Genomic DNA, 72,089 nt, shown 5'->3' on the forward strand with positions numbered 1-72,089 from the left:
AATCAAAGGAGAAGAAATAAAAAGAGAAAGAGGGAAAAGAGAAGAGAAGGGAGCCTTACAAAGACACACAACATTAAAGAAAATATTATGGAAAAATTATTTTTGCCAGTGACTGTTATTGGTACAAGCCTCTAAGATGCACAGCCAGTGGTGTCAGCCATGGGTGACAGGCTCAGCCCAGTAGGGAGACTATTGACAGAACCCCAAAAAGAATGAGGTCCATGGTGAATCTAACATGATTTCCCCTTAGACTTATTTAAACTTATTAGCGGGATTTATAGGTTAGATGCTTAGAGGTACGAGCTGGTATAGCTCCACTGAACTCTGGCTGCATCACTCGCAACCCCTCTTTCTGCTTGTAGGGAGACACCATTTGCCTGCCCAGTAGCCTTTTTATGGGAAAGCCACTCTCCTTGTTTTCCAGTGTGTTGTCTGGGAAGAATGTACTACCTGGCAGAGTGATGGACCAGGGCTGGCAAGAAAGCTTCTGATGCGTAGCTAAATCCAGGTCGTACATGGAGCAGTGTGGAGCAGCTCTGCAATTGCTTCAGACCAGCTTGTGGGGAAGTCACCAAGTGAGGGTCACTGGCCAGTTCTCTGATCATCCCTGGCTGACTTATGTCACCAGGTCCTCAGTTCTCTGGAGGCTGAGAGCTGCCAGCTCTGTCAGTGCTTAACAGAGACTGGCAGGGACTAACTTTGAGGGGACTGTGCTGCATCTCTCTTGTTTTCTTACAAACACCGTTTTGGGAATGCATCTGAAGTAGGTTGTTTATTGTCTGCTATCTTTTCTCGGCAAATTTGCAATACTGCTGTAACGACAGCCCTTCCGGTCAGCCAGTAGCTCCAGAGGAGGCTTGGACTGGTTATTTTCCACCTGCCTCCCCTTGTGACTGCTCCCAATGCCTGAGTGATCAGGCTGAATGGAGCCCAGGGTTTGCTGCTCAGCAGATGGTATTTTTCTAATACATCAGTACTGGAATGATATCCAGCACAGTATGAGGGATCCCAAGCTGTTGAAGAGTCTGCCTTTTGACTAAAGCAGAAGAGCGAGCCTTGACAGTTTGCTGTTTTGCAAGTTACCCAATAGCAAAAAGAAGGTTTACACAATGTCCTGAACGTGTTCCAATATGCCATTACTCTCTGCCTAAGTTCCCAGTGCTCTCACTGAAGCTGCATTCAGCGTATTTTACACTGATACGGTGATGAAAGGTATCACACACCATCTCAGAAGGGACCGCGCTCCTCTGCAGAGCAATATGAACTGTATGTGCTAATCACACAAGGGCCTTTGAAGCTTGCAGTAGAGACTGCTTGAAGTCATCAGCATACTAATGTAGCAGATTTGGGACTTAAGAAACCCACAGGCTGATACACACACTTCTGATAGTGTGCCAAGACAGTTGACCACTGGGCCGCTATTCACATTAATGAGGCTCGTTCCCCATGACCTCCTTGTAAGAAAGGCTGCTCAGCAATACCTGGGAAGAGGGCTGGTCCAAGCTGGAGAGGTGCTCCAAGGCAGAGTTGTCTCCTGCAAAACAGAGGTATTGACACCGCACCAGGAGACAGAAGAGGATGGTGAAGTGGCAGAGGACACTAGTCTCAGTCTAGATGTACACTGGAACTGAAATGGATGTCAGAGCAGCTTGATCTGCTACGCCGGTGGTATAGCTTTGAATTCCTTTCTTTCTATAGGCTGTGTAATCTTGGTAATTTCCTGTTTGAGCAACTCTTATTAAAACTGACAAAATGAATTTCTAATTCTATAAAAAACATTCTGTGATAGAGTTAATTGATGGAGGATCCCAAGTCATAGAGGAGAGTTGTGAGTCAGTGGTGAATAGTAGGTAAGTAGAAATACTGTAGGAGATGGTTTAGTTGAATGGGCCCTGGATTTTTGCACACTTTTCCCCTCAAATGGCTTGCTGTGTCCATGAACACATTCCTTCGCCTTGCTGTGCATCAGTTCCTGAATCTGTGACATAGGAATTATGCCCTGCTTGTAAAGTGCTTTAGGATCAGCACAAAACTCACATTGTATTTTTATTGTACTTTTGGTGAGTGGAGAAAAAAACAAAACCCTTTTAATCATGGATGGAGAGCAAAAGTTCTGTAACAAATACAAATTCTTTAGAGAAGAGAGACAACTGTGTCCAAGAACTAGTCTTAGCTCAGTGTTTCCGATTGCTGATTTGCAGGAGGAAGTGATTAATCATGAAGTGAAATCTGTTCAAGATTAGCATAAATTGCAGAAGGTTGTAAAAGACTCCAGATGGTTTTGAATTATTTGAAAAAGCAGACAAAAACAGGAAAGGAAATTTTGAGTTGGGTAAACACAGACTAATGCCTAATAAAAAAAAAATAAACTAAATAGTGTAATGTGAACATCCAGAATTTTCAAAAGTCAAGGCTCTAGGTAGGCATGGTGATGTCTGCCCAGGACAAGCAAATAGGGTGCTGATGGGTTGGGGGTGAAATACGTTCTGCTATCTCTACAGAATATTGGTACCCTTACTCCTAGTCCCTCAGTTTGAGCCATAGCACCTCAAAAACATACAATCAAAAAATGTCTCGCTCACAGCAATGAAGAAGGAAGGACTGTGTGCTGAAGTTTCTATGGAAGGGGATGTCGAAGCCTTCAAGGTGATGATACACACAGGGAGAAATGCTTCATGCCACAGGGCAACGATTTGAGTGGTTCACTGCTGCAAAAGGGTCAGTGATGGTGAAGCTCTGGGTCTGGGTTTTATGAAGCAGTGGATGGTATTACAACATTTATAACTAATGCCACTAAAAAATTTGTAAAGTGGTATCTCACAACATCATCTAACATGCTGTTGCTCCTTCTTCTTTGAGGCTGGAGCACATCCTCATGTCCTGTGGTCACAGCTTTAGCAATAACTCCCGTACAAACGCAAATACCTAAGCTGGAGTATTAATATGGCAGAGCATAAACCTTTTTTCCAGTAATAAAAATGGAGAAGGTTTGGAGGGATATTTTCTCCCCTGGACAAGAGAAGCTGCATGACTGGCTCGCAGGTTATGAGGGGTTCCATTTCTTTTGATGGTTGAGGTAGTGGCTGTACCTGGGCAGACCACTGGCCCATTTCCAACAGTAACTTGATTTAAATTTAATGCCCGTGTAGGAACCAGGAGAATTTTATTTTCTTGGTTTAATTCTCCATTTTCTTTAGAAGAACATTTATGTCCTTTTGCACTTTGGAGAGGTGCAAAGTTAATAGCTTGCTTCTTACAGACAAACTGCAGGGATTTCACGTTTTTGAAGGTTAATCTTCTGCTGTTTGCTGCAGTTAATCTGGACCGTTAAGATTCCAATGAAATGGGGCAAAACCTACATGCGACATTAGATCTGTAACTGCCCCCTGCCCCGCTGCACACAGGTGCTGTCCTTGGGGCTCTTCTGTCTCTAAATGGCAGCATGGTGCTGCGCAGGGGAGTATGGTCTCTCACCCACCCCAGGGTGCCAAGCCAGGTGCTTTGGGTGACACCACTGGCATGGCACATCTCAGCACCTGTAAAACACCACGCAACATCTTGAGAAAGCAGCTTTCTAGGTGTTTGTTGAATAGGGGCTACTACTGGCTGGTACAAAAAGAATAGATATTGGTAAATACCTTTGCAATAAGCGGCCCCGTTTGGAGTAGAGAGTTTTGTGGCTTTACCTTAAATGACTGTGAGTTACTTTCAGTGTCTGCTTCTGTGCATGTTCTGATTCTGCCAGCTGCAGTGTGACAAAATAACACCTTAATGACAGGAAAACAAGAGAGTGAGAGGAGGAGATCCTAATAGAAAGCGCACATTAGATTAGATTAGATAGCTACAGGTTTGATTTCTCCGATTTGATACACGCAAATCTGCTTCAGAGTCTCCAAGCTGCCCGCACAGTGGCTCCCCCAGCGTTCTGTTTGCCAGACAATGACTTTTGTGCTCATTTGAAAGTGTTGATAGCAAGAAGTCTGCCTCCATCTTCCAAGTGCATCAGGTTCTAGTGTTGCCTCCTGAGGTAGCAGCAGCAGTACCAAGTGAAGTGCAATAGACTTGAAGGCTCGCCGTGGTGTTTTAATGCATACCTTTCTCCACAGAGGTATGAGTCTCAGCTCAGCATTGAAAGGAAACTGCAGTCTTTCTCTGCAGCTAGATTGCGGCAAAAGTTTAACTTGAACAGTTTGCCTTGTGAGCTAGCTGCTTCTATCCAATTCTGCTTAAAACCACTGCTGGGTAAGGAGGATGGTGTGATTCATATACGGCAGCACAGAAGCTCACTAACTTGGGCAAAAGCAGCAGCCTGCAGAGCTCAAGTGATGCATGGAGATTTTCTAGAAAATAAAGGTTTATCATGTAGAGGAACATAGATCCTTAGGGCCTGTCTCCCATAAAGTGAGTTTCTGAGTTGGTGAAAAACCCTATACAGACCTTCTTGCACCAGCCGAAACCAGGCATCTGTTGGCTTCTCTTGCATTCATGTCTGGCACAAGCTGCAGTGAGCATGCCAGACTGCAACCGCTTAAGGACACCCACAAGAGAGTTTGCACTGACATAACTAAATTAATTTCAAACATATTTTAGTTAAACTAGTATAGTTATCATATTTTGACAAGGTTTCAGCCTATTTTTGCGTGTCTTTTCCCTCCGGAGTGGTGATTGCCGCTGACAAACGGCATAATCCAACTCTGTTTAGCTGAGTCCATGGCACTTGGTTAAAGTGAACAGGGATTACTCTGGCAAAGCCAAAATACCTGTCAGGCTGTTCAATGTGTTGCATGTTTACTGACACCTCTGGAGTCAGTTAGCTTTGTATTTTTAAAAAGGACGAGGACAGTAGCTTAAACTGTTTTTGAAAGGCTTTGAAACGGTGTCTAAAGAATAATGTGAAAGGCCCGTAGTAGTTATACTCTAGACTAATTCTGATCACCTTGAAATGGATGACGTACCTGTGCAAAGCCACTGTAACTGTGGGAAGAGTAGAGCCCTCAGGGTGTTTTGGGTTGGTTTTGCCTTTTTTTTTTTTAAGTGTGTTTGTGAGCCATGTGATTGTCATGCAGAAGCACGGCATTGCTCTGATGTATACAGTGTCATCTGTTCTATGCTGATAAATTAGCATCTGCAGCCACCATTGCTGCCTATCAAATCTGGGTACAAAACGGAGCTGTTTGATCTCACTGCCACTGAAGTGCGTCTACATGGTCATGGAAGATGTGTATTATCCCATCTGTTTTTCACAGACCCTCCATCGGGCTGTGCGCTTCAGTGTAACGAATCAGACGCACGATGAATTCCACTGCAGACGCACTGCCTTAGAGGCGTCCTGCTTTGTCACAGCATATAAAAATTTGACTTGAGTCATTTTATTCCTTCACAGCAGGTCATTTAAGCCCTGTCCACACTAGGGAAATTGCTAACTTTGGCTCAGCTCCATAGTGATAACGGTTGTGCCCGTGTGGACATGTGGCCGTCTCCGTTTTCATTAATGTGTCAAGTCACTTCTCTCCAAGAAAGCCTTACAGGGCACTGGTTCAGTCAACAGCAGCTGCTGGTGGCCCGTTTATTTTTGGGGCTGCCACTACTGCTTGTCCAGATGGAGCCGATATAGTGCCAGCCATGGTGAGACTTCTGGGGGAAACACCAGAGGTGGGAGGTGGCGCCATGTCCCAGGCACTGGCGATTCCTGCAGCTGGGATGCCTGGCCGCTGCGGTGGCAGGGCTGGAGGTGCTGAGCATTGGCCTCATCAACTGAAGTTTGTATCTGCCACGCTTGCACGCTAGCTGCTGCTGTAAACCAGTCAGCTATTCTTGTAGTAAAATCTTTTGCTGGATTTGCCACATGCAGGTTTCCCAGAAATACACATTTTTGTCTAATTGCCCAGGAAGAGAGAAAAATGAGACAACTGCAAGTTTAATCTTGAGTGTAATAAAACTAGTTTATTTACACAGTAACATGAATGCCACAGAGTACACAGCAAAGTACCACAGCAAACCAGAGTGTAACTGCCCCTGATCACAAAGGAAGGCTTGAAGTTTATATACTTATTTATATAAAAATGTGTAAATATCAATATGAAGCACCAGATAAAGCAATGCAACCAGGAATTCCAAATACAAATTACCCACAAGAATGGAGTTGAAATATTAATAATTTAAAAAAAAAAATCCCTTAAATTCAAGGGATTTCAAGAAATCCCATTTATGAAAGTCCATTGATTTTGGAATCCCTAAGTTAAAAATAAATTTCCCCCTTGTATTAAAATCAAGAACATATTCTTAAATGCTCAGCATAATTAAGTTTTAAAAGAAAAAAACCCAAGGATTTCAACTGCAAAACCTTCTAATACCAACAAGCCAAAGGACAAAGAAACAGACATTTCGAGTAATTTTTGAAGAGGTGTTGCTTATGAAATGACTATATTCAAATTTACACACTCTTAAATATATATTATATATACAATATATAATATATATATTTTTCAAGCAAAAAGGGGCAAAGAATACTTTTGGGATATAAAAATTCATATACATATATATATATAAAAAAACATGCCCACACGCACATATATATATATATGTATGTGTATATATATATGAACAAATATTTCCTCCATATAAAAAAAGTTCCAACCTCTTCTAAATCCCTGAAATCTTCCCCTTGGATTTACTGGGAAAAAAAAAAAAAAAAATCTTTAAGAGTCTGAAGTACAAACCAAATTCATAAATTCTGCAGTGATAAAATGCTTATGTACAGGTAAGTTGAGTATTTCATGTCTCACTGGCAACTCTGCTTGATCTGAAAGCATTCTGTGGTTTCCAACTAAATGCTGAGTGGAGCACCAATGCAAGGAGACTTAAGAGGAAATTATTTAAACTACATTCTACATCTACTCAAAATCACCATCCTTCGAATACTGCATCCAGGTGAATAATAAAAACCATACAAATGTCTCCTAGAAAGTCTTTGCAAGACACCAGTGGGAAGGACTTGCTCCTCCTTTTTGGAGTTGAGGGTGCCCTAAAGAAATTTCTCCCCAGTATTTCTTTCAAAAAGTATTTTTTGTGTATTCCTCCCTTGAAGTGTTTGGAATCTGGATGATTTTTTTACAGAGTATTTCCACAGGTGTATTTTTATAGAGATATTTAAAATTCTGTTCTGCACTACTTTGGTGTTGTCTTACTCCATAACTAACGCATCATCTCTCTGTACCTGGACTGAAGGGCTCTGATTGTGCTCTAGGTTTTACAGGAGTTTTGGCAGAACCAACACTACCTCTGCAAAATAGATGGCCTAGTCATGCAGGAAATAATGGTCAGGTACTGTTTCTACATAGAAGCAGCTGAATTCCTATTTGGGGAAAAGGGGAAAAGGAAAGTGCATTAAGAAGTCTGATTCAGTTTCCATTGTATCCCTCCCAAAAGTTACAACTGGTTTAAATAAAACCAGGATTATTTAACTTATATTTACATATGAATTTAATTGCTATTACAAACAAAAAATATAATTTAGGTAGGGCGTCTCAGCACAAGAATTGAGAAACAGACACATTTTATTTCAGCAGCAAACACTACTTTTACATGCTAAAGTTAAGAACCTACAGTGTGAAGCTGCTGAATAAATTCTCCAAGTAGCTGAACCCTAACGCACATGTGATTTATGTAAAGAATATATTTTTCTCTCTAATATGTGGGAATTCCCCTGTGTTCAAATGTCAAGATGATCCATTCATACCTTGTGGGTGCTGCCGGGATGTGTGGCGCATAAATGACTTAAGGTGGAGCTTTTCTGTAAATGCTGCGTGCATTCTTGTCTGTGGGCCAGCAACATAATATCCTAGCTTGAGTGACTGATTTCATCGTGTCTGAATATTAAAGTGAGACCAGCCTTCTGTACTTGGACAATCCAGAGGCTCCAGAATAAAATTCCAGGTTCCCTCATTCCTGAAAATTTGTGGGCAAGTTTTTACTAGTAGATTCTCTTTCTATTCACCTGATTATGCATATTGACTGGATCAGATCTGAGGTTTGAAAGACAATTAGCAAATAAGTAATTCCCATTTAAGAAATACAAAACAAAACCATTTTCTGTAACATCTCAGGAGTAGTTTTTTAGACTCCTGTTTTAACAGAGGTTTTCATTTCACACCAGAGAGTACAGTGTGCACATCTACCACCTACATCAGGAGCAGCACATCTTACCTTCACCGCTTCTTCCAGACTAATCAGATTCCTCATCTCCTAGAAGCTGAGTGTCTGCAGTAGATTGTCAAAGCAATAGGCTTCTTTAGATGCTGTGGTCAGTCTAGACCAATTGACTTGTTATCCACTATTATTCTCCCTGTGCAGATCCCAAATTTGAAAGCCCACAATTTTGTTACTTCAGATTTATGCTGTACTAGAAGTAACTTAGAGAAACGCGTTCACATGAGCTCCAAAATCAAATCTCACTGAATAGATCAACTTAGTATCATACAAAGTACAGCATGCAATTTTGTAAAGTCTTTTGCATCTTAATGTGGGCAGTATTATTTCTAGGGCAATTATGAAAAGAATTAAGATTTCCACCGACTGGCCAGCTACATTTTCCTTTTTTTGAGAAGGCACTAAACATTGTGAGTCCAATCACTGCGCTCTCTCTGTAACATTAGAGAGGTTTTTAATGGCTCCAATAGGATCAGAAACCACTCATCATAATTCTTCAAACAAGCATTTGATTTTTCCAAAAACTAGTTTCCACTGGAAAAATCTTTAGACTCTAATGTTAAAAATATTTGAGTGACAGCTTTTATTAATAGAAAAATATATATTTACAGTCAATACTGTTATCTTAGATTTGCAGCTCTCCCTACATCTTGAGCTCAACTGAAAGTGCGACATTGCTAAAAAAAAAATTCAAGATCTGTGCACATATTCAAGTAAGTTATAACATGCACAGCCAGGGGTTTTGTTCCTGTTACACACAGGATCCCAGTTACAAACAGAGCGGGTTTTTTTCCTTTTGCTTAGCAATTATGCTGTAGCATTCTTAGGATTTGTTTACAATCAGTTTAACACGTACATTCTCGGATATTTATATGGCACAATCTGTTGCCAGGATGGAGAACCACCACAAACACAGTACAATCATCAGTTATGGGCTTATCTGCAAGGTCAGCCTCAAGCTCCCCAAGGAATAGCTCAGGCCACATTGTGTTTGACTACTTGACCGTTCTTTCTTTTTTAAAGAAAAAAGAAACACACAACAATGCAAATTGCTAAAGTTTACCCAGTGCTGCAGAGATTGGTAGTGAACATCTATCCATGCTTGATTATACTGCAGAGCTAAAATGAGTATTGGTTCATCACAAAAGATACAAACTGAAATTAGATAGCTAGAGATACAAAGGCTTCGGACCAGCTGCATTAAACACGCATGGTTGTAAAACATTCAAAATTCAACTTTGCATGTGCGTGTTGACATGAAAGTGACACTGAGAACACATATCCGTAAACACCTACTGGCTTCAAGGAATGAGCCCACTGCAATGGCAAGTGGTCCAAGAATTGCTCGTACAGCCTGTGAGTTACGTGAGAAGTTACGTGCGCACACGCACTATGAAACAAACACAAAACCAGACCGGCGAACAACAAGCCCTACTCGTAGCTCAACACATTATGACTAATAGCTAGCAGATAGTATGCGAGTGACTAGTCATGCTCGGTGTATTTAAGCTGTGAGCGCATTGCCCTCCTGTGTCCAGATAAAGCAGGGCTGCATTGAACGTGTGTGATTCTTTGTAAACGTTCTTCTACGAGCTGCTCAGCAGTAGTGTAGAAACTTTCTTTCTTGATGTAGTGGAAGTACCTCAACTACATACATTGCACTTAGGCTTTTAATGCACTGTCCTCTCTTTTCTGCATCAATGCCGCCATCCTAACCTTTTTGCCAAAAAGAGAAAGAAAAAACAATATATCACATCAAAATATATTATCCTTATCCTTGCCTGATCCTTCACTGATACAGGTGAATCAAACAAAAGAATAATAATCAGAAGTTTCAAAAAAAAAAAAAAAAAATCTTTAGAAAGGTCACAAAGACAGTCTATATACTACAGCACAATCGATGTAGGCTTCCACACACTATTCAGCTTAGCTCTGATAAATGCCAGAGAAGAATAATGCAGACATTTCAACCCCTCCAAATGTACGGTGTGGATCCAGAGCTAGTTTTGCTGACTTTAAGCCTGCAGGACTGTTTGTTCAGTTTCCATGCATCTGGTCCAAGCATGCATATGCTGTATAAAGTGGCTATTTGTTTCAAGGCTGAAGTGAATTGATTCCTCACAGTTTTAAAAATTAAAATGAAACATCAATCCATAAAAAGAACACATGGATAGCTATGCATTTATGTGCCAGGAAAGTAAAGGAAGGGGCTGCAGATCTAGCATCAGGTAACAAACGGCTGGTGTGTAAAGTGAACACTGTAATGTACAGCTTGAAAAAATACATACAAGAATTGCACATAGATCCATAGGAGAGAAGCACAGGCTTATAACTAGGGCTGTCTGCTTTCCATCACGCGGTCAGAATGTTCGGTATCACTTCTTCCCCTGCATCCAGATCAGTTCTTCAGAGTGATTCAGGAAACAATTCAGAGCCTAGCAATACTGAGCAAACATACCGCCTGTACAACCGCAGAGGTTCCATAGGAAATGGCCGTTAGGTCAGGGAAGGAAGTCAGCAGCGGCCTCTAAAAGTGAAAAGCGCCTTCAGGTTGAGTTTTTAAAAATTCTGCCTCTTCAATCCTCACTAATTCCTGCTCTAGTCCAAAACTCTGTCTGCAATGCTCTTTGAGCTGTTCTGACAACATTCCATTTTTTAGGGTGCTGTCTATAGCAACGTTAGAAAACACTACATAGAACAGACAGGAGAGACGCAGCCAACCACCACTGTGGGAAAAACGGATCACGATACTGTTAGTTGTGGCTGCCAAACTTAACAGCTCCCTCAATAATTAAACAACAGTGTTTTTGCCCCCTTGTTTTTACCCTTCAGAGAACCGTGTCTGCAGTAAAATGTCTCCATGTGGCCTGTTAGCTACACACAGACAAGCTCTCAACATTTCTATCTCCTGCCAACATACCAGCAGAGCCAATTTCAGTCCCACTTTGCAATATGGCACAAGTGACAAGAGCAAACCAAAATAAAATAGAAGAGGTGGCTGTTATTTTCAGCCCCAATTCATAGCAGTGATTCTCAGAGAAGGTTATGTACGTTCTATGCATTTCAAGTCAGGCTTTAGTGTCTTTTGCGGTGGAAGGGGAATTTCAATTGCCCACTGTGTGTTGTATTGTTCTTATATAAATGTGGTTACAGCTACAGTACGTTAACAGTCCAGACTGGTGAATGTCATGTAGGAAATGGCAAAGACAAAGTGTGCATATTCTGCTTTTTAACGCAGAGGTCTTAAGCTAAGGGTAATGGTCTGATTAAGGCAGCATTGTTGAAATCACGGATCTGTGGTTGGAAAGGACAGGGGTAGGCAGTGAGTCAGAGGCAGTGGAGAAGGGAAGAGGACTGAACGCAGATGTTTACGGCCCACGGACACTTGCCACAGTCAGCAGGATAACCACCCCTGGGGAGGGGAAAAAAGGTGGTGTAAAGTCTAAGAGAAAGATCAGAATCTGTTTGGCTGAGACCCAAGGAAAGGGGAGTCCAGCGCGCTTGTGGGGGACTATGCTGAGAGAAAATTTTGCGTGGTATGCGGAATGGAAGCAAATGAGTGTTTTGTTGCATGGTGGATCATTCATCTCACATTTACAACTAATCCGTTTCTGCTTATGGTCACTGCTATTCACTAACCAATGCTACATATGGAAATGACAGAAACTACCCAGAAGAGGAGGGCAACTTATTTACTGCAGTGGCAGAAGTAGTGGTATCAAAGTTTGCTCTCCTTTTCAGCCAGATATTAATCAAGTTACATACTGTCTGATCCAAATGCAGTCATGTATATATAATCAATTCCTAACAGGCCTGTCAAAAAAGAAAAGTTTCTGTCATATTGGGTACAGGATGTAGTTTCTCCTATTAGAACCTATTTGCTCAGAGTTGCTGGCTTTGAGATCTAGGCTATTTCTTAACACTTGCACAAAGTGTGAGCCCTAGGGCAAGCTGGAGTGAGGGCTGGGGTGGAGGTGCTTCATGAAAAGCAACAGGCTCTACAAACTAGTGCTGCTGCATGATTCTCACAATGCGATGAAGTGATTCTATAGTGGCAAAAGCCAGATACTGACAACAAAGCCAGTCTTCCAGGATAACTCCACAGTCCCTGTCCAAGGACTTCTCTGCAAACTTGATCATCAGCAGCGTCCTTTTGATATCTAGCCAGTTCTGAAGTACAGCATCTCTCCGGGCAGGGTTGGAAGATATACTTAGAGCATGGAACAAGTCCTCACGTGGACCCCAGAGCAAACACTGAAGGATTCCCTTGGCTTCTGATATCAGGATCCTCTCCGAAGGGTTGGGATTCAGCAGGCAGCTGGCAAGTTGTTGAAGCCCTTGCGAGTAGAGGGAACGGCAAGGGATCTTGGGGAGATCAGCACGAGTATACTCCTTCTCCTTCAGCTCTGGATTCTCATCAAAGGGATTGGGTAAGTGCAGCATTTCATAGATGAGGATGCCAGTCTGGAACTCATCACACTTTTTGTACTGTGTTGCAGTGATGATTTCTGGAGCCAGGCGGGACTGATCCCGTAGGACCTCAGGATCCACCATATGACTCTTCTGCTTGGCCTGGGAGAAATTGCTCACTATTAATCTGGCTGGGCAAGCAGTGTTGGGACTGGGCTCCATGGACTCAGAGCTCAGAGGGCTGCCTCCTGGTCTGGAATGAACCAGCAGCAGGTTCTCTAACCGCAGATCACAGTGTGTGATATGATAGGGTTTCAGGTGCTCCAGGCCCAAACACAGCTGTAAAAGGAGTAGACAGACCTGCCTCTCATACAAATCTGGGCTTTTTGCATGGCGGGGTGCAGATTCTCGCACAAAGTCGGCCACTGTTAAGTATGGGACCTCCCGAGTGATGACCACAACACGGCTGCGTGGCTTGCTGATGGTCCCCTGGTTGCTTGAGCTGTCTTTCTGTGAAGCCTCTGTACTGGAAGGAGTGTCCCTGTTCTTTTGCTCAGGCTCTTCCTCCTCTTCTTCCTGCTCTTCTTCTTCTGTCTCTGGTGCATCAGCATCCTCCCATGGAAGGAGACGAACTGGCACTTCAGCAAGGAAATGGCCACAGTCCTGCTGGATGTTAAAGTTGATAGCCAGACTCTGCCGGATAGATAGGCTGTGATAATACTGCTGGGATTCCTTAGCTTTACTCTTGCAAATCTGGGGGAAGAAAATAGAACAGACATAACAGAGCTCTTAAATTTGTAAATTCTATATTCTTAAAAAAAAAAAAAGTACCTTGTTGATGGGTATCCACTGTCTAGCCCTAAATACAAAGCACTGAGACATTTTTTACTGAACTGACCTTGGCAGACTTATCTTAAGGCACACGAACAATTTCCATTGGATAGTAAGCAACTGCAGACCAATATGTGTAGGCAGCTCCCCCTGTGCATGTATGATTCAATGGAAAATACAGTTGAGGCAGGTTGTGCTTTTAGTCAGAATAGCAGCTGATATGTGGTAAATTCACAGCGAAGCTTACTTTACAGGTACTTGTTTATCTATATCATTTTATTTCGTGTTCTTCTCTCAGCTTTGTGTGAAGCTTAAACAAGATAAAAATAATCAATAGCAATAGGAGATACAAAGAAACATGCATAGAATAATTGAGGATATGATCAAACGGTTGCACACGACTGAGTTAGCACAGCGTAACAAGCTACCACCTGTCAGCTGAGTTAAGCAACTGGATGCACGCTCCTTGCCCACTGTAATTGGAAACTGCAATCTGTTAGTTGCAGCTGCGTCAGGTTAACACCTCGTGTCTGCAGTGAGGGGGGTGTGTGTGCATGGCAGGGGCTGCTGGCGAGCATACTTGCTGTGGCTCAGGGGATGAATGGAAACTTATTACAACATGGTACCTTAATTGCTTTCAGTCATTTGTCAAGGTCCCAAGTATGTGTTTTTATTTTGCCCTAGATAGCCGTGTTTAATTTCTGTCCAGAAATATCTTGATACTTACATTATCACCATAATAATTATCCTTATTAATCGTTTATACTGCCATAACAAGTGGCAGCTCCAACCCCCTTACAACAGCCACTGGACAACCTCTGTTAGGGACTCTGTTCTAAGGCATTTACTGATGAAAATTACAGCCCTACAAACACCCAGGCTTGTTGACCTTGCATATTAACCTTAGCTCTACTGACTTCAGTGAGATCGTTCAGTGAGGTTGAGCGTATGTTTTAATCTTTACAAGGTTAGAGCCTAAATATTCAGTTGGTATAATGCACCAACAAGACTTAACTGCAACGCTCAGAGGAAAAGAAAATAGGAAGACGTCTCTCTTCAGATGAAGTTACAGCTTCCCTTCACTCACCTCTGAAAGCCAAATAACTTAGGTTAGTAAAAGTCAGCACTAGTTCTACACAGTCACAACCACCAAGGAGCCCAGATCTCATACTAGCCCTGAATATAGGCATACGGTGACTTGTCTCCCTGTTCCTCATTTTTCCCCTTCTCAGGAACTGATGTAGGGTAAGTTAGAAACTTAACTTTCACTGAGAGAGAAGTAAAGTTTTTCATCTTTTATGTGCTTATGTGGTTAAGAAACATACAGTTTAATGGGAGGGTTAGTCTTTTATGCTTATTGATCAGGAAAGTGCATTGTCAGATAATCATATGAAAGTAGACACAAGTAGTAACAGTATTTTGACTGTCCTCTTATCTTTGATACAGTGTGTATTTCCATACATCACAAGCATTTAAATTTCCCTACATATTATGTACACTATAGCTTGAGGCCTGTTTATAACTGCGACGCACAAACAAATTTGAAAATGCATGTACCAGTCAATTCTATTTAAAATAAGAACGTCATCATTTTCTGGAAACGTTGATAGTTACCCTCTTTGTACAGTGGCTCTTACCAATTTAAATTTTCAAATGTATTTTATACTGTTAGAAGTGAAGTGAGTTACCAATGGAAAGTGCGCCCCCACTTCTCTCAAGGGCTACAAAAGTTTAAACAAATGCAGTAGAAATACAGCATTAACCTTTGAATTATATATGGAAAGAAAATGTCAGCTGATTGTCTTGGAGACTGAAGTCCCCAGATTTATTAAATACTTAATACTGCACAGAAGACAGAAGTAGAAAACTTGGGTAGACCCTACCAGTGTGTATCAAATCTAACTGGGAGAACAGCTATTAAGGAAAAGTAGAAGAGTTTTGTCTTTTATGGCCTTCAAGTCCGTGGTCTTTTTCTTGTACAGACAGCCATGGGCATAATCAATTCCAACTGCAGAAAAGGTCCACTGTGTTGTAATCCAGCCTTTAGGTTTTAAAAATACTTAACTGACCTAATCCAAAATAGAAACTCATTCTGAAACAGTTTAATTTTAAGGTCAAGCTTACTTGCTGGTAAGAAAAGTGCAAAAAAGCACTTGCCCCTAGCTATTGTACTATATTTCACGTTACCCACAGAAGTTTTCTAATGCTACCTGCCACCTAAAAATGATATTCTATTAGGAGTATATAATCCACAGAGTATTTGCTCTTAAAACAATACTTCTCAATTTAGTGAATACAAGGCCTTCTTAAAGGTTTATGAAGAGGATTTCTCCTGACCTATAGAAAAAGAAAAGCAAAGGAATCGAAACTTACTGCTAGTTTGTAAAGTTAGTCCAAGGCAGCTACTTTTTCCTACTTACTTCAGAAAAGGGCTCTCAAATTTATTACTGGAATTTCAATTAAAATAACAGGGGATAATTGGCTTTGCACCTCTCAAAATCAGCCTTGGTTGGCTCATTTTAGAAAATACTGCCAATCCTAGAGCTGTGGTAGTATAAAAGCACACTGTCACAGGCCTCTGTGGAGGTGGTAATGCTTCCTTCTAAATTAGAAACGACTGGCCGTGCACCAACAGGGATTCAGCTATTAGGGAGGAGTACGCCGCCTTTGCACCCATTCCCTTTTCCTCCGAGGCTGCAGAATTGGCCTGCAAGGCAAATCAGCTCTGCGTGTTGCCAGCTGGATCAATCCTAAGAAATGCCTTTCCAACCTACTAAAAATGCCCCAAAAGAGAGTTGTCCTTCTCTATCTTCTCCTTTCTCTTTATTCCTGCTATTCAATCCCAAGTCTGTTTTACTTTGAATTAAACTGATAGCCCTTCTCCTGGCTGATATTAAAAATTATTGATTCCCATCCTTTAACATTACACCTTTACACTTGGGAAAAGGTAACTTTTCCCCTCTACACTGTTTTCTTTTTTGAAAGTAACCAGCCCTCATTCCTCCTATCTTTATTCTTAACCCTCTGATTCTTGTTGCTCTTTTCCGGATTCTCCCTGTTTATGACATCTTTCTGAAGAGTGGCACCCAATAATGAATACAGTATTCTAGTTAAGACTTCCCCAGGATCAAGCAGAACAGAGCTTTATATGTAATGATCCCTGTAACACTTCCCAGGGTGAACAAGTCACATTAACAACTCCACCGTTACACTCTGCGGAGTCCACTCTAACGTCTGAACCCAGAGCAGAGCCAAACTTTCCCCAATGTCAGTTCTTATATATGAATTTTTGTTTCAGACTCCTCTCTTTATATCAACAAAACAGAAATTAAAGACTAAATAGTATTAGGATTAAAATCAATACTAAAATGGCTGCATTCATGACTACAGTTTTCCCCCTCTTTATTCTGCTGTTAAAGATAACCAAATAAAGAAAAAAAAAAAATCTCTTAGAGCCCAATAGTGGTGGCTTTTGGACACTCTCACTTTTTTGGCACAGGGAAGTATATGGGTAGTTTTCTTATTGATCTATTCAAAGACAGTATATAGAATGTAAATTTTATTTACTGACAAACTTCTTGTACTATTTTATAATTTTCTGAGTTGCGGCTTCTACTCAGAACTCTTATTTTAATTACCATTTTGCAACAGAGTAGTGAATGCTAGTGTTTAATACTATTAATGGGTAATAATGCTCAGCCTACCATTTTATAAGGTAATAACTTTATTATCACCTAAAACTATCATCTGAATGACCAAGATTTAAAATTTGCAAAATGCTTTGAGTTAGAGTAAGTTATGTAGCCAAAGCCTATATTTACATTTGAAAAGATTTAGGGAACAAATTGTGAAATTTGATGGCCTCATTAGGTAGTGTTGTAGACTACTTGTGATGAATTGATGGAGTAGATACAGAGCTTGTTTTCTGTTTGTGACAGTTAATTCCATGTCAAAACCGGCCCAGTTTTCTTCGCATGATTTTTAAAGCTTTTGTCTGTTCCAGTCACCTACTCTAAAATACCACAGAAACCCTGCTGCCTTTTACATATATAATATGTTGAATTCCTATTTCTGGGCACAGGAAAAGAAAAAGGTGAAAATACTTCTACTAAAACACCAACAGAAAGTAGGATCAATCAGTCATTTACCATTTGCTTTAATGAACTACAATCAGCTGAGCTATGAAGATACGGTATGTGATAATAGCTGAAAGAAAGGTGTTGATAAGGGCTTGGCAAGCCTTATTTCTAAAGCTGATAAAGAGCTGGTTGTTCAAAGATGAAGCAATGTTGGTAAAAAGCCCTTCCACAGGATGCAAGAAAGCAGTAAGAAAAAAAAGGAGAGATACGAGTAGGAAGGAACGGAAAGTTTCTGTCTTCCTTTTCACTGGAATGCACTGTCATCATGAATCTTTTCTTTAGTGCATCCATACAAACTAAACTTCCATCATGTTTATAGGGACAGGACAGGTTTCTTTATATCCTGCCATTCAAATTCCCCTGCCTGGACCCCATCCTTAACAGCAAGATTTTAATGTTTCAGAGCTTCTAAAACCTGATCTGCATTAGCTTTTATTTTTCCTTTATGAGTCCAGTAGCCTACTGTGCCATCAGCTGACTTCCACTTTACCAGCAGGGAATCTCATTTCCACTCTGTCCTATGCATTTTACAGGGCATCAGTGAACTTAAAGTAAGATGAACATTGTGGGAAATGAATTTACAAGTGCTGAAAATGAGAAAGACAGAAGATCGCAAAGACTGCACCATCTGTGCTACTTTGTTGTATTGCACAGAGGGACAACTGCAAATGAAATTCTGCATAGAATGAAAGCTTGCTAATCCCAAATTGATAGCTTGTTCTTGGCACAACCTTGTTTTCCAAGGAGGCCAGTTTGATTTCTGATTGACCTCATTTTCTTGATCTGGCCTTGGAATAGAGCTTTGACTTTTTAACGATGTCCCAAAATACCGAATTCTACGCTGCTGCGACTGAACTCGGAACGGGCTAAAAGTTTAACGTACATAGCTTTAGTTTGATCTGAAGCATGAAGTTCTGGGATGACCTTTAATAACACTTCTGCCAAGAAGGTCCACTAGGAAACCGAATTACCAAAAAACAATCTTAGCACATTGTGACAAACTAAACAACTGGAAAATAACTGTCAGCCAAATTCAGCCCAATACGATTTACTTCTGCATTGCTCTCTTTTATACTTGGGACAGGAACCTTAGCAGAAATCCTAAGGTTTTACTGCGAGCAGAACTTCTGCTGGCCTGTAGCAACCAAAGCAATAAATCTTTAACTGCTGCTTTTGAGCTGTTTGTTTGCACCTTTGCAATTCCTGTTATCCTACCTGAACTGCATTGCACCACGTGCCTGCGGCCAGAACACATACTGCAAGCCATAACCCTGCTGGTTTTTTATGTCTGTATTGTTCCGTGTGGACTCTGAATCATCATTTCTATCTGTGTCTGTCTATGACAGCAATTTCCTTGAGAGTTCAATACTGAAAGTGGAAGTAGTTTCCTCCATGTCACTGACACAGTAATTAAACTCATGTTAAATATTACTCATTCTCAGTATTTTTTTGGTAAAGATCGCTGCCACATCGCAGCCTTATTCAGTCTGCGTAGAGATACTAAGAATTGAACTCACCCAATCCGCTTTGCAGGAAAAGCTGGTGCGCTCTGCTGCTTTTACTTTAGTGTAACCTCTCCACTACATATTTGGAATTACTGATAAGACTGTGGTTTCAGGGGAATGTTTATCCATATTGTCCCAGATCTACCAACTACTTAGTAGGTGGTACTGCACTTAGTGAAGGAAAAATATCTCAGGGACTGGAATTTTATAGAAACCTCTCTTTTAAGGGAACTTCTTTTTTTCTTCCATTTGGAAAAGTAGTTTTCTCATCATGACTTATTTACTGTTTTTATTTATAATGTTTCAGTCAAAATAATTTCTACATGGCTTCCTGCAACTTTTTTTCACAGGATGTTTACTAGCAGATTAGGTAAGAACGAAGCAAAAAGCATAATACAATGCTTTGAAACAACACACTCCTATAAACAATGTTTTCTCCAATATCCACACCAACAGAACAGGTTGTGCTCGTTCTCCACCAAATTTATCAAAGCATCTTTTGCCGGTGACACCACCAGAATGTAAAGCTGCACAGAAAGCTCATTCTTCAACAGTAGTCAAATGATTAAACCTTAATTTTTAACAATGCTTTTGTAATTCTACTTTTGAAGATACATTTTTAAAACTTTTTTTTTTTTTTTTTTTTGTTTGTTACTTATGCATTAAGACTCTTAACACTGTTTGGGGGTGAATCTCTTCTTTTCTGCAAAGAGGAATAATAATTTAAAAAATCCCATTACTGCTTTTTCTTCGCAAATCTAATATTAAAATCATAGAACCTATGAAGTGTCTGAATTGTTAGACGGTGTCGCTTGGGTAGTTCTACAAAACTCAAAAGAACTACATAAAATTTACACTGTCCGAAGATGTGGCTCCATATACATTTTCAAAATGTATTTCTAAGACTTGATCAAAAATAACAGCAAGAGTGTATTTTGGACTCACTAGGCACACCAGTAATTTTAATCTCACTATTTTTGCCATCCTGTTTTGGGGACAACGGATTGAAAATGTCAGCAATACATAGCTTATTTGCTGGAGGCAGATAATTATGTATTTTGGCTCACACAAAAAAATCCCCATGATAGTAAGTAAAACTGGTATATTTGTTAAAGCTAAATTCCCCAAATTTGTGTGTGATGTAAGAGCAATCTGTTGTTATGAGATTTTGTAGAACTCTTATCCTGGACTGATGACTTCTAAGTCAAAGATCAGCTTAGGGGCAAATGTTAAGACAAAGTTGAAATTTACCATAACTGATTATAGAAGGAAAACCACAGTTTAAATTATATAAGAAAATACCACTTTGGGTCCTAGAAGCAACCATTTTTGCATCATTGTATTAAAACAAAAAACCAGCCCAAACTGAGTAATGCCAGACTGCTGATTCTGCAACCAGTGTAGATTGCCAGATATATTCACGGTCTGGTTCTCGGCTGTTTTGTACCACTGGATGTGGATCCACAAGACATTTGTATTTCATTTCACATCTTTTCAAAAAGAAATATAAATGGTTATGCCCACAAATCTGCCTTAAAAAGATGCCTTTCCAAGTTTCAGAAGAACATACCAGTTGTAACAACGTTTTGTTGCTGTAAAGCACTACCTTTCTGAGAATGTCAACATGCTCTATAAGCAATAATCGATTCGGCCTCACACACCTGTGTTGGGTAATAGATGTTTTCTCTCAGTTTCAACAAGGAGTCATAAGTTCAATGATTTGCTCAAGGTCACACAGGAAGCCTGACAGAGCTATGAATCTCAATCTCGACTGTCTTTCTCACTATCGTCCTACCAGATAAGCACTGAGAACTTTAGAGATACAGCGCTTAGAAAGAATTACCTACATAAAAGCCCATAAAGTAACAAAATCTAGTGAGAGAGCTGCCAACTATTCAGTAATATATTAGCAGTAAATCTAGTAAATCTGATTTCTTTTCTGTGTTAGCTGAAGAATAAACTAGACACAAACCAATTGTTTGTTTAGTAAAAGGCCACAAAACTAACACTGACAAGTTCCACTTTTTTTTTTTTTTTTTTTTGTTACAGCTTAGAGGGCAACATTGGCAGCTAGACAGAGCTTTTGAAAGGCTGGTAATGAACACTGGTGAAAATACAAGACCTTGTATGGGAACATAAAGATATATTAGCCTAAAATTTACATTTAAAATTACATGGCTCTAAGCATGGAAAAGTTTGAAATCTTTCCTAACTAAAAATGATGATTTAGTATCATCTGGATGCAGATGAACCAAAGGATTTTGTTATTGCAAATTTCCAAAAAACTGCTGACCCATGTTAAAATAATACAGCTTTCTTGTCAATATTTCATTAAATAACGGCCCTGGTAAAGACAATTGTGTTGAATTTTGTTTTAATAATTTTGGGGCTGCAGTAAAAACAGATGAAACTTAAACAGCAGACACCAATGCCACACATGGTGTGTGTCTTGGGACTCTTACTTTTCACACAGCGCTGCTGCAAGCGGCACGCATTTACGTTTGTAGGACCTACAGTAATGGGTGTGCTGCAGATTATTGCTATTGTTACATTTTGTCACTGATGTCTAGGGTTACGTTTTTTCATGCCCCTCTTACCTTGACTGCATAATTGTTGAGAGGATCTTTCGCATAAGAAGCTGGGTAGTAAACTGCATCGCCTGCCTCGCAGCACGGCTTGTCACTGGTTAGCCTGAAATCTGACCAGCTGTCCACCCCGAATCGCAGCTGGTCTTTTTGTCCAGCCATGAACAAGTCTTCACATTTAAGTGCCAGCTTCTTCAGTGAATCAGCGTGAAGGCTTCGGATTTTACCAACCACCTCTTCTCGGTTCTCAATTCCTCGATAAAGTGCTTGCCTTTGTGGCTTCTGGACACCTTTGCCCTGCTTAGTCTGCGAGATGCGTCTCCCTGCTAGAGACTCCATGCTATTGGAACAGCGGTCCTTAATACTGATAGTGGTTAGGCTGGAAACACTGTTAGTTGCTGAGGTGGTTGCCCTTAGTTTTTCTGTAGGCCTGTCCAAGGAATCTCCTGACTCATTGTCCAGTACCTTGAGCTCCAGGCTGGCTGAAGAGCAGGCGCTGCTTGCTTCCCAGTTGGTGTCGATATCATAGGTGGGATTGGCCACGATGCACAGGTTGTTCTCCAGAGCCTGCTTCTGGAGATCCCTGGGAGTCGGCTCTGTGTTAGCTCTCAAAATTGTTTTCTTTGGCAGTGGAGGTGGTGTTGGCTGCAAGTTGTTCATCGTTTCCTGGTCTACTAGTCCTCCGAAGGCAATGGCATCATCCAAAGCTCCCTTCGGTTGCCTCGGCTGTTTTGGAGGTATCATGGCTGCTCTGGACTGTCCTGTGTAATAAGAAGATAAGAGTAATAGAAGGTTAAAGTACTTTGCACCCGCTGCTCATATTTGCACTCTGCAAAGCAGTTTAAGGCAAAAAAAAAAAAACAGCTGACTAGAACCCCCCCAATATTTGAAGAAAACCTAAACACATATCTGAAAAGATGAACTAATTAGAAAGCAAAGTGATGCCAAATCAGCATCACATATATATCGTCGCATACAGACGGTCTTTATTTGACCTTGGTCTGTATATTAAAATCAGTTTCAGTGCTAGCAATGCTGGCATTTTACATCACATAGGATCAATGACAAAAAGTGCAAGCAAAAACCACACGTCAATTTTGGCACCCTGGCCAAATTCCAGTTTCAGTAAGTAATTCCCAGCCTCCCATAATTCCTTCTGCAGTCAATCAACTACAATATTATTCCTTACTTCCTATTCAAATGTGCTAAAACTATGGGTGGAGACTGCTAAGGGGCTGTACTGTCTCTTTGAGAGGCGCATTTCGCTGGCAGGTAGAGTGATTTTTTTAATATATTCTCATAGTAGTCAGTAAAACACTTGAGATCACTTGGATTTGAAATGTGCTAAAAAGGCTGAAATCATTATTTCAGAATGGAAACCAGAAAACTTCAGACACAAATAATGTAATTTAGTCGGCGGTCACATTGGAAAGTCAGGGTGGCCCTAGCAGATTCACCGGGTGAAAACAAGGACGTTAAGCCTACTTTCGCTCAAGTTGACAAGTGTGTTGCCACTTCTTTCAATGAGAGTAGGATCATATTTTGAGATTACAAAACCAAATATTTTTTACCCTAAAATTTAAAATGCTTACCCACTCCCCGTGACCGTAACTTTCTCTAATAGGTTTCCCTTACTCACTTGCCATGGGTACCTTTGTTAGCAATATTATGTTCACAGATAACATGACGTAGATTCAGTCAAAAGATTCCAAACGGCAGGTTATATACATGAAAGCACGGGATTTCCGCTGACAACCTGGTTTTAAGTACTTGTGTGCTTCTAGGGAAGATAAACTTCCTGTCATGTGTTTTGGATGGCTTTTAGAGAAGACAATTATGTTTTATAACTGCCAGAGTCCTTGGAAACAAATAAATAAATGACAGTAATGTAAGAGAGAATAAAAAACAATAACCAGACAACACAAATGACCAACTCGCTGCTCTGGGACAATTAAACAGTTGTTACTCGTATCCAAATGAGCAACATTGCTGCTCTTAATAATCAACTGCTACTTTCAGAGAAATTATCTTATAAGTTTTCTACTACTCCTGTGAGGTTTGTTGACTCTCATGGTAAGGTAAGAAGCCAGTTGTTACAGTTGCAACACAGCAGATGTGAAATGGATGCTCTGTGTAATTGCAGTTGAGCATCTTTTTTAGTAAGGGAATAGCAAGTAGGAAGATACTATGACTATTGGACTATTTATAATAAGTGCTGAATCCTTGTAAAGGGAGGACTGAACTGCAATGCTGAACCAAACTGGGGGGATCTCAGCTTCAAATTTGAATTACATCACTTTGGTCCATAATTAATAATAAAAGGCTTTGCAGTCTATGAAAAGAAGATATTCCAATGTTTAAAAAATTGAATTTTGAGCAGGAAATTCTGCTGCCTGATCATCAGGGAAGACTGCAGAAGGACTATTCCCCTAGGTCATCACTTTTTAGCTACCACAAAATAAAAATATTCAAAGGCTAGAAATATTGGAGAATCCCTGCATATCCCTCTCAAATCATTATCAAGGTTGCTTAAAAAAATTTAACACTCAGGGGACCCCCTACTGCTCCTTTCTGATCTTGGTATTGCAGCAAGCATGCTCTGCAACAGCAGCTCTTCCTCTCACCATTTGATATGCTGCAGCATATAACATTGGCCCCAGGTGAACAGTACAGGAACTCTATCAGGTACCTGTTGCAGAGACGAAGAGTGGCATGATTTAGAGTCAAAAGCAGAATTGTCCTGAGACAAATTCACTTCCACTCTGTCCGTATCCAGTTTTCTTATTCATCCAAATGTCTGTAGTCTTCCACATCTGCTTACTCTTACAAAATCTGTGACCTATGTACTTCTCCCCGGCAACATTCTGTGTTAAGGATCACTTGCCGTTTTCTCGCTCTTACCCTCTTCCCCACTACGCTAAAATAGCCCAGCTGCTGGGGTTTTGAGAAAGGCTACTATTTCAGGAGGCAGTTTCCTAATACGCATTGCTTGTGTGACTTGCTAATCCAAGGACTGCACACACGCTAGAGGAAACAGCAAGGAAACAAATGAGAGCAAGATGCACATCTCGAGCAGCAGCAGCAGAAGCCCTCTCCAAGAAAGGTAAGATTTATAAAGGCGCTTCTTCTTGATTCTGTTATTTTCTGTCTGCTTTAATGGCCCTGTCCTCCAAAAGCCCTTCATACAGAGGAGTGGTGCGACTGCCACCAGTGACTTGCGCTAGTTATTGCTTTTGCATAGCTATTGGAACTGTGACATCAAAACATAACTGAAGAAGGTCTTCATAACCTGAAGTTGTCTTTGCAGATGTCTGGTGGGGGTGGCAGGATCCAGAGAACTGCACGTACAAGCCATTATGTAGTTACTTTTTCAAGTATTCTTGGCTGAGGAAAATCAGTTTGTAAATCATGTCATGTTACAGTATAGTTTCTCCCCACAAGAACAGATTTTCCGTATTGAAATCTATCCATCTGTATTACGTGTTTGAAAAGCTTCGAATCTGGACTGTTTTTATGCTGAGTTCTTAACACTGTACATTTCTTTCATCCCCACTGGGCCAGTCTTTCCAGCTCAGCTTTCCCCAAGCATGGCGTGATCCCGCATGTCTCACACGTTTTTAAATTCATTGTCTAGCAAGAAAAAGGTCATCTAAAATTTTGTCCCTGTAAGAGGCACAACGATGTTCTTTTGCATAGAAGTACTTGCAGAGCATTTGCTTCCTTTCCTTGCCTATCATTTCCTTCTCCCCTTGCATGCTTAAAACCCATCATTTCCTTACCTATGGCACAGACTCTCCAACATTACAAGGTTCACCCTGAGCTACACTCTCAGGAGGCAAATGAAAAGGAGGAACAGGCACAGTACTAGGCTACCACTTACAGAGATCTTTGAAGTGGCTTCCAGACTGTTGAAAAACAGAAGAAATTTAACTCTTTATAGACAGCAGCTTTTGAGAGACCTTTAAGTAATTCTACAGTTCAAGAATATCTTCCATTATAGAACCTCACTACGCCATTCAAATATTAATATTTAAGTCTCCAGACACCATGCAAAGGTCTGAAACTCTAAATCAGCCCTTAAAAAAAAGCGTTTAAATTTTATTTTTCCAGGTAACTCATCAGACTTCGCATTGCAACCTGTTTATGTTAGTTCATGAAACTATCAAATCTGACACACTGAGCTCAGGTTTAATTCAAATTTATATTCCATAAGCATGTTTTTTCTTAATGACATGCTTAAGTATTGTTTAGTTTTCTTGATAGTCCACATATCTATCTTTCTTGCTTAGACCAGATCAGCAGTATACGTTGTCAAGAAATTTCAGAACTGTGAAGGAAAATATTTCTTTAATTTGGAAAAAAACTAATGGTGAATTAGGCAAGCGAAGCGGGTGACATGCTGCATGCTTCCATCCTTCCTTGAATAGAACCGTTCCCGAGATGTATATTGCTCTACAATACATATACGGGTCCAGTACACCCTTGACAGCAGGCTTCTTCTGTACTTTCTCCAAACTAATTTTGCTTTTGACGTGGTAATCTACCCTGTGATCTCCTTTATTCTTGAAAGTGTTTTTCTGATCATAGGCAACTACCATTTCTCATCCAAGGATAACGTTCTTTGTGGGAAGATGTGAATTAGAAAACAGTTGAAAACAATACTCTAGTATTCACAGTAGTAACTGGGCTATTGCCACGATTACGAGCTCTGTTGTCAGTTTTGGTGACCACCACGGTACTCCTTAATCTCTAATCCCCTAGCGTAGGGATTTAGATGAATGAACAGGACCCGGAGGGCTAAAATGGCCAAAATGACTCTCACCTCTGCCATTCTCCAGCTTAGCACATCAGTTTGACAAAAATTTCACGTTCTGCATTGCCAAGGAAAGCAAAAATTAATAATCATGCATGTACAACACGGGTAACCAATCTTCCAAGACCACATCTATCAAAACCCCAACAGAACTAAAAATCAAAACTGTGCACTCTCTATAGTGGAGACCAGCAAGAAAGAGACATTTTGAGTGGCTCTTCTGTGTCTGCAGGAAGCCCGCTGTAAGATGGGGCTGGGCTGATCACACAGCTGCGTCTTGGAGCAGTTCAACAGCGCTGGCTTTGGCAGCCTCTGCCGCCCTGTTTCTCCCCGCAGCCAGGAACGGAGTCAGACGTCCCAGTAATTCTCATGTCGGTACATCCCCATTTCATGTTGCAAAGTCCAGGTATAAAGGCTGATTAAAGTATTCACTAAGTAAAACCCACAGGTTGGCCACCTCCACTCTACAAATTCCCCCTCTGTACCCTTGTCCTAGTACCTTCTCCTTCCTTGTACTTGGATATTGATCATCCTTTGCAACCTGCATTTTTATTATAATGCAGAGCCTGGAAAAGGTTTTTTTGTATAAGCAGCAGATCAATTATACTGATCTTTAATAGCAGTACAAAATACACCACTCCTTAATAAACTCTTAGCCTGACCGATAAAAATAACCAAACCATGAAAAGCACAACAAAGGTGTAAAAGGATCTTCCAGCCACTCCAAAAGCAACCCTCATGCTTCACAGCCCCAATTCCAACAAACACAGTACATGTACAACACTACTATTCTATAAAATTATTCAGTACACAAATTTACATGAACATGATTGTTAATCCTGCATTATACTCAGTTATTGACACGTTTATTGTTAATTTATTAGATAAAAATCTTACCAGAACGATAATATGTATAACAGCAAGGAAAGCTAATATTTATTAACTAACATTCATGATGCACCTCCAGTTTCTCACCAATAGTTTGAGACTCTGCACAGAACAGATTGGCTGCAGGTACTAGATAAAGAAAAACTTCAGATCCAACAGCTTGTCTGCCTTGGTGACCTGTCAGGTCTTGCTACCCACCCTCCCATTACACCATGTTAAAGAGATTATCTGTACTAATTATATATTATACAAAGTGCATCAGACTGATACTGTAATCACTGTCTGTCACTGAACTGTCAGTTTTAGTCAACAATGATTTCACTGCCTTATTTATAGCCTGGCTGAAGCACACTGCCCTGGTCTAACTTACTGACTGAGGTAATACTCCATGGCCGATGCTGTGATTTGGGATTTCTTCCAATGTCAGCAATCATAAAACCTAGAAACTTAGCCTCATTTTTTTCACTTGAGAGGAGAAAAATAGCTGGTAATAAAATAACCTAGTCTTTTTTAAATTATAGAAATACTATCCTGAGTATATTGAGAATGTCTTAATCTACTTATGGTGATGCCAATTCAATCAGGTCAATTTCCTCAACAAATTCCAACACAGATAGAAAAATTCAAAGATTTGCAAAGGGAAGGATTTTAATCATCTAGTCTGTTGTCTTCCTTACGATACGCTACAGGGCTTACCTGAATTAACTTCTCTTAGAATAAGGGCACACCTTAAAAAAGAAACATCCAGGCCCTACCTTACACATTGGAACATTTGTTTCTGCATCTAGATTCAAGCAGCAGCCACTGGCTCTTGTTAAATGTGTTGTTGATTCCAAAAGGTATCCCTCATCACAGTTCTGCTCACCACATCAGCATCCACACCACGATCGAGCCAGACTCTGTTGCTTTGATAAGCCAAACAGATTCAGCTTCTTGAATTAGTCCCTATGAAGTGCCTGCCACAATAATAGGCATTTCCAAAGCTTTTCTTTAGAGCCTGTACAATTTTTTTTAAACATTCTTCTTAAACTGTGGTCACCAGGGCTTGACTATGGCCACGGCAGTTGCAAGGTAAAAATGAGATATACATAACCTCTCTGCTCCTACTGAAGTTTCGTCCTCTTTATACATCCAGGAACATACTGGGGTCTTTTATCCTATCACCATGGTGGGACCTCAGGTTTCCTAAAAGCTCCAGGTCTTTCATGTTATATCTGATTCCCAGAAGAGAATCCTCTCTCTCGTAAGGCTTGCCTGCATTTTTTTTTTTTTTTAATTCCTAGATGTATGATTTTACATGTGAGATGAACTGAGAAATACAGCCCATATTTTATACATGAGCTATTCTCAAATTGTGCATCTGCAGTTTGGTTCCCGACAAATACTTGCTGGCACACTTGGAGTTTTTGTGGGCAGGACTGGAGCAGGGGAAGGCCAAAACTAAATATATTTGAGGGCAGTACCTGATATAAACTACTACCTGATTGCAGATAAAAATGCACCAAAGCTTGCCATTATTTCTGTTCATAAAATTTCACGTGACGTGTCACAGCTGAATATTAGGCATTTATCAAAGTAAGGACGTAATACCTGCTTTTCAATAAAAAAACATAGAATATGTATTAGATTAGTATTTAAAAAGTGAATATTGTGCATTACGCTGCAAATTATGATGTTCAAATGACGTGTTTTACAAACTACAAACTGTAGTATGTAGCTATAAAAAGGTAACTGTAGATACAATTGCAGTTGAAGCAGGAGTCAAATGTGATGTAACTTAATTAAATTACATTCTCATCCTTTCTTTCAGTTACACACACCAGTATTTGTTAATTCTACAAAATCTATGATTTTGCTGCTCATGTGATGCAAGATGTGAAGACGAGTAGGAATTATTCTTTATCCCTACCTAGTAATATCTTGATGGCTATCCAAATTAGAAAGTGAGGTCGCTCGAATAAACCAGAAAATGTTTGAACGGCAGCCCGAGAACTCAGTGCCATTTAGGGTAGCATTGCTTTTAACAACAAGCAGCAAGCGTGCCAAGACAGACCAAGTCAAGCCTAAGAGTTAGTTTAACTCTTTCATACCTAAAATTTACTTTGGTGACAGCAAACCTGAAGGTGTCCCAAGGATGAGGAGATTTTGCATAAAATGCTAAGGGGTTCAGTTTTATACCGTTTTAACAAAGGAGCATTCACACATAGGAACAACAGTGGCAAAAAACGAGGACTAGTGGAATGGATCACAGAATCACAGAAGCATTTAGGTTGGAAGGGACCTCTTGAGATGGTGAAGTCCAACATTCCCTGCTCAGGCAGGGGGAGCTGGAGCAGGTTGTCCAGGACCACGTCCAGCATGTTTTCCGTATCTCTAGAGACCGAGACTCCACAACTTCTCTGGGCAACCTGTTCCAGTGTTTAATGGTATTTACTATATTCCCATGACTTTACTACTCCCAGTTTGTGAGTTGCTGTGGAAAGGACAGAGATTCACAGACGGAAGCACATCTGACTGCACAGTGAAGCAGTTGCCAGCAGGTGTAACATCTTGCATAAGATTAAGTAAAGATTTAAACAGAAGATTCACAGTATCATTAGTTTGGCTATGAAATGCAAGTAATCCCTTGCTAAAAAAACAGCAATATCACTGTGAGGAACAAGTGATATTTCATACATTAAATGATACCTTAGCTTGATCCTTTTATATGTCCATTTGGTTAGGAACATGGCCTGACCATGCTCTAAATAGTTTTGATGTAGCTAGATCTACTGCCTGGATTCTATCTGTAATGTAGCTATGTCCTAAATATAGAAAATACATAGACAGAGACATATATATCTCAATGAATTGAAAATAATTCATTAGGTCTTTGAATAATTCCACCATAAAAATGTAAATTTTAGTTTTCCTCCTTCAAGTTAGAATTTCTTGGTAGATGTCAGGATGGCTCTTGGGCAGGATATTTTTCCTCTTTATGCTTTATAAACAATACCTAATTAATGTTTCATTAGCAGAACACACAAATAAGTTTGCCACTAATTCACATTTAAGCAAAAAAATGCAACAATATCGCTAACTGTCTAGGGAATGTATGCACCTGCGGGTTTAAAATTTAGTCCTTGATCCCTCGACCCTGTGTGGACATGCCAACCCCCTGTACTTGTGAGCCATCTCAATGCAGTCAGTTTACTCGTGTCCAAATACTTCGTAAGTTGGTATGCTTAACAGGATTGGAGCCTCACTGAAAAACATGTAGTCAGATATTCTTTAACATCAATAAATGAGAGATTTTTATTCTTCTAGAAAATATGGCTGTAGGTATTCCTAAATTTGCAGTACTTCAAATCAAAATGCTTTAGAAAATTGAGCAGATAATATTGATACTATATATATCGAGAGATGCTTATTTGTCTTGCTCACTTATCTTCCAGAGAAGCCCTGACACACACATCTTTTTAATATGAGTCAGGAATTCAGTGATAGTTGAATAGACTGCGCGGTACCTTCACGACATTTGTATCTTAAATTTTTTTGAAGGAGCAAAAAGTAAATTCTCAGCCTAGGATAAGAAAGGTTTTAGTCAACAAAAAATGCTGACAAATAGTTTAGCAGTTATTGATGCTGTAAAAGAAAAAGCCCTATCTTTTGTTCAAGTTTGGGAAAATATTAAAATCTACTTCCTATTTCTAAAAAAATTAGGGAATTTGCTCTGTATTTTAAACCTCTCTGGTAAAAATTCCTCCAAATAGATAAAACAACATGTCTTCTAAAAGTATTTGAGATGTTTATCATGAAGGGCAATTAAAAGACAGTTTTAAAACCATAGGAAAGAAAACCTTTGAGTTCGTTGAATCTTCACTTTCTTGGTTGTCTCTCTCAGAATGAGACAACATCATTTTATTTTCTACAAATTAATATTAGAAAGTTTGTCTTTAAAAACTCACCTTATGAAAGTGTATTGAGCTGTTCAGAAGACAAGGTTCTTCACAGCCTGGAAAGGTATCCAAAATCTGATTTAATTTAAATTTTCTTCTACAGGAATACACTTACCTAGATTGCTGTATGTAGCACTGCAAGGATTCAAGTCAGGAGAATTTGAAGCTTCTTCCTTTTCTTCCTCCCCTTGTGGGACACGGGCAGACGATACTGGTATGACCGAGGCACTGCCGCCATTGTCCTGCTTCACAAACACGGCTCGAGGAACACGGGGGGATAAATCCTCCAATGTTGTATCATCGGGCACTTGACTGAAACAAACAAAACAAAATCACCTGGAGACCAAAGCTGCTAGATCCTACTGGCAAAATACCAGATTGGGCATTAAGTATCTTCAGGAAAGGGAATGAATAGGTAAAGAAATACGCTCCTTTCGCCCTTCTTTTCTTAAGGACAACTTTCGACAATATTTATTTTCCTTAATAAGAAGAAACAACTTTTGACTGAAACAGGAACATATAGTAAGAAGTTCATGCCTTTCATACAAAAAGGGTAATAAAATTCTTAACAGCTGACTACAATCAACATACGTATGGATATATATGCAGGCATGATTCTGCATAAAACGTGTAGGACTCACAGGACAGCAGCAGAGTTTAAGGTGCTTTATACTGATTGGAACAATTTTGCTTCAATCAAAGATTCCAAGGTTTAGCAAGGGGGCTATTAAGTCTTAATAAATGTATAAAACTTTAACGATACTTTTTCATATACTGGTAGGATTTTGGGAACGGATGCTTAGGGAAACAGACTGGTAGCTCATCTAAGCCAGTAACCTATTTCCCATATAAAATTATCCAGGATTAAAATCCATCGGCATTAGGCCAATTGCAAAAGGCCATGACGACATTCCTCTGTGCTTGCTCCTAGCTATGAGGTTTTAATCAAACTGTGATGACTTATAGGACAAAGCTCTGAAAATCATGGATTCAATTGGTTTCCATGGATATATTTATTGCAGTATGATTTAAAAATTATGCATTATATTTGTATTAAAAAAATGTTCAGGTTTATTCAAAAACCCCAATCTTATTGAAAACATAGCAGCAGTTACAAATAATATGCCACATAAAACGTCAGACCAAAAATCTTTCTGTGTGTTTATGCTCTCACTCACAGAGACAAATACTGGTTATAGGCCAAATCTCAAGACCATTTGTCCTATTCGCTAGTTCTCATAATTACAGCCTGATCAAATAGAACAGCAAGAACTTTAAGTACTTGTGACTTCCATGAGGGATAGAAGTAAGGTACTTCCTTCAAAAGATGATCCCCACAGCATATATTTGTACAGATATTAAATTTTTGTGGTAAAGATTTAAAACTTACATAACTTCTGATGAACAGAAACAAAAATTACTCATTTTTAAATGGGCAGAGCAGCTGAGTTTCTGTAATACAAATCCTTATAGTGGAAAGAGACATTACAGCCTCAAAGAGTTAACATAAATTATAGGCATACGTCTCCCTACGCCACAGCCAAAATACTGCAAATCATGATACACAATCTTCTAGCAATCCCAGACTACAAAGAATAAAACATGCCAATACTTTGCATAACACAAGACCCCATGTACGGTGCAGCGCGCACATGCTGTTTCTACTCAGACTCATGAATTTTAACTGCAGGCTGATACAAACAGAACTCATTAGAACTTGTTAGTAAAAGGGAAAATGGCATAAGTTCAAAAAGATGTAATCTTTAATCAGCATAAATTTTTTTGTTCGTTTTTAGTACCATGCATAGGAATGGTGTGAAGAACATTCCATGTGCCATAAATGTATCCACATTAAAGAGTTAACCCAATATATTTTCAGAGTAAAGCATACATAAAATAAAAGCAGTAACAAGGCTCTCAAGATGATGAGAAATTAAAGGCTTGTAGTTGCTGTAAATCATATACAGACCTGCATTCCTCAATAAGAATGTTTTCTTTAAGAAGTAGTAGTTTCTAGTAGCTTTACAGTTCTGTCATTGCCACAAACCAGGAATTACGATATCTCGAAGTAATTTTTTTAGTATCGATTGGTGAGGTACAGAACAGACTCATTCTTCAAACCAGACACATGCAAGCACATACACTAAACCTAAGCTCAGAAGCATTTTGCCAAAGTAAACCAACAGCTAGAAAGGAAGAAAGAAAAAAATACCAACTCACCCACTGTACTCACTCACACAATTCCCCATTAAAGGAAATTCTTTCAGGGCCTTCTTGAGTCTTTTAATCATGTCTTGAAACTCTGGCGAGCCATTGATTCCACAGTGTTCTGATGTGCTACAAGTTGTGCAAGCTGTAAGCAACAGGGCTGAACTCTGCACAGAGTGATACACCTACTGCACCTTAATGTTTACCTTAAGGGGTTGGTCCCGGGGACTTGCCAAAGCGCCCCAGGAAACCAGTTAGTTACAGCCCTGCCTTCTTAACTCTTCCACTGCCTTCGTGCATGAAAAACAGTTCACAGTCTGCTACATCACTGTTTTGGTATGATAACTATGGTCTTAGTCATGTTAATTAGTCAGGGAAAAGCAGGTTCAAATTTCAAGGGCAGTTAAGAACTCAGACCAACCTACTCTTAAAAGTGAGAGAGTATCTCAAATCTGTATTCCAACCAGTTTCAGTGTCTGAATCCAGTACCTTTTAAATCACAGCAATTAGATGTCAGCCCATGAAATCTGTGGGGAAACACTGTTAAGCTACAGGGAAGCAAAGATGGAGATCAAGCATACATACGCAGTGCACAGGCTCAGCCAGCAAAAAGCCAGCTCGTAATCAGCTCCGACATAACACAGAAGGAAGAAAAGGGGAAAACATCCTCACTCAGTAAGCTGCAAGAACCAAATTCCCCATTGCTTTTGCTTCATGAAACAGTTAAAACCTACTGGTTTTCGAGAAAAGTAGAACAGCTGATAAACAAGCAGTTCTCTGGGATTGGAACCATTAAAGCTTGATAACTTTGTATCTGCTTCTTGATAGCAAGTGATACTTAAAGCTATCTCCTTATTTGGGATATTTATAGATATTTTGCCAGGATGGATTCTTTGATGCCTTGCATAAGAGCACATATTTAGCTTTTACCATAGTGGGCGCAGCCTCCTCTGTCCGAGCTTTCTTCTCTTCACTTTTTTTTATTTCAAAAGCAAACCTCATAGAAAAAGAATTACCTTAGAGAAATTACTCTGCTCCTCGGGCACGTGTGGCTGAAACTAAACAACTATTCAGTTAATGGAGGGAGCAGCCTCTGCACACAGAGAACGCATTTGTTTTCCTAAGAACTTGAGATTACGTGCAGCAAAGAAACTTGCCATAAAAATGACTGTCCTTCAGATAACATCCCACTGAATTCACATACTTGTCGTTCACACGTGCACAAGCTCAGAATGGTTTTAAAAGTGATTTTTCTGCAGGGACAAACGTCCTGAACGCCTTACCTCAGGCTCTCCTCCTTCACAGCTTTTGGAGGATAGCCAGAAGATGATGTGGTCTAACTTGCCTCAATCTTCTGGGAATAGTAAGAATCCAGAAAGCATCCTGCGCAGTGTGTTAACTTTTGTAAGGACAGTGGAATCACAGCTACTGTATGACCTGTGTTTCCCTCTAGTCAGAGCGCGACTTCTCAATTAGAGTGATTAATAAACAGCAATGAATACAAGGGAGATAACGCAGAATACTTCTAAGAAGTTATTCTGAGACTACATGCCTGAATTAGGGTCAGATCTAGAGGACAAGCTGAGGGAGTACACCTCTGTGTAGGACAGCATATAAATCCAAATGGCAGAAATTAGTGACAGAAACACAGAGAAAAGCTGATGTGGCCATAGACCCAGCTGAGACTCTCATCTCCTCCCCGAGCCGCCGTCAGCAAAGCAGTAATCAATGGTAGTTGTACAGTTTGCCATGAGAGCACCCGAGAAGGAAGATCACTTAGTGTTACACAAGAAAAGTCTGTGTAACTTGTAGATATATTTAGTTTCAAAGAGATCCCTTTGAGATCCCCTCAAAGCCCTACACTTTTAAGCTAATAAAGCTGATATAAAGCCTAAATTGACTGAATAATGCTTGGGGAAAAATGCAGAGTGGTTAATGGCTTGAGGGCGGTCAAAGGCCACCTTACACAGGAACTTCCACTCAGAACACAGATCATTTTATTTCTGCAAACCACTGAGCAAAGCTGGTCAGTGCCCAGGTTTCAACTAGAGTACATTATGGGTACGCAAATCCCATTCCAGTGGCTCGTGCAGTTCAGTTCCTCATCACCACCAACAGCCAGAAATAGTCACTTAAGAGGAAAGTGAAAGCAACTTCTCAAATGACAATCTGAAATAACTAAGCCATAAAGGTTATTCCTAATTCTTATTATTCAGAAGTTGGCTTAGTCCTGAAGCATGAGAATTTTTTTCTTTTTAAAACTTGTATAATGCGATGTTTGCACGGATAATAGGAATACATTCGATAATCCAGTAAAGACATCCTACTAAGCTCTTTAGTGTCAGTGAAACTGAATGGCAATGAGTTCCACAGATTAACTGTGCATTATAAAAACCCCCATTTTTCTTTATACATTTTAAGTTCTCAGTCTTTCCATTTTACAGACTGCATTAGAGGAATTAAGAACAATAATACATGATTTACCTTTTCTTAATCTAAATTTATAAAATAATAAATCCCTTCTACTTGGTTCTTTAACAGTCCTCAGCGTTTACAAATCTCCACATAAAACGTTACCAAACTTTTTGCTTAATGAATGTGCATAATTTCCAATTCTGTTAGCATATACATAGTCTAGAGAAAAAGGTCCCAAAAGTTTTTCATTGATGAAAATGCGTAAGACAGGTGGTTAATGCTCTTAAGAACACTGTTGAGCACTGCTGAGTAAGGTAAATAAACCTTGCTGATATCTAGAAAAGAGCAAGTCAAGATAGATTTGGGGAGAAGGGGCAGTTGCTAGTTCTGCCTGAACTTTTCCGGTGAGAATTTCTCCCGTTTCAGTAGACTTGCTCAAGCAACAGTTTTCTCTTCAGCTATAAGATCCTCAAATTCTCCTCACCAATTTATGCAAGCTGTGTTTAAAAGGTTTTCAATTCAGGTGAGAACTTTACCTTAAGACTTATACAAAGGGTCCTCTGAACTGGAAAGGACTTTGTTTTAAACAAAGGTCCAGGCCACAGATGATGTCCACTGTGGCACACGCCTAGCCCCTGTCACCTGTATTTTTTTTGTTAAATAACAGTTAGTGGCACGACAGAAATTACTAAAAAACCCACTGAAGAGATAACTCGTTTGGAGCCTTTTAAGTCTTGGTGCTCTAAATCACCTCACTGGAATTACCTTTCTCCGTTGCCTGTATGTGGAAATCCGATGCCTAACTCCGATTGTTGAAATGACGTTTGGCTTACTGTCATTTAAAGCAAACAGCGTGAACAGTTGTCAGCAACCTCATGGCAATCAGTACAACAAAAAGCATTAGAGGAACACTTATACTACTGAAACGCTTCCGTGGCAGGCAGGAATCGTGCAAGTCTTTGTCCAATTCTCTAGAAGATTCTCAGCCGTCACTGACATTTATGCTAATTTCAGGAGCAGCAATCTGGCTGGAAGGTAGTCAGGGTGAGCTATGTGTACAATGAGTGTGGCACTGGGGTAAGATTTGAAGGATAACAAGGCATTTCCAAAAGCTTTGGTATCTGTGTCCTCTGATATGTATAGGGCCCCTGAAAGAGCGCAGTGAAATGCCCCAAACCGCTCATGTAGTCTGAAACCGTAAGACAGAAGCATGCTTTTTAAGAAAAATGTTCAAAACAAATCTTTCAGATGTGCATATATGTATATACATACACGCACACATATAATAAGCACTTCACTCCTTTTGAAAGCAAGGTGTAACAACAAGATGCAGCTATGGAACAACAGAACTCCTATCACTCGATTACTAGCTTAGCTTTGCATCCTTTTGACAAAGTTAACCATCATTTTAGAAATTAGATTGGTAATCCCAACTTTAGCTATGAAGAAATGCTTTCAGTCAGAATGGAATGAATATACAGACCTCACTACAGGAAGTATTTCAGTGAACATAGAGTTTTATCTTCAGTTCATCCAAGTCTGGCCCAAAGACTCCATAAAAGAAAGTTATGGCTGACTCGCAGCTATGAAAGGAAAGCATTCAGTTTAATACGTAACTGAAATGGAAATGCCCGTGCACAAATCAGTTGTGCCTTGATTTACAAAGGCAGTGCCATCTAAAACAGTGCTGAATGAGATTTTACTTCAGCTCTGATGGGGTTTATGAAGATAGGAAAGGAACAATCAGAAGGCTGTGCTGCCGTTTTCTTTTAGGAAACATCTCAATCTAAAAACTGCTGCTGGGTACGAGCAGTGATCTCTCAATGAAGGAGAGGAGAAACCTGCATCTTGTGAAACTCCGATAGCAACAGTCTGATGCACTAGATAACAAAGCCTTTGAAGAATCTCTTTTTTAAACTTCTGTGTGGATTCCACACTGTGCTGTACCACCTTCATCAATGACAGTGACTTTGGCCAGAAATATCATCATCTTACCTTTTTAGAGGTCAGTTTTCGGTTTTGCCTGAGAACAACTGCTGCATCAGGAACTACAGGTGTCCTAAGAACACCTGATTTTCATTCCAGTTAATGATAAAGATGATGCAACCGCTGATTTTTAGCAAAACATTAATCTAGCTACAATTTTTTAGTAAATCTAATACATTAGTATTTGCTAGCTCCTTTTGAACCACCGTATGTGCATCCTGGCATCAAACAGAAAGAAACAATCACATGGATAAAACAAAACCAAGTTCTTTTGTGTAACAGAGAGATAGTTTTCAGCTTTCCAAAGAACCGAGTATTTTGCAAGTGCTATTCAAAGGGAAAAAATGACTTTTCTAGTAATAACTTGAAATACCTTCAGCCCTGTTTTGTGGTTATGTTATCAATCTTTAGCAGCATATTGCATCTTCATTTAATTTCCTTTCAAGAGCCCCCAGTAATCTGACATTTTTAAAGCTTATCTTATTTCCCAGGTCATCAGTTTGTTTTTTCAGTGAGCTTACTGTGGTGGGCATTCTGAGTTAGAAAAGGGGAATCACTGATTTATTGGTTGCTATCTTCACGTCTTCTCTTTTCCTCTAAGCCTCTGAAGATTTTAAACATCTTTTCCATGCACATATTTTAGCCTGAATTAACACTAACCTCCTACTAATACCTGAAAAGTTAACACAAAACAAGTATAGCATCTCATCTGTTGCGTCTCTTGCTTGTGCAAAAATGGAAGTTGACAATCCTGATTCTCACCTACTGGGTTATTAAAAACAAAAGCCAAGACTCTTAAACAAACAAAAAAATGAACTTCATTTTTTGGCACTATACGGTTTCACTTGGTCTCTTTAACATTAAAAATTAGGTAAAAAACCCAAATAACTTAAGGCATCAAATTGCATCAAGGTAACTGAATATAACCACTGAAGGATAAAGATATCCATTTGTCTAGTGTTCCCACAATGTATTTCTCAGCAGCTCTGTGTATTTTCTTTGGAATTTGTAGAAACCATAGAACAATATTGTTAGAAGAAATTCCAATTCTAATACTGGGAAAATTCCAATTTTCACCAGGGAAAATTGTGAGATACGGTTTTAGCCAATATCACCATGACTTGCAGAAAAATAAAGAGTAAACATACTTTTTAGGATAAGTAAATGAGACAGGACAGAATGACCGACTGCCTTCAATAGTAAGGGCAGAAGATATTCTAGTGATAGTGCAAGCATATAAAACATTATAACAGCACTGCCTCTAGGGTAGTCTAAGACAAGTGCCAACTATGACCGCAGCCGTTAGCCTGTTATCGCCCTTTACCACCGAGATAAGCAGCTGCTCCTTCCCGACCGGTCCCTCTGTCAGATCAGCGAATTGATCTGGCTGAAAAATGACTGCAAAGTTATTTTTTACTTGGATCACTTCCCCAGCCCAGTTCACCACAGGTGACCACATGAACTGTCTTGCCAGCACAAGAGCAGGGCACTAAGGAGGTGAGAATGAGAGAATCTCCCGATGGCAACGTATTCGGTAATGCTGCTAAAAAAAACGTTGGTATAAGCCAACACTTCCTCTAGGTTCCCCTGGAGAGAACAGACAAAATGGGTTCCACAAACTTCTCCAATTCTTTAACTTGCTCTCTAAAGCTGCCTACTTGCCCCCATTTAATTTAGGGTATGTCTAGAGAGACCAGACTCTTGTCAAGGGTTATTCTAGCCCTGGGTACATTCCCCGCTGTTTTCAGCCCTAAACTGTAAATACAGGGACACCCCCTTTTGTCATCGCCCACACCCCTGTATTATTGTGGTATTGTACATCTTGCAGAGAAGCGGAATGCTTACAGCTCCTACTGCCTTTAATAGTTTGTGAAAGTGCTTAATGTTTCTGAAACTCACACTCACAACTTGTACTGGGATTTTTTTTAGACCTTATTTGTTAATTTTCATGTACTTTGCTTTTTTAATAAATGAAATTCTTGACTCTGAGATTGCAGTTCATCTGAGTCTGCAGAAACAGACACTACACTAAGGTTTTGGAGACCATCCTATCTTGTATTTGGAGCAATTACTTTAAATGTACGTCTACAGAAACCAGCTTTACATCATACTAAGATAAACCTTATCACCACCACATGACAAAACCCAAAGCTGTCCACGTCTGACAAAAGGCAAACAGTCTGAAAAGTAGATCTGATCTTCCTGAGAATGCTATGTCTGTGTTCCCAAGATGTGATTTGAAAGTGATTTAATTACACTTGGTGCAAATGGTCACTCTTGGTTAGTTTAAGACATAGTTATTTTACTTTAAGACAAGCAGCAATCGGTTTATCGTAAGCTCAAACTACGCTCACACAGAGATCTCTGTTAGTTTAAGTCAACTTTAAAACCATTTAAACTAAAAATCACTGCAACTTTCTTGTACAGACAACAAAGAAAAACAAAGAACACTGCCATGATACATTTTCTGAGGCTCACACGTAGCTGAAACTTTACAAAAGCTTTAATTCCCTACCACTAGGTCATTGTTATAATGAATTAAATAATGCAATTTTGACGCTATTTTGGAATTTGTATGACAACATTGGGGGACATACTCTAGTGCATCCACAGCTGTGGTCTGCACTCGGTGAAATGCCCACTATGCCCACGTGACTGCCTGCAACAAATGTCTCCGGCCCTCTTGGCTTATGCACTGTCCTCAGCTGTAGGGACTCAGTGGTATGTTGAAAACAGTGGGTATCTCGAAATACATACGGTCCTTGGTGTTCAGAGACAACCAAGAAAGCAGCTGTACCCGTGATAAGGGAACAGACAGACTTTTAAACCAACAGACAGACCTAAAATGTTCAACTACCGTGAACTTATAGGAGTAAAATAAATATCTACCGGCCAGATACTTTCACAGAAGTTGAAACAACGAATCATTTCAGTAAATTCCGATTTGAAAAAAAATTAAAAATTAAATCACTGAACAAAATTGTTAGGCAGAAATGGAGCAACTAGCTCTACTGAATCCAATACTGTTAGGGGACAAAGTATATTCATCGCCAAAGGCCTTGCAAAACAGAGATAGATTATTTTATTGATAATCTAATTCTGTTATTTCCTTTTTACATGGCTTACTTGGGGAGTGCTGCAGTGATGTTGCAGCGCAGCATCAAGTTAATTAGCATCTCTTGTATTCTTGGGTAGGTGAGATAAAGTTAGCACACCACCTTTTTATGAGTCACAGACCTTTTAATTTCTATTATCCTTTTCAATAGTTCCTTCTATTTCTGCAGAGAAATTCTTTAGTTTGCTATAACATAAGAACATTTTCTTAAACTAGAAATCCAGGAAAACGTATCTGATTCAATGTAACATGGCTGTTGTAACCTGCGATACAAAGTCCAAATATCAGGTACTGCTTCTAGTAATGTTTTAAAATCTTTTCTGATCTCCAACGTAACACAAACATTTTAAAAATATGCTTTAAGTTACCTAAAATAAATACACTTTGAAAAAATGACACTTAATGCAGTAAAACTCCTTAATCTCTCCCTTTTTCAGCAGTATATACAGGACACTTCACAACTGAATAAGCAACTAAAAAAAGATGATCAGCTTACCTGGGGATTTTCTTGGGAATCTGAGGTGGTGACGAATGGCTCGCGATTTTCTGTTCAGAGCTCTCTGGAGACTTTTCCTGCGTTTCTCCTTTGTCTTTTGCTAGTGCATCTGCGATAGCAGCCTCCACTCCGCTCTTGCTTTGATGATCAGCCTTTGGTTCAGCTTGTGCCGGTTCACATCTATACATAAAAACAATCGACGGCTTCTCACTGGAGTCTGACTTTGCCTCACTGAACCAGTGATGACGCTGAACTGGTGGAGGGGGGAGCATATGTATGACGGTTCCATCGAGACCCACCAATTTTCCTTTCTCTCTTTCTTTCTCTTTGTCTTCCTCATCATCAGTTTTCCTGCGGCGGAAGAAGCTCTTAAACGATATCCAGCGTTTGGGTTTCGCGTCAGCGGCTCGCCGACCTTCCGAATGAAGGATTGACTCAGCCTCTGTCGACCTGGTGGGACTGTTTGGTTTGGTCCAGTTGCTGAAATGTCTTTGCAACAAGTTACTTGCGTGATAGGGTGAAGAAGTGGACCGGGGAGGAGGAAATGGCGGTGCTTGCTCTGTTTTGGGACTCGTGGTGTTTGAGGTGGCTCTCGGGAGCTTTGGAGACTGAGTGGCAACTGGCTGTGAAAGCGAATCTTTCTGCATTTTAGCGGCAGTGTTTTCCACCGTCTTGGATGACTCCATTTCAGACTGTGACGTAAACAGAGATTTGGGTCGTACCAGGGTGTTTTTAGTAGCATCTGCATCAGGGGGTAAGGAATACAGTTCTTCTACGCTACAAGACTTGGGTCCAGACTGAGGTGTTTCTGGAGGAGACTGGGGAGGCTGGATAGAAGCCACAATTTGTGACAGCACCGTGCTTGCATTCTCTCTACCGCTGCTGCTGCTGCCAACAGAAGCCTCTGGTGTTACGTCTACTTTTGCTGCAGGCTCTTGGGTTGTCTTTTGAACTCTTGATGGGGAGCTGTGGTCAGAACTATGACTTCTCTGTGGCGATATCTGACTTTTACTGAGACAGCTATTAAACTCTTGGACCTTCTGAGCCACAGAACCCAGCCTGCATTCAGAGCTAGGAGTCACGCCCTTCACCTGGGAAAATTCAGTGGGTTTACTTCCTATGGCTTCAGTCACTTTGCTTTCTGTTTCTATTTCTTCATAGGTGTGGCTTATTACGCTAGTAGTTTTATCTTTGATAGATAGCTCTCCGCTGGTCCCTAGAAAACTTTTATAGATAGCCAGGTTATCATATGCATTTGGATTGATTACAATAGGAACTTTAATAGCATTTTTGGAGCTCTTAGCATAAGTGGGCTCATCGTGGATGATAATAGGAAAAGGTGGCATGCCAGCATTATTGTAGCTGTTGAATTTTATCTCCGACAAATTGGGAGACTTAACCGGGATAGTTTTTGAGGAAATGTTTGTAGCTGTAGGTGAAGTAGGTGCTGACTTGTGACTTGTCTTCCTGGGAGGAACAGAAGGTCCTGGGCTGTTAGCAATTAACTCCACCTTAGGTATCTTCTGCCTTGGACTAGTACTAGAGGTCCACACTTCTTGGTATCGGATTGCACTGGATTTTTTCAGATTAGCATTTACTCGTACAGGTGATGCTGCAGAGGATGTAGTAGGTGTGCCTGGAGTTACTGGTGAGCTTGGGTGAGATGATGTATTTTTGGTTTCTGAGGTTTCAGGCTGATTCTCCTTACATTCACTGGTCATGGCAGCTGATACATCTACTATGGTATATGGCTTACAAACTGGTTGTTCCATGTTCACCACCCTGTAAGGTTTAGCTTGCTCTTCCACAGGCACCAAATTTATAGTTACAGCTTGACCAGCAACATCTGAAGGACTTTTATTCTCTTGCTTCTCAGTTTGCACAGCAATTTTGCCATCCTTCTCTTCCAGGCGAAGCGCAAGGACCGCCTTGTGAGTTTCCAGACTTTTCGGAGTGTTTCGGGGAGCTTTTGACACATTCTTCACTTGTTGATTATCACAAAGACTTTCATATTCTGGTTCAATCAATTTGAGGTCCTGAGGAGTACTAGGAGATAACCCTCCGTTACAGAGCTTCTGTGAAGAACTGCTGGTTGTTCCAGAACGAGACTCTTCTGTCAAAGAAGAGTCGGGAGATGTAGAATCAGAAGATACCATGCTCTGCATGCTCTCTTGCCCATAAAGAATCACAGTCTCTTCCCCATAACCATTTAAAATTTCATCGTAACTGTCATCATAATCCACTGCACAGATCCGCTGGAGAGATTTGTTTCTAAGGGGCACAGTATTCCATTTCTTGTCAACGCAGAATTGAACAGGAGATAGGGTGTTAGCTCTAAAATTAGCAAAGCGAGGTTGGCCCCTCATACGAATTTCCATTGCTAGCAACTCTTCATCACTTTCATCCCAGCTCTCATGCTCTTCTTGCATGCTGCCAAAAAACGTGTCATCCTCACTCTCATCTCCGCTAGAGAACTCTGGGTAACAGAAACGTCCACCTTCATTACTTATGACTTCAGTGCTTCCGCTCAGAATAACGTGCTTACCGTGTGAATCCTTCATTCCACCCATCATGCAGCTTGGAGGGATCTTTCTTTCTAATGACCTTTTGTAACAATTATTTATTCTTCCCAAGAAGGTTTCTCTTGAGTTTGTTTCATTTCCAGTTAGCTGAGGTGTGGTATCCAAACCCGCAATCTCCTTCAAAACTTCTGTCAGTCCGTTATTGTTGTTACTTGGTATCTTACTTACACCATCATTGTTGCCATAAGGCCTATGAAGATGGCTGTAACCTTCAATTTCATCTTCGTTATTATTGTTCAGTGGTTTTTTGTTCAAGACAGCTTTGTTTCGGTTCCAACCTGCAGGCACCGATTTATTCTCACAATGATCCGGAGTGCTGATTTCGCCACATACACCCTGCCCATCTACTACCATCATGGTGGGTTTCACAGCTATAGTGGGTTTCTTTGCCACAGGCGGTCGGAAATTTCCTGTATTTCTCCCGCGATGGCTGGTACTTTGGTTTGCATTGGTTTTCAGATTTCCATGTGAGAGGGTTTTTTTTTCAGATACTGGGGGTAACTGATGCAAGCTTTTAGGCTTGAAGCAGTTCTTACATTCACCAGGTTTCCAGACGTGTTCAGTGAAAGTGTTGCAAGCAGACATTTTCCCAGAGCTCTGCGCTTGATGCTGTGCTGTTCAGTGCATGGTAAGAATTTCATCCATATGTTTCCACTCAGTTCACTTAGTATGGCTACTGTTTTGGGCAGTGATCATTCTGAAACACAAAAAAGAACGAGGATAAGAACCAGGTAAAACCAGGCTGATCATTATACTTACATTTTCTACACTATGAGTGACTTGGAATAAGCAGGTAGCCTTTTGCTGATGTCTTAGCTCTTTTTATGTAAATTTACAAAACCATCTAACTGAAATACAAAAAGGTCGCAAATATCATGCTTCTCATGCATAAAGAATTAAAACTTGGGCAGCTAAGCCCTGTATTACTGAAAGTAGAGAAAGAGGGCGAGAAATGGCAATGACTGAGAACTTAGAATAATTCTCTTGACTAGTTCAGGACCATTGACCTTTAATTTCGCCCAATAAAACAAATGCTAGGAAGAGGATAGAAAACCAAAGATTAGTGCATATTGCTTTCAACATAACTACTTAAACATGAGACAGGAAAGCAAGAGTATGTTCACTCTCCTAAATGCAATTGAGATAATTTGTTTTATCTTTGAACGTGAATGAGCTCAGCTTAAGTGACAAAACATGTTCAAGCAATTGCAAACTCCTCCATTTTAGCGCTTCTTTCATCAGAGTCAAATTTTAACTGGACGGGTATTTTGGTTGAAGGGACAGGCTGGACTCCAATCCTGGAAAAGTCAGATGAAAATGCCAGTGAAACCCTTCTAGAAAGTCACTGTTTCTTCTCCTTTAGCTTACAACAATAGCAATAAACCATTCTTATATCCTCAAAGCAAAGCTACGGATTTTTCAGTCCCTTATGTGTTTCACATGTCGCTTTTCTACCTACCCACCCCCAAATAACAAGTGAAAAAGAATTGAAAAATCTCTTTCAAGGTGAGCCTTTTTATTTCCTGAAATGATCAGCCTTAAGTAAAAACCAAACATGAATCTGTGCACGTGCTGTGCTTTATAGCCATTGGCGCGTCCAGGATTTGAGAGTTTCATGAATTAATGCCTGCAGATTTTAAGCCTTCTAAGCCAAATCCACAAGCCTGGTCTCTTTGTCACTGTTGCATAACTCAAATTATTGAGGACATTTTACTGAGGTGAAAGAATCTGTATGTCCGCTGCTACTTCTGTAAACACAGACATTGAAAATCAATAATTTTATATCCTTACAGGCTTGGGGTGAAAATACACTCACTGATCACATAGGTACACTGAAAGGGTATTCATAAACCCATCCAGGTAAAGATGCAGCTCTCTATAGAGCCCGTGGTCAGTAACTCAGCAGCAGCATGGCTGTGCTGGAATTCACCACAGGCACAACTGGTTTTCATCAGTGTAGCAAACAATAGAAACCATTAGTAAAACTGACACTTGCATGGATGTCAGTCTCCTCACGTACCGCTCTGTGTTTTGGCAAAGGGCTGTCCTAGGCTGGAAAGCTCCAATATAGCAATCCTGTTCCAACACCAGATGGGGCTGAAGTCTAACTCTATTAGAGTATCATCAGATATAGTCATGGTACCAGGGCTATCATATTTCATACATTAACTAAATATGTTTCCAGACAAAGTTTTTTGCCAAAAAGTCAGTGCCAAAAGCTTTCTCTGCATGACCTACGAGATAGAAAGTCTGCCAGATAGAGATCTGCCCAAACTTTCAGCCTTTGTTTTATATATACAGAGTTAAATGCCTTTGTATTTTTTTTTATCTCTGCCAAGATTTGTTGCCTCAATACTTTCCAAGCCTGTATATTGTAAGCAGAGGAATTATATTAAGAAATAATTCTCCTAAAATCAGTGAGAGAGAGAGAGCGCGGCGCACATACTAGAGTTTTATACCCCGTTTAGTTCCTTCCTTTCATGTATTTAACAAATAAGAGGAGTAAAGATACACTAATGGGAATCTAAACTAAATGTTTTCTTGGAAAATACACTTCTCCGTTACATAAAATCTCTGAACAAACAATTTAAACAAAAGGGTTAGTGCATACGTGTGTGGTTTTTAAGATTTAACTGGGTGATATTATTTCTCCAAAACTGCATAAACTGCACTTGCTCTAGAATCCTATCACAAACCAGACAGCTTTATGGCCTTCCAGGCTAAGCAGTTTCCGCTGATAATGTTGGGGTAGAAATGAGAAAGCTCTCCACTGCACGCCTTCCTGTGACTGACATTTGCATGTTATACCGCTGGCCGTACTCACGCTCATTTGCTCGGACACACTGAGACTCATCAGTCTTCCTCTAACCCAAATGAGTGCTACGCTCAACACATGAATGCAAACTACAGAAAACTTCACAGGACCACAACACAATGCTCCAGTTGGAGCGAAGACTATGGCATGGTCATAGCTCTGTGCAAACGTACATCCCACATCCCAGGAGTGCTACCTGCAGCAATTTAGGTTAAAATAAAATACACGTTGATGTGTCTGTGTAAATGCAGACATGTAACGTGTACACTGAAAATACATCTAACATGCATAGATATTTTAGATCTTTTGCTCTCCAACACCTAATGGAAATGGTTTAAACACAGCCACCCTCTCCAGCATGGTTTTTGACAGAGTCTGTGAAACAGGCAAGAGCCACTGACTTCTCAGGTTTATAAACTACAGCTGGGTTTCTAGTTGGCTTTGGCACGTGCAGGATGAGCAGTTCCTGTGGCATGCTTTGACACTGCCTGCAGCTGTAACAAAGAGGAAATATGCACCTTCAAACAAGAGGAAACCTATCTTAAGAAAACAACCAAAAGAATTCCAACATTGTGCTACTTTCATACTTCGAAATCAGAAGCGCTCCTATGCTATTACAAATTAAATTCATAGTGAACCTTGTACGTCTACACAAGTATTGGCATTTAAAAAAAAAATCAGGCAGTTTCTTCATTGCTGTGCAACTAAAAGCGATTTTTCTGATATTTTGCTCTCTCTTTAAAGAAAATACATTTACTCTTTAAACTACATATTCCCTATTATGAGTGATAATTAGAGTGAGACTGATTATGAGTGAGAACAGAAATGAAATCTTCTTTCAGTATTAAAAAATGTAAAACATCCTTCACGGGTTGAGGCTATTGCTTCCATTGATGTTAACAGCAGCGGCAACTTGGTAGAGGGCAGCAGAGTCCATTGAAGGTAAAGAAAACGCACACAGATACAACAAGGCAAAAAAAAATATCCCGACATTGTTCATTTCTAGATTCTTGCCGTACTCCTCAAAACAAAAGTGGTCAACAAGAGACCCAGGCAGGCACACATTAGATCTCTCAAGCTGCTACAGTGCTCAGGTATCTTCCATAACACCCCTGCTTCCGTGACAGCCCGTTTAACTGCCAAGGAACGGGAAAGCATGCTCTGCAGCGTTCTGCCATGAGTAGTTTGGATGACAGAACGTACTTGAAGATACTCAATCTTCGCAAAATCAAGGCAATAACCACCTCAGATGTTAATTACAAAACAGGATTAGGCTTCTAAAGAAAGCATGAACAGTAAATACGTAGTATCGACGTTGTGCATTTTGTCCCTGTATCTCAAAGCCTTTTATGTAAGCTGATAAACGTAACTATTCACCATTTATACACAGAAACACTGCAGTGCAGTGACGCCAAGTAACTAAAATTCACCAAGTGAGTCAGTGACAGGAACAAGTACAGACAGACAAGTTCTGCTCCTAATGTGGTGCTGCAGCCAGCAGATCGTGATACTTCATTCACTAAATGGTTGAGTCAGCACAGATAGTTTTATCAGCTTTAAAGGCCAAATCACTCTGTGTAAATGGGAATAATGCTCCTCATTTCAGCAGATACACAACTGCACACAGGAGTGCTCAGTCTGGCCCTGTTAAGTTGATAGTGAGCAAACAGGAACGCAGAAGCGTATTTCACTTTCCAGGTCAGAGGGAGAAGATGACAGGTTCAGAGCTGCTATGCAGAGATGAAGAAGTAATCAGCTGAGACATCCTCACGTCAGGAAACTGAACCTTGCAGAGAAATGCAGAAATATTTGTGTTGCTCTTATTTGTTGACATCATCTCTGTTGAGTGCACAAAGATAGTAATAAACATGCATTTCAGGTATTTCCCTTTTGTTCTAAGTAATTTTAGGCTGGCGGGTCTCCTTTAGATGCATGCTGCCTGAATCACAATGAAGGCCTTCTCCAGGAATACTTTATACTAACATAATCCAATTAAAAGGAACTTAATTGGTGTGCAACATTCCCTACAATTTCAACATTTTAAAAATGAATAGTCTCAGTAAGTACCAGATGGTGACACGCACTAATTAATCAGGCCTGCTCAATGAATGAGCATATTAAAATGAATGCACCTATTAGACATGTGTTTTCAATGCTGTATGCTGCAAAAAAGCTCCTCTTAAATGAATGTCTGCTATAGTACCGAGCAATATGCACAAGTGTGCATTTCATCACATGTAATTGTAACACTATCGCTCTTTCATCTCTTCTTAGATCACGAGATACTTGGTACAGATTTCCTTTTGTTTGTCCTCCTCCAGGGAAAAGGCATTTCGCTTTAGCATTGCTAGTCAGGAAAATGGGCCTGCAGTTTTTATACTGCAGAATAAAGTGCATTGATCAGCCTTCTTATCAGACCACAGTCCAATAAATTGCTACAAACAACCCAGGAACCTCTCACCACTGACAGGCACGTCCTCAGACTGAAAAACTCAGCAATGGGAATCCAACCTAGGTTTCCTATAGAGGAGTGCCCAAACACCACAAAACCACTATGGCTTTGTGGTTTTGTCTGAACCACTTACAGGGATCTGGACAGTCACTGGTCATCATAAACAGTAGCGTAATAAAAGAGCAAAGCGGTGGTTATTCTTTGCCAGTATCCGATTTCTGTTTCTTTTAAGCTTTAATGTAATTGTAAACACTTTAAGAGACTTTTTGGAAAAACTGAAATGCTCCAACTTCACATGTACAGTCCTGCTCGGATGGCAAGGGCTGTGGAAACGCTCCATCTCCCAGACAGCGTCGAGACTGACTGACTCAGGGCCATTGAACCATCTAGCACAGATAGCTGGGATGACAGACAAATGGGACATGTGCCAATTAGGTGGGTTTTTTTGTCCTTCATACCATAAAAAAAAAATTCTTCTTAAATTTTACATCCTTTGTCCATCTTCAAAGGAAAGCAAAACCCCAAGTGAAGCTAACTGCAATATCTGCTAGATACATGGAACACAAGGCAGAGAAAGCTTCAGAGCCAGAGAAGTCATGGTCCCAATTTGATGGCATGTTGAGAAACACGTTTGTTTACATTGAGTATGCGGAAGCATTGTGCTTCAAATAATCTTCCAGCACTTATTAATGAAATGTAAATCAAGCAAAGAAAGAAGAAAAAAAAAAAAGAAAAACAAAAGGAAAAAAGAAAAGAAAAAAAAAAAAGATGCTATATAGTACCACAGCAGAGTTTGGAAATAAAAGCTAAAGTATCAATATTTAAAAATGTGAGAAGCACACTCACAGGTCTCACAGAACTTTACAAGGGTGAATGAGTGCTTTATAATACAGATTTTTGTAGAGAGGAACAGTGACTCACAATTTGGTCAAAGATCAAGAAATAGTCCTAGACTTTTAAGCGTGATGCCTTGTTCAGTCACGTTACTTCACACAAGGTATGCCAGGAAAAAAATGTGAAACTAAATAACGGCATTATGGGCTGCCACAGTTTTATTCCCAACGTGGACCAATATTCACCAAATATTGGATCATTGTTGTAACAACCCAGAACGGTGACTATGGCAGATAGCACAGATGGAAATTTCCATTAATGCTACGTATTGGCATTTTTGTTAAAAAAGAAAAGTTCTATCTTATTGCAGATAGTGGGGTTTTTTTCCTCTTCCAGTCAGAACCGAGGGCCCTGGTAACTGTCCAAGGCCATAAAATGACAGTGCTGCAGAAAATGCAATGAATCTGCAGTGGATATTGAGGAGGCAGTGACCTTGACGAAAAAGTTGCCAACTTATTTCAGAACCACACTTCAGCACTATGGTACTATGCTGCTGGGATATAAGGGGTATGATGGATGGAGAGGACAACAGAATCACTTTTACCAAAAGTACTGAAGAAAACCTAGTTGCAATCTTGCTGCAAGCCAGTATGAAGCAATCAAGAAAGCAACTTCAAACTGCTTCTGTTTTTAAACCCTGGCACTATATTTTCCTTTAAAAAGAGTTTAAATTACATAAATATTTCATAAACTGAGTGAAGGAAACCCTTGAATGTTTTTTCTACCTAAAACCTGTAAGAATAAAACATCATAGAAATAATCAACAAACTGGAACAAAAACCTGCCTAGGGCTAGGCAATCTGTAATGCTTCAGAAGAAAACAGGCATTTCTTTACAATTTACCTAACCTAAACAGATAATGCCACAGTGTAGGGAAAAGGTAAGAAATATCCTCGGGATCTGCCCAGGTAATCTGCTTAGACTCTGCATCATCAAATTGAGAACACGAAAAACAGTGATAAGGACAAGCTCTCACATTTGGTGCTGAGGCCCAACAGACCAGCCAAGGCATGTATTTGAATACAAGCTCTTCTGCGTTCCAATAATAAGAACAGATTCTTACCTGAAGAAAGCTATTAAAAATACTTTTTTCATCTTGGAAAAATTCATAATTTAGCATTGATAAAACTTTAATTTATAATGACCATTCAGACATACATATATAAAATCATATTATAATGATATAATTTGGACAATGCTGCGCAGTGTATTCTTTGGGGATACTTTTTACTTGCACAGAAAATTGGTTTTCATTTTTTACTTTGTTGTAAGAAAACACCCTGTAAGATAAGCCAGACTTATAAACAGTTTGTTTACCTTGCTTCCTAAAAAGGGCTGTGCACAACATTCCAAGATCTAGCAGCAAATTAAGTGTAAGCACATCAGCTGACAGGAACGAGCATGATAATGATAATTGAAAAAGAAACCATCCTCAATTTCAGTGCATTTACGTTTGTCCCAAGTCTATTTAAGCAAAATTATGAGAATTAAGCCCTTCACAGCACATTAAAAATGCAGCGATATGACTGTACCTTGACCAATCTAATTATCTGTGGTTTACCTTTCCTGGGCTCACTTGAAATGCTGCCCTTTGATATTTTTTGCACGTTGTTTAAGCACATCAAAACATCTAGAAGAATAAACTTTAAACAACAATGACATACCTGAAAAAACATTATACTGCTTCTATAGTTGCAAACCCCAGTAACGGTTATAGTTATCCTTTTGCTGAGCAGAGCTTGAGGATGAAAGCAGTGTATATCATCACTGTACTACTGAATCCATCAATTTTGCAACTTCAATTTACTTAAAACTCCCTCCCTTGGACTACTGCAACCTCTGGCTCCAAAGATCTTTATGCTAAACCCCTGATGCAGCAAAACCCACAATTGCCAAAAATATATCAATTTCAGTTTAGCAAAGTAGCTTGTGGATAGCAAAATACAAAACAGCATTAGAAAGGATATGAAAGACCTTACTAAAAAAGTAGCCCAAGACAAACAAAACACTGTAGTATCAGGAGCAGATAACTCATGAGAGAATTAGTGGATTGCAGCCAGTGTAAGAGGTCAGCTATAACACGGAAGATAAAACACATTGCAGAGAAGCCAGATTGAGTACATCAGTGTCAGCCCCCTCCCCAAGATCCTTATGAATTATTAAATCAAGAAAGAATTAAGCTTAAAAATAAAACACTATCAGCCACGATAAACAAATGAGATATTAAAAATAACAGCTAAATGAAGAGCAACAGCATAGTAGGGCTGGACTGTGTAAAGCCAAGAACTGTGGAGAAACTTGAGAACCAGGTGGCTGAGCTATACATAAAATTATGTGGCCCTTTATCATCACAGCCAGTACAGCAAGGAGTTAAGCACAGTATGAATGGGACGTGGTTTTCATCATGACTTCTGTGAAGGGAACTTGCTCTTCTTCCTACCAAACAATGAAATAATGGGCAAAAGAGAAATGGCACAATTTTATCTGAAGTTTTTAAGAAGTTCTCACAAATTAGTAACCGAAGGACATGCAAATGGTGCAACAGAATGTGCAAGGCAACCAGTGGGTTACATTCTTTCAGTGCAAGAAAGTCAAAGACGTGATTTACTGAATAGCATGTTCAGTTCTATTTATGACATCTCAGGAAGAAATGCAGCGTAAAATAACCACAAAAATATTTTAAGGGATGAAAAGCTTTCCATATTAAGTGAAACAAAAAGATTAGGATAGTTTAGTTCAGAATTGAGTCAAATAAAATGATATATTAAATGATCCATTGTATAAAGATGATAGACCGTGTGTTCCCATTTAGTGTCTATCTCAAAAAACGAGCAACAAACGCAATGCAGCGTATTTAAATCAGTAAAACGAAAATTATTGCATATAAAAAGCTGGCACTGAGATCAAGAGGTCAGCTGGACTCAGAAAACAATTTGACATTTATACATAGGATGAGACATTGACAGCTGTATTAGGTGGGGTCCAAAAATCCAAAGCTTCCTCTTTCAGTGCTTAAACAACACATTAACTATTGGAGTTGAGAAGAAAATTTGCTCCTTAGCAGATTATTCCTTTCTTGTCCCTTTAGGAAATTTGGGCAGCGTGAAGGACAGGGCCACTGCCGGCGCCCACGTGCCAGCCCACAGCAGCACTGCCGCATGGCAGTACGCATCCTGGTGCTACGCTGCGTGCAAGGTACCTGTCTCACGAAACCGTGCACCAGTTCCCAGTCTCTTCACGCTCGCAGACCCCGTTCCCCCACTTCACCAGGTCTGATGCACCAAAGAATGACAAAATATGTTGTCTTAACGCTTCCTGGTCTATACTCTTCCATCTAACGTGCACTACATAACCCTTCCACCTCTGTATGGCAAGTCCCTTTTGTTTAGGATTTTACCTATATAAGCCTTCCTTTGGCAAGGCCTTTCTCAAAATTAAGCTATTTGATAACAAACTGATTATGATTTTTCCTTTTGTATCAGATCCTACTATTTACTTTCAGTGTTTTTAGTTTACTGTAGCAAAATAACTAAATAGTGAAATAATACTAATATCCCACTATCTCCCAGTGGTAAGGCCTTTCTCTTCTCCTCCCACACTTTGTTTTGTTGCTCTTGTGCCAGACTTACCTCTCAGCCCTGGAAGCATTCTTTGTGTTCGTTTCTACTTTTTGTGACAACACGATCATGTCTGATACTGGGCAACTGGGACCTCAGGCTATAAACTACTTGGGCCAAGTGTGTGTTACACTAGCACGTGTCTTGCAATGATCCATACAACTCATAGCAATGCATAAGTAAGCTGGTGGCGATTGCAAAGGTAAGGAAGCCAGATGGGAGTGTTACAAAAGATTAGTACTGTTTGAATGTTGTCATACAACAAGATAGAAGAATCAGGATAAGATGACAAAGGAGTAATATAAAAGGGGTTTTTCTCCACAACTAACCTTAACAAGGTAACTGTTGAAAAAACATACATCACTAGTTTATGGTGGAAAATATAAAATAAAAATAAGCCACATACTGATAATCTCATTTACTACTTGGTGGAGCAAGTGCCTGGAAAGGGCTTGAATCTCTTTCAGTTTCCCATTCCACAGCAACCGTCTCCTCCCACTGCCTTCCACTTGGTGCGGTCATTTTGCCTTGTTCCTTGCATCTACAATCAAAGACAGACATTATAATTTGAGGATCTCTTTGATAATCTTGAGAAACTAGCTACAGGTGTTTTTTTCGCCATCAAAGCTAGTTCAAGCAGCTTATTCTCAGACTATTCTTCTAATTAGTATGTCATTTATTCATCTCAATAAGCTACTTTACCAGGCATGATGAATGCAAGAAATTTTAATCTGCAGTCATAAGGCAATGAAATGAGTGATGAGCTGTAGTCAGAAAGTTAAAGATATTATTGTTTACTAGTGTTGAAGTTAAAAAGAAAACAATGACAACGCATTACAACAGATATTCTTAAATACGCTTTATGCTTTGCCTGGAATCCATCCCCGTAAAATGGGAAGCCACTGCTGATAAAAGTGCTATTAGGGATAAAAAGCACCATCGTTGGTGAAATTTTATTCAGAAAAGGAATTAGCAGGTATTGAAATTAATAACAAACAAGAATTGATTTTTTTACTTATTCCGATGATTAAGTGTTGTATCTGACCGTCTTTTAGGATAACACACCCCCAGACACCGGGATTGTGCTCTCTGTAGTTCCTCTACATGTTACCCTGCACAGATTTCTACTACCTAATCCGTGTCAGTCAGAGGTAGGAACAGATGCTGTTCCAAAACTGTGTGCACAGGTTCTCACCGAGAACTCAGTTGCTTCCGATAATACAGAGCCTTCTGCTTCTTTTTACCATTTGGTGCCAAAGTGGATTTACCGTTATGGTATCAAACACAACTACCTACATTAGCAATGATTCACCAAGTATAAAATCCTAGCATGCTTGTAACAGCAGTGTGGAAACAGACCCCAAAGCCAAGAAAATCAGCTCCTTCTTTAATTTAAAACATTGTGTTGTGGACCACTGAGAAGAACGCAGAGTTTTCATGCTCTTTACCCTGATTATCAAGTTAGCCCCTGGAAAATCTTCCAGTCCACAACACACCGGTGTTCCAGGCACCTTGGGAGGGGCTCCAAGAGGCAGCTGTATCCCTCCATGGTGACAGAAAAGGACTAACAGCAAAGTACAGGGCATCTAACAGTCAGTGATCATCTTATATAGGCTACCAAAAGAGACAGGGTGTAGCGGCAGGGTGAAAAAATACCAACCAACCAGTAATGTATTTTAGTCCACAAAAATCTGATTCCATACTTAATCCATACATAGAGGAGCTATGCAGCAAAGGCATCATTAAATATAACCAAGGACAGAATCAGAAAGGACATGTAATAGAAATTCTGTATTAGTTTTTATCTTTACATTCAATGACCATTTTTTGCAGCTGGGGAATTTGCTCCATTTACTTCATGAGTGAAGAATTAGCCTTCATTTTCAAAAATGTTTAAACTTATCAAGTATGTAGGCCACTATAATCTTTACCCCAATGCTGTAAGACAAGGAAAGGGACAGAAGGAATTGATTACTGCTGCTGAAAAGGCTGACTTCATGCAGGCAAAACCTACCCTAAGATCCACTCTGCTTTGTGGGCAGCAGGAGCATCCAGCTACTAAAAAAAAAGAGATGGCTTATGACAAAGAGCAACAGCATCCAGAGTCAAGCCTGGCACACCCCCACTGCTCCCACACCCTTTCCGCTCCGAGCATTCCTGCAAGCCCAGGGCGCCCATGAAGCTGTTCCTTCCACCTCCGACGCCCGCACTGTCGGAGCGCTCTGATATCAATTAAGAGGCTGCTGATCGTACCTGAAAATAACTAGCTTGAAACCTCGCCAGTGCTCGTTCATGGGTCAGGACACAGTATGGAACAACAGAATGGAAGCACTGTAAACAAGCTCCAGCAAAGGAGAGAGAAAGAAAATCAGCATGAACGTTTGTTTTCAGAAATGGTACTCTCAAATTCTTTCTTTAGTTCTTCTTTACAGATAGAACTGTTCTCCTAAAGGAGTTGATCGCCAAACAAATTTTGCTACTTGTGCTTGACAGAACCCTAAAAATGCAAAGCTTTTTCTATCCAGAAAAAACACAATGTGAATTTTCCAGTCTCGTACCGCTAAGATGACTCAATACTAATCTGGAGGGGTCTGAAGGTAAACGCAGAGTCACGCTTGTCTGAATTCTTTAGCTTTCAGACAAGGGTTTTCTGATAGTACGCTTTATTAGCGCACAGGACCACTACAAGTCCACCATTGTGCAGGAACGGAGTTCACAGAAACCACCCTAAGACCAGGGCAATTACATTCTGTCACCGTCAACCCGAGCGCAGTATGAAAGGCTGCTGTTACCTGCCCTCTCAGGGGGTCTTGAGGGAGGTTTTATTCCTGCCACACACAACACTGTTAACAATACTAAGAACCAGCCTAAGAGTGAGACCAAGACCTACTCCCCTGTCCGTGTAGGCAGCATCAAGTTGCAAGGCAGTAGGAATGCTCCTCCCACCTCTCCCTGTCAAGGTCCTGGGCTCAGTCTCTACAGACAGGTCAGGAAACAATATAAACGCTCCATCAAATGAGGAAAATTGCTCAGGAACCTAAATCACACTTCCCCAGTATTGCTTCACTGACACCACGCACAAGAAGGTGATGTGTATGCCAGGTCTCCCACAGAAAGTCCATAGAAGAGACTACATGCTCTCTGTAGTACTTAATCTTGCAATTTATACAGAAAGAGATTTGTACAGCAGATTTCAAGGTTATGCGCTCAAACTTGGCTTAATAACACCTGGTGGTATATTGTAGTTATATAAACAGTATATGGGAACCCAACTGTTGGTCAGATGGTGAATTGCAATGGTAACTGCAACAGCTATACACCACAGTGTTACCCATTTCTTTTGCCCTCAGACTTAAGTAGTACTATTGGTTCTACTTTGCCTTTTTGTAATTTAAACAAAAAAAAGAGCAAATGGAGCTCTCGGGTCTTCTCTGTATAACAAGCTGCTCAAACCTTTAATCACTAGTGACTTTTCGTGAATTGTTATTAGCACCCTTGGACTGCTGCTCTCCAAAAGACAACACAGCATTCCTAGAGCTTCATGCTGGTGACACACAGAGTGGAAATGAGCCCTTCCTACTCTTGAAATAGATCCCTCTGCATGCGGAGTCCAGGCACTGTCCTTTTAAGTCCAGAGTGTTACCCAGAACTCATGATAACAGCATGATCATGACTTCCATGAGCTTCTGAGGAACTTTGCTTCTCTTGGTGGAGTCAGGCAAGTCTGGTCTAAACTATTCATTCCCAGTTTATAATTGCATATAGTAGGTACAAATTACTTGCTCAAGCCTTTCTTCGATGTGATCGGTGAGTACCTCTGCTTTCAAATTTCCTGCTCTCCCTATTTACATTTTCTTTCAGACTACTCAAAAAAACCTTGACTAATTTTAGGACAAAGATTAATACATAGCATCCCCTGCCAAATTGTTAACAGCCTCCTACTTAGAATCAGTTTCAGACCTATCACCTATAGCCAGGCCTAATCCATGTAATATATACTGCATTTTTACCATTTTAGTTTCTTAATAACCACAGAGCAAAATATGAGATTAAATTAAAACATGCTGTATTTAGAAGTTAATTTAGCCTTTCATACACTTGTTAACAAAGATACCTATTCATAGCTCACTGAAGTTCAGCATCTGGAAGGAAGACACAGAGGCGTGAGGAAGAGAGGACATGTGGTTTTGCAACTACAATGAACTTGGATTTTATTTTAAAGCTATTTTAAAAAGCAAACCCTTCAGTTTGCAATAGTATCAAGCAACTCATTTATTCAACAGAAAAAACAGTCTGAGCAATTTGCATAAAGATTCAAGGTTGTTTTTTTTTTCCAGATTTCTAGAAATATTTTTAGCAGAACCAGAAAAATTAATCACTACTAACTTCACCTTCTATGGCTCCTTTAAGTAGTCCCTACTCAAATAATTTCTGATATAACAGTCACTCAGAAAAGTGTCGACTTGAAGTCAGCTGTTTTAAAAAGCCTTCTGCTGAAACCAACTATGTTAACAGTGATCTCAAAGCCTTAATTCTGATAGAAATTGCAGTGTGTCAAAAATCAAACTCAATAAAGGTAGCAGAACTATGTTTGGATGCCAGAATGCAGTATGTTAAAAAAATTAAATTATGAAATTCAATAATAGGATACTCGTCAGCTGCTTGTCACATCTGTATGCAGTTGTAGGACTCGGCCCCTGTGTTGCTTCCTACAAGTACGCTGAGAAAATGAAGGTGATTTGCTCTACACCATGCAGGTTTCTCAATACATATTAATACACAAATCTTTGCTACATGAAAATACTTTTTTCTCCTTTTTTTCCTGTAGAGAGCAAAATAATTTCCTTACTTTCATATGGCATTGCAGGGACAAGAAGACTCAAGAAAAAAGTGGAAAGACGCAAAAAAGCTAAGAGCTTTTCTCAGAATACGCTGGCTATACGGAGCAGCTTCGTGTAACCTCTCGTTGACGTTCACCTCTAGTTCTGCCAAAGCGAGATATCGGCTTATAAAACGCGGCAGCGGTCCGCAGACGGTGGTGCGGTAGAGGTGACCCCCTCTGCTTTAGCCTTCCGGTTGCTCTCGGCTGGCGTCAGGAAGCAGGTGCTCGGCAGTTACACTCGTGCCATTTCAGCGGTGCTTCTGCTTTGCTCCAGTTGACTTCTACTCTGCTGCCAGCCCCGCCGCGTTCTGCCAAACACGATTCAACACACTGCACTTCTGTTCCGGCAGAGACTTCTTCCAAGGCTGATGTAATTCAACATGATTAACAAAAGGGCAGTTTGGCAATGCTAATTAGCATTGTGTAGTCAGAAGATAGACTGTAGGCCTATACCTCTAATGTGCTACCTTAAACTTGTTCTCTAGACATAAAAGACTGGTGCATTCACCATGTCTTATTTTCACATTTTTCTTTTCAGAGAAGCCTGGATGAATCGTAATGCACGCAGATAAGTCACTGAAACACTCAGCAGATGATTTCACTTAAATCTCAAGACAAATGAGACGAGATCTTCAGTCGCTGCCTTGGGATGTGTGGGCGATGTATTACAAGTAACAGCATTTGGAAAAAATTCAGTTTTCACTCTTCAGCCACTGTACTCTTAATTACAGGCTAAAACTTGGAGAAATAAGAACTGGAAAGGAAAAGAGCAGAAGAGAGACTTCACAGAGATAATGAGATGGCTGCTTGCTGAAATTAGACAACATCATCTTTAATGTCTGCAGTGCTGAGCTAAAGGACAAAAAAAAGCAAATTCCTCATGCGGCCCGTGCACTCCCTTTTAGGAACGGAGTCGTTCTGTAGTAGCCACTTTTAAGTAAGTTATGAAGCTCTAGCAGCAAGTTCACTACTTGAGTGAGGGTTTTTATTTTATAGGGTGTGATGGAAGAACTAGTTTGAGGCCACGTAAAATAAATTCTGCCTCAAATCTCTGTCAACCTTTAATATGCCAGGATCCACAGAGAAATGCAAGTCTCAAAAAATCTCCAGAATCCTACTGCTTGGTGTGCCTATTCATTTCCTGGCACACACATTATGTTTACACTCTACAAGTAAAGCGTAGAGAAAGAAATTAAGAAAAGCTCTCAAACTAAATTTTTTTTAAAGTCTAATTTCCATCTTGGATTCAAAAACTCTTGTAGTTATTGTTGTCCAAGGGTTGTAGTTAATGTTAAGCCGTTTGGATGCATTTGCTAAGTGATCCCACAACAATGTGGACAGCAGCTTTGTTTTCGTGTAGATGCAAACATTGGATTGTTATAGCCAGATTCAGCACTACAACTGCTGCTGAAGATACTCAAACAGATCTCAGGTAAGGACAAACTTTTCTTACAGTGGTAACTAAGTTGTGAATCTTACACGTTCAAAGGTTATGCATCAGGTGGCTGGCTTAAAAGTTGCAAATGGAGCTAAAGCACAACTGAGAGTATTATTTGCTTTCAATATTATTATTGTAACATATAGGGATAAATGTAACACTGCAAGTATACAACTTAAACTGGAATGTAAACTGCTTGTTGATATTGTCTCTTTCGGTTCTCCTTTTTTAATCATGAAAGGGGTTCTAAAAATTGCTGTGCCCAAAAACATTTGGGAAAGAGACTGAAATCACTCTCTGAAAGTTGAGCATAGTAGTACTTTAGGGTTTAAAGTCACACAAATAGCACCTTCTTTAAAAAGACACCTGTATAGTTGTATATTGTAGTAGCAGAGAAGTATATCTCGCATGTATTTATAAACACAGACAAAAAAGGAAGAAATTTGCATGTACGAAGTATGTTGGTGTATATTTCTGAGATCTTCAGATTGACATCTATCTACCTGCACATCACAGGCAGAAAGCTAAAGTAAGTGTGGCCAGATAAAAGAGGACTTCAAACCGAGAAGATAAAACCAAACCCAAAAGACTATACTAGAAATGAATCCCAAGAAAAATTAATTTCAACAGCCAGCTTATCCCAGCGAGAGACGTAAGCCTGCTGAACGGTTAAAACACATCTCTGCAGAAACCCGTCTATCAGAACATGGCTAGCAACGATATCCTAAAACCCAGCTAGACACATCTGGATACCTGCTGTAGCTGCCCCCCGCGAGGTTCTGCAGCTTTGCCCACAGCAATGGCTTCAGGAATGATTCCCACTGTTGCCTTCACAGTGGGTCTCCTGTACCAACACGAACCTTGGGAACGTTTCACCACCAGACCATCCGGACGTTCAAAGCAAAATTTTAGCCCCTGGTGAATGTAAGCAGCAACGGCTGCTTGCTGTAGCACTTTGGCTGGCACAGGTGGCTGAAGGAGATGCTTTTTTGTGTAGCGTTTCCCAAAATCCACACATTTACACAGACTACGAATCTGTATGAATCCACGCATTCATACAGACCTATGCATCATTTACAAAGTTCCAGTAAATAACTTCCAACACAGAAACTACAATCCAGCTTTTAAATAAGCACTGCAAATCTTCAATATAGTAACTTTGTGGACACGAGCACATGCAGTTTATGGCAATTTGTTTATTTTAAAGAGGAGGAGGAGGAAGAGAGAGGTATAATACATCATGTTATGAGCAAGGAACTTGCATTCCCAGTTCTAAAACTACCTTGAGCTTTGATAAATCAACAAACTTAGTCCCCTCTCCCTCCCTTTTGCTTATTTCTAAAGTCTTTCTTCTTTCTCCTCTCCTTAGACTGCTCATGTGCTTAATCTGATCACAATTCTTTAAGGATGTCACGGAGATAAATACTGCTGTTAACAGCTACTAGTCTCCATTTGCTTTTTAGAAGTAGGTGCATTACACTTTTGAGGCATTATACACGCTAGTAGGTACTCCCAGGATGCACTATTGCCAAGAGACAACACGCAGAGGAAGAAGTGGAGACTAAAACATTTTTTGCATTAACAGGAGGATCCTCCAAGTGGTTTGTGCTCCAGGGCCATTCAATTGTTCTACAATGTTAGTATTTCATGCAGAAGATATTTAACTCTCTCTCTCCCAGGATCAAAGTATAAATTAAGGGAATCGGGTATTTATCCAATATAGGTAACAGATTTCTACCTAGCAATTTCCTGCAAATTAAACGATGCATGAAAAATCTATTCTTATTAAATGTTAACACAAGAGAATTTTATTCTCTTATTTTAGGAGAAAAGTAGGGAACCCGGCACTGATCTCTGTGCTTTGTCATCACCAACAACCGCAGCCCTACAGCCCCGAGGAGCCTACAGTTCCTACCAACCTGCGATCAAATTAATAAAGAGCAAGTGCAGCTTCAAAGAAATTATGGGTATGTTATTATGTGCATTCAGAAAGAGACAGCATGAAGCACTGCCTTGCTAAATGTTATAAAAGTTCTTATAAATATTCATGTGCAGCATTTCTACTCAAAGCATTTAATCATTTCTTTACAAAAAAGGAACAGGGGAAAGGAGAGAGGAAAAAATTACTGCTTCCTCAGTTCCAAAGAGTTCAAGGCAATAGAAGAGACAAACTTGTGCACAAGTGTTCTATAAATTAGACAGCACCACAACCAGAAACTTAAAAACGAGAATTTTTTCAGGGAGATTGTTTTGTAAAATTACATATGAAGATTAAAATAGTTTGCAGGTACTAATGATTTTTTGATCATTTGAATTACCTGAATTTGAGTTTTGATCATTTGAATTTCTGTGTCATTAGCTTTTGAAAAACAAGATTGATCTGTTGCTTCTGACATTTGTCTGAAGACAGATTTAGTCGGCTGTACTCCTCTGTGTTTTCAAAATCCCATTGTCAACGATGAACCTAACGTCGCAGCCCCGGATAAATATGGCTGCTTTGCAGTGGCAAGGCGTTGTGCAACTGGGAAACTCGATCCGTCGCTACACAGCTGTTTGTGAGCTAAAATAGCAAAACTGAAAACCCTGCCATCACCCGTTGAAAGCACTGCATTTCTAACTACATTCTATGGTATGCAGCCTCTTGATTAAGCTCTCTGACTTAAAAGTTTATCAATACTACTGTGAATTAATATAGATTACTGTAATACATGCTGTATATACAAAAGCCGCTTCACAAATGAGAAGAAGATACTGCAAAACAGCTTTGAAATAAAATTATAAACCTCATATAAAAGCTAGAAGACGTAAAGTAATAACATCTGAACTCCTCAGAAATCTCACAAGCAGAGACAGCAGTGCAGGACTGTGATCCTACCTCCAAGCCAGAACAGGATAACCAATTCTCTGCCTCTGACGTTCTGTTACCTGCCCCTTTGTACCAGAAACATCACTTCTTGGTCCGAGAAACACGTGTTACACTATAGCTTCAGGTACGAATATCTTTGCGGTATCTTTTCAGATACTTCATTCTGGACATAATTCCCCATTCAAGAGGCTATAGCTAGAGGGGAAAAAAAAATTATCTAAGGAGGTGCTTATTAATGTAGATCCAACTCCTTCACACACACCTTAGCTGATAAGTAGACCTAGCATTGGCTGAACAGGGCAGTAAAGCAACATTAACAGCGGAAGAGGCTTATTGCAACGGCACTTTTGGTTCTTCTATCAGTCAAGTCAGATTGCTGTCAGAGGTACCCAACTCTGCTCTCATGGGTATCGGACAAGTCTCTGTGGAGTTATTCCAGGCACATACCATGTTTAGAAATATAAGGCAAAATGAAAAATGGTGCTGCTTTTTAATTCCCTCAGGAAAACTGCCTCTTGCAAATGGCTTTATCATTTTCATTATATCCTGTTTGATTTGCTTTAGCATCTTGACTGGAACAATAGCTAAGACATAATAGAAAAAGATTTTTCCACAGGCTGGTTCTAATTACATTAAATCTCAACTGAGATAGGACATTTAAATAAGAAACAACAACTGCAGATTCCGAGATAATAACATACCGAGATACTAGGCTTTTTGAGAGTACTGTTAAAATGATGCATTAAACATTACAGCGTAGTCCAATCAACATTTTAACACGACAGCCGTTTCTTCCATGGCACACCGCTGCAGAGAAAAGGTTAGCAGTTATCGTGGCCAGCGTTCAACTCCGAACAATTATGAAACATCATCCTTCCTGCTGGAAGTTACACAGGGCTTTGTAACATCAACTGCGAGGTATGCGCTTAAACTCCTATGTGAGGTGAGGCTGTTGGGAATGCAGGGTCACTGTAGCATTAATCACCTCGTGAACCACAATGTAGAGTTGACGAAGTTTTCAAGAGCTCCTGGATTTTGTTGCAAGTTGTACCTTCAACATTTTGTCATGATAATCGACTTTTCTTTTAATGTGCTTGAAAAACATACCATCTTTAGATTGCTGAAAACCTCTGAAATATAAACATGCTAAGCGGAGACTGTGGCTACGTGGTCTATAAACACAGTGAAACCTGTCACAAGTTCTTTAGTTCGTGTGTTTAATGTTATAAGCTGCCGTGCAGCTGTGCCTCCAGCACCACGGTGCTTATGGGACCCTGCAGCAAATTCTCCTGCTGGAAATCAAAACTGAAGAAAGGGAACTTAGGTGGGGAGGGAAGGAATTTAATTACCGCGCCTGCTGCCTCCCTTTCCTTTGGCTAAGTGCTAGCCCAGGGAAGGAGACGGGTTGGCCTGTGGGAAGGGGGGGGGGGGGGGGGGGGGGGGGCGGAAGACAGTTCATCAATTCACTTTGCTCACAGCTAGTTATTAGGCTAACTAACATCAAACCACGTATAAGCAATTCTACAGCATGAGTTACTAGTGTATGGCTAGAGCTGAAACAGTTATGTACATATAGATTTGGCTATCAGTTACTTATCTGTTCAGCTGTTTTTCCGTAGTCGTCATAGTAAAGTTTCAAGGAAATGATCTAGATACTGAGGATTAAGAGACTTACTTTCAGTCAATAAACAGAATCTGTGATTCTAAACTCTGTGCTTGAGAATATAAACTTTCACAGCAGCAGTTCAGTAAGTAAAGCATTCTTGTCTAAATAGCAAAACATATATTAATTCTCTATTAAAAATGTAATCAGGTACACAAAAGAAAATTGAAAAAGTTTACTTCAGCACACAAAATTTCTTTTCTTGTGTGGGTATTCTACACTTCAGACTTGCAGCACTAAGAGTGCTCTTATGCACTAATTCCCTATGCTTGCCTAGTGAACTGAAGAACGATCGCTTATATGCAGGAAGTTGAGTTGTAACACTTATCACACCACATTTTCTAAATGCAGCCCAGAGATACCTGCACAGCCACTGCTGGAGGTGCCTGTCTGAATAGATCTAAATCGGAAAAAAAAAATGCAGACAGATACAAAGGTAATCAGTAAGAGACACATGCAAATATTACTACCTATGAAAATATTTAATTAGCATTTCATAAAGAAGGCGGCATTCAACTTATACATCTTTCTCTATCAACAGTTGGTTTTGTTAACTTCCTTTAGGCCCTAATGTGTATAAGGCATTTGCAAACTAAAATTACTTGAAGATGCTCACCTTCACGTACCCTCACCGCTTCTCTTGTAGTGGCTCTGCTGTTCTCCTGACACCTCTGAACCAACTCAGCTTTCCAACTGCAGCAAGTCAGCCTGTGGATAGGAAGGAAGAGTTGTTTTCTGCCAGGTCAGCAAGTTGAATAGACTCATGAAGGTAAGGGATAAGCACCAAACGTTCAGCCACAGAGGGACACCACCGCATGGCTAGGAGCGGCGGTTCAGGTAGCTGTTGTAGTTTGTTACCCACCGCACCCCAGGAAGTAATGGTCAGCAGAGATTTCAGCAGATAAACAGCAGCTTTATGTAGGCACTTTATGGCAAGACAGGTACTGTTCTGAAGCTCTTGAGCTCATGTTGGACTTGTGTTGCATAAAAACTTTCCATACTGCTCAAGTCAGTCATTTAAAATTACTAGAGCAGTCTGTCACAACCTGCGATGCAAGGGCCACATTAGCACCATTCTTCTGTCCAACAGATTCCCCAGGGCCAACTGTTTTCCTTGGGAGCTGCAAGTGGATCAGGTAAATCACAAAAGACATGACCTTGTTTTTCCTGTTCTCAAGATACACACTAGCGCACTTCATGTGCTAGTGGGGCTGTAGACTGGTATTACCTATTTACAGATGGTCTTAAAATAATAACGTTAATTGCACACACTCCCCCCCCCCGTTTTTCCCCCCCTCCCCCCAGTTTCTGGCATATAACTTCCACACTGGATACACTGAAATGCCAATATGTCATTTTACATGCAAACTAAACAAAGGGCTATTTCTTCCCCCAGAAAGAGTAATAATTTGAAAACTTCCTAGCCTTGATCATGAAACACAGGCTGATAACAGAGGCTGCACAGAGCATACATCATGATGACCCGAGTACTGAGGAGAAAAAGTAAGATGAGGAGTGTTTCCTGAAGCTAGGACATCTGTAAGAGTGGATGCCAGTACTGCAGTGCTAGTAATTCAGCAGCCCAAGGACAGAAAAAGGAAGACTTACTTCAACAAATTGGATGTGATCTATTGCACTTTTAGTGCTGTATCCCATGGCTACTGAATTACTCAATCTTCATTGACTGTTTTCTGTCACGTGCACTCCTTGATTCACTCTCCGAGTATCTTCCTATGCAGGCTGGTGGTCTCTCATTAAAGACCAAAATTCACAGAGAATAGATTTCAGATTTTATAGAATCCACTTTGCTTTCTAAAGATCCACCTTTTCTTCTAACCAACTGAAATAACGCCATTTGGCTACAAATCTTGGTAGGTTTTCTCACCTCTTTTTTTTTTCCCCGCCCTCCAAACTTGCAGTGCATGTTTCTCAGTCAGACCTCTTAAGGGTATTAGTAAGAGTTACCCGTACAGCCTCTCCCGCTATGTGCTCCCCTTTAATTCCTTGAGATACAAGTACTTTTATGTTACAGGAAATGAGGACAACAGAAAGCTGCAGATCCCATGAATGTAAAAATTGTCTTGAAGGCATGGAACAATTCAGCCCTAATTACAGCCAGCTGGAGTCTGCTCTCTTTGCAGTGATAGTTAGATAATTAACCAAATACTGACTGATGCAAGACACAAGTATGTCACTACCATGCTGATATTCAAGGTTAATTTTTGTATCCATCACTGAAATCCAGCTTAACGGATATTATCAGCTAAAGTCTTGAAAGTCAGTGACATAAAGACATACACTTAGGCAAGGATTATTTTTCCTTCAGTGAGCTTGGTGCTATCTTTCTTTAGCTGCAGAAGAAATGTCTTTTCCATTAAAAAGGCAAACTCATAAATTTTGATTAATTTCATGTCCCTTTAGTACCTGTGAATTCACTCAGTGAAACTTAAATACATTGAAGCTGCAACACTGATGCAATAAAATAAAAATGTTCTGATAGGCATTTTTAGAGTAATACACATTTATTTCTCACAGTATGCCTCTAAATTTGTGGGTTTGTGTTTCTTCTTAAGTAAGCTTCATACGGATGTTGAAACCAAACAGTACTATGCCAGAAGTCAGATACACTGATTTGACTGCCAATACTTACACTCTGAAACTGTTATAAAACAGGATGGCAGAAACAGCGCTCAAGAAGTCAGAAGTGTTTGGAAGGCAAAATTGCTAACGCATCCCTCCTTCTGCTTGTAATGAAATATGTTTTTAAATTGTTAGGTACCTGAATTGTATTTGCAGCAAAAAACAAATCTGAAAGAGGAAGTCAGTACAAACAAGAAATTTGTCTTCCCCAATTCTGTTTTCAGCAGTCCTTTCCCTGAAAATACGAATTTTTAGATAGATTCAATCCCTCTGACTGGTTATACAGCTAGTTAGTGCTGCACTGATCAGGATAAAATATTTTGTCACTGCTTTTTATCAAGTGGTAGCTCCTGCGACTTTTATTTCTAGTTATTAACTCAAGACATCTACTGTGAAAAAAGTGAAATATTTTAGCCTGGTAAAGATGTTCATAAAAACAGCAATAGAGTACAGAAGTTCCTGGTAAAGACACAGTGCAGTGAGAAACATAACTAATAAAGAACTGTCAGGTCTTGGGTAGGGCTATAAAAACTTCACCCAACTCTTTAGCATACTTGCAGTCGTCTTAAAAAATCTGGGTGGGGAGGCAAGAATCTAAAGAATCTGGAATAGGGATTCTTTTCATTTTGTATTTTATTTGTCCTCACACCTTCTTACCTAGCATTGAAAACCAAACAATCCCAATTACGTTTGCATACTGCCTAAGGTACTCCTTCAGTAGGAAAAGTCTGAATTTCGTGAAATATCTTTGGAATGCCCCTGTAATGCAAATCACAAAGCATCACCACAACAGTGCAAGTTAAACTGTAACCTGCTGGTTTTCTCTGGAGAATACACAAGATTTTTATTACCAGAAATGGAAAGTAATGGAATAAAAAGAAACGTTTAGCAAAAACACAGGTTAACACAAAGAATGACATGTGAGACATGGCTGAAAATGAAAGCCAGCCAGGTATTTTTGGAATTCTTTAGAAGTCTATTAAAACACCTACCTATTTGCCTATGAAGCGTTTTTGCTTAAAATATATATGCTTAATGTTCATATTTAAGATAGCAACACCTGGGCTGAAAAAAATCCTACTTTGTATAGAACAAAGGAAGAAAGACCATGCATCATCAGCAATTGTTTCTGAAAGCATTTTCAGAGAGTTATACTGGCAAGGAAATTCATGTTTGAAAGGAAAAGTTGCATTGTGGATAAATTGCTAAGAAAGTCTTTGAATCTGAGAAGCCTCCAATATTCCTATTATTGGGTGTTAAAAGGTGAGGCGGGAGATGCTGCTGAAGCAACCCACTGTACGAGATATGGCTGCTGTAGCGTTTGGGGGGAACTGACTCTGCCCAGAACCCGGGGACAGTGAGATCACCGGCGCTCCGTGAAACGCCGGCACCTTCCCGTGTTTCAAATACGTGCCAAGGTGGCTGCACGAAGGAAGTGGCTGCGCTGTAAGAAGCGAAGACACCTTCTCTTGACATCGTATGTGGCGCTGCTATCTTAGTGCTGTTTCTCAGGTATGTTTTTAGATGAGGCTGCTCTCTGTTCTCTCATTCTCTCACTCTGCTCTTAATATTAACAGACAGGCCAGAAGTATGATATTTACATAATCACCTATATGCCATTTCCTCATAGGGAAGGTATGGACCTAATGCAACCACTTTGATTTACAGGTTGTAGCAAAAAAAAAAATAGCATCAAGACTGTAGGCTATAACTCTTGAGTAATCCGGACAGGACTTTTTACGCCAACTACAAAAAAAAAAAAAAAAGATCTTTTTACAGCAACTACATACTTAATCTTTTACGACTCAACAGGAAGTTATTCATACAAAATATGCAGCAGGTTCAAGTGTGTTGATTATCTTTTTCAACCTTAGAAGTTGATAATTTTCTTAATTAGCAGGATCTGAGATTAGTTGTGTTTTTTTTGTTGTTGTTGGTTTTTTTTTTTTTTTTTAAGAACGGGAATGTGTTTCTTGCCAAGACCACATCACATAATAACAGGCTAGAGAAGAATGAAAGGACCCAGCGTGAAAAACACAATCTAATTATCACCAACTGAGCAGCTGATAAATGAAATGACAAAGTAAAACATAGCGTTTCACATGATGGAAATTAAGGCAGGGTGAATTTGTTACGAGTATTGAACAAATGAAAACTGGAGACCTCACCGTAAGCCAGGCCTCTTATCTCCCTGTCACTGAAAATTCACCGCTCCCCCAATAAGCTATCTACTATCCCGTCACAAAGAGAGCTAAAAGATCCCATACCCAGCAGTGGAATTGTTTTGATGTAAAATACAGCAGCCTGTTCAAAATGAAGAGCAGCACTGGTTTGGAGCTTTACAAATTTGTGAGACGATTTTTCCATTTCGCCTGTCCTGCTTATTTGAAGTTTCCAGGGATGGCCATCACACCAGCATGAGTTTAACACACACAAGCATCAGCCTCCTTTTATCAGATGAACCGACAAGGATAATATTTTTAACAAACCTGTGATGGGACAGATTTCACAGGTAAGCATAAGTGAAAATGGAGACTAATGCAAGCTAGACAAAAATCAGAATTGTCCTTTGGAGAGAACTGTGTATGGGGACATTAATTAATATTTTTACATTGCTGTTGCTTACTCTGTCAGTGTTTCCATTTTGAATCATCACCTTCAGACATTTAAACCTCAACTGAAAAAGCCTGGTTGGACCTGGAAAACTAGCAAGTTAAGTCTCAGGGGAAGAACAAAGTCTTTTCTTAACCCCCTCAAGCCCAACACATCCCAAATTTACTATCTTTAGCTACTTTTGAGATAAAGCTAAAAATCTTGAGTTTTGAGTCTGTCTCTTGTTCAGATGTGATTGAAATTAAAACATTACCCTACCTCTTCCCTGTGTTAGTGATATAATTCTGTGATTCCTACAACACTGATGGGGAAAGCAGTCAGCCTGTTCTGGACAAGAAGCACACAGAACACAGCACCTCTGCTCCCAGCACTTTTTCAAACTCCAACTACAAAGTAATTGATAACAGCAGCTCAAGTGTGGCAAACTGTTCAGGAATGCACAAAGGAAATGCAGTACAGAAATGTTAAATCATTAAAGGAATATTCTTATGGTGTTTATCTTAAAAATACATTAAAGCCGATAGCCCCTCCCTGTCTTCTGCAGGTACCCAGATTTATCTACGGTATGCATCAATCACACCAGATCCCACTTCAGTGCCAGTATTTTATGTTCCTTCCTTGCTCTATGTGCCAAGCCACAGGGAAGAAACAAAGGCTGGTGGTGTTCCGGGGAAGGGGGAAGGATTCTGCAGGAATTAACGGGCAGTTGCCTTTCATGCACACATAGGCTTTGCATTCTATACGATGAGTTAACCTACGCAAACACGTTCATAGCTTAATGTCTTTTCAATGGAAAGTGGCCCTACAGAAATGCATGTGGGTGCTGCCTAACAGTTTCAGAAAAATTCTCTCCGATGGTAAATTACTGTGTGGCTGAAGCACTAGGCAGGCTGTTGAACAGAGGTGTGTGCAGCTGCCGGCAACCTTCCATTGTTACTGAGAAGGTGGTGACTTCCTCGACATTGAATCTTTCCCCTTATTTTGCTCTTCCTTCCTGATGATAAATGCACTTTTTATTATTCTAACCAATTCAACTTTACTTTTGGAAATTTTATCACTCATTTAGATTTCACTCTGTGAGTCAAGCGGAAAAAATGTGTTCTCAAGCAGAGAGAAAACCCTCCCATTTAAAATCCCTTAGCCAAGAGCACCTCCCATGCAACATCCTCCAGCTGTTCTCTGAGACAGAAGGAATCTGTTCATGTGGCATCCTCAATCAGTTCCCACCTAGGCCAGCCCAGAGCATCTCCAGCAGGAAGGGGATGTGCCCGAAACAGCAACCCCATGCTCTTCGCAGGCCTCCTTCCACCCGGCTCACCCAGCACTTCCTCGAACTACACAAACCTCTTGATGTTCAGCCTATTAAGATCCTCTCGTGCCAGCAGAGAAATCCACCACATCCCATTGTTATTCCTGTTCCAGGGCCACTGACTGTCACTTTTATCAGATAAATAACAGTAATTTGAATACAGCAACAATTATGGGAACCTATTTCCTCAGCTGAAGCCATTATCCCTGGTTGATTTACTGTTACTGCTGTTTTGACAGGGGCTGGATGCATAAAGTCGCTCTGGCAGACAGCAGTGTACAAGGTAAAAAACAAAACATCACCTTCCAGTTTCCCAAGAATTTTTCCTCTAAAACAATGACTGCTGTAAACTACTTGTATCTTCTCCTAACCTGCTGAATAAAGACATGCCAAGGTGGTACATTTTCCTTCGTAAGAATGAGTTAAGAGCCGGTGACTAGTATTGCTTTTCAAGGTGTGCTGCTAATATTTCTGAGCCCTTAAGTGTCTTGTAGAAATCTGAGAGCATATTAAAGTGCCCCAGCTCCTCCGCTTTTGCAAAATAAAGACGTGAGAACTGGAGCTGTCTTTTGTTCTCGTTAGACATGTCAATGAATTAGGGATCTGTATGTATAAGTGCACGTATTTAGAGAGAGAGGACCATAGAGGTAAGAACAGAGGAAGAACACTAAAGAGAGCACAGTAAATTTGAAAACTTGAAAGAAGAAAAACATTTTTCTCCTAAGTCCTTTTTGAACTTCATTTGTCACCACTGTAGATGAATGGAATCTGCAGTCCCTCC

At 40.0% G+C, this 72,089-nt stretch overlaps 1 protein-coding gene across 2 annotated transcripts; it reads right to left on the reverse strand.

Moving 5' to 3' along the window:
* Positions 1–11,963: 11,963 nt before the first annotated feature.
* On the reverse strand, positions 11,964–44,704 carry PEAK1 (pseudopodium enriched atypical kinase 1; the record flags this gene model as incomplete). 2 transcript variants are annotated; one of them, XM_082005362.1, is made up of 5 exons in its annotated part: positions 11,964–13,371; positions 21,691–22,439; positions 31,433–31,629; positions 33,538–33,654; positions 41,538–44,704. In XM_082005362.1, the coding sequence occupies 5 exons, from the start codon at positions 44,702–44,704 to the stop codon at positions 12,214–12,216; spliced, it is 5,388 nt and encodes a 1,795-aa protein (XP_081861488.1). In that variant the 3' UTR covers positions 11,964–12,213. The 2 variants fall into 2 exon arrangements, with proteins under 2 accessions (XP_081861488.1, XP_081861489.1); XM_082005363.1 differs by lacking the exon at positions 33,538–33,654.
* Positions 44,705–72,089: the final 27,385 nt, after the last annotated feature.

The sequence above is a fragment of the Phaethon aethereus genome, assembly GCF_964289735.1.
Source record: "Phaethon aethereus genome assembly, chromosome: 12".
In the NCBI taxonomy this organism is placed as follows: domain Eukaryota; kingdom Metazoa; phylum Chordata; class Aves; order Phaethontiformes; family Phaethontidae; genus Phaethon; species Phaethon aethereus.